Source organism: Akebia trifoliata, chromosome 14 (assembly GCF_017979445.1).
Source record: "Akebia trifoliata isolate Shusen 1 chromosome 14, ASM1797944v1, whole genome shotgun sequence".
Classification (NCBI taxonomy): domain Eukaryota; kingdom Viridiplantae; phylum Streptophyta; class Magnoliopsida; order Ranunculales; family Lardizabalaceae; genus Akebia; species Akebia trifoliata.
Window position 1 is genome coordinate 4,113,109 of NC_141388.1, and position 70,768 is coordinate 4,183,876.

Genomic DNA, 70,768 nt, shown 5'->3' on the forward strand with positions numbered 1-70,768 from the left:
CGATCACATTTTTGGATGCCACAATATGAGCTCATGATCCTTAGGAAGATTTAAAATCTTATTAGGTGAAAAGATTATCCTCACCTTACTTTCTCCAAATTTAAAGAATCCAATGTATAAATTTTTTTTAACATATTTCTTCTATTCAACCAAAATCAAATATGAAGAATTAAGATATAAATCAATTTTTAAGTATAATAATTATTTTTAAAATTATAAAAAATATTTATTATGATAATATAATATAAAATTGAAAAATTATGTCAATGAGATATTTATTATTTTTAAGTAATATTTAAGATTTTGTATTACAATTGCATTTTGTAATACATATTGAAAAGAGTCGTGATAAAATAACACGGTAAAAAGTACAAGGTCTATACACGAGTGATGTGGCAAGGGCACAAATCTATAGATCTTTTTCTTCAAGATACACCAGGAAAAAGATCTACATGTCCTTGTCACGTCAGTCATGTAAAGACGTCATATGTTTTAGTCCATCATTTTTTAATCATTAGTCTATTGGAAAACTTGTAGACTACCCCTATTTTTGGATAAATATCAAACAAATAATGTGGAAGTTAATCGGACTCAGAATTTTCGCCACAAGATCAAGAAAAATCCAATTCAAGATATGTAAAACAATTTTTATTGTGACAAGCAGACCCAATACAAAATGTGAGCACGTGCACATTTATGCTTGTGAGTTAGTTTGTTTGTGTGTGTGTGAGAAGAGAGAGAGAGGACTTCTCTGCACTAACCAAAAAGAAATTTCAAGAGTTATATATAGGTAAGAGTAGCACAACATTCTCAATATAAGAAGGAAAAAAATATAAAATAAAGTAATCTCATAACCCAGCTCCACTTATAAATTACTAACGACTACCAACTTGCTTATAAAACACATAAAAAAACAAAGTAGACATTAAGGGAACTACCTTCAGCCAATGTTCAACTTGCATAACAATCCCAAGAAATTTCAAGACTTCGTCTGCATTGATGATTACTCCTCTTTCAGCATTCCTCCTCTTATCTCACATCATGGCTAGCCTTTTATCCTTTGTGTGAACCATCAAAAAGAACAGCCATGCCCTCATGTGGAGTAAGAACCAAAAGATTCAAGAAAAAAAAATAATAGAATAGAACCAGTAAAGGGAGTACAAAGCTTGTCTATTAAGTACTATGTTGAAAACAAATGGGAAAGCACCAGCACAATAAATGCCCGAGCTCCCAAAAGCAGATACTAAAGAGTTACTCTCCTCCCACCACTTCTCAATCTGAGTAGAGAACATGTCAGATAGAAATACACAAATACTTGGAGATGCATCATCAAACATGCAAATCCACAAGTTATACAAAGCCTATAGAAAGAGAAGCCCAATAAATGAAAAGCAAGGGATGACTTCTCAGTTTATTTGCATTGCTTCTGAGTGGTACTTCTCCAACTCAGCATCAAGATCATCTGCAGATACCTGTTCACCGCGGCCTCTTCCTCGCCCACGTCCTCCCCTTCCAAAACCACGGCCACCACCGCCACTACCGCCACCACCACCTCGAAGCCGTGACACAGCTCCGCCTCTTCTTTGTCCACTGTTAATTTATCAATCAAATATACAATAATCAGACCCAACAAGATAACAGAATTCCGTTAAAGCATAAATAAAATAGAAATACACAATAGAGCCAGCAAGTTTTCTACCAGTTGGTATACAACACTTAAAAATGCATTTTGTTGAAGATCATGCAAGCGGTAACTGAAAGAACCCTTTTATTTTTTCACTTTCTTGTAGTAAGAAAACAGAACTAACTCATAATAAGATTACATACTCAGTCCAATCTCACTAGAAGTAGTCCTCGTGATAACTCCCTTGAACTCTTCAAAAATTTACCCCCTCCCCCTTTTTTTTTTTAAATGGTGGCCAAGATTAACATAATTAAGTCATGGATGAAGAGTTCTTCCTTCTCTTCAAAAATAAGACAATTTCCTTCCAATAACCTCAACAGATAGCAAATGGCATAGGCTCCAAAAGATATGCTTTGATGCTTAGCCTTCCAGATTATTACCAGTATAATAATAATGGCACCAGGTAAAAATCCTCAAGGAATTATGAACATTTTAACCACTATATTACCTATTAAAAAATTATAGCCAGTGTATCTACATTTAAATGGTCTAATCCAACCTTTGAGTTCAGTATGAAATAACATCAAGAAAAGCCACGTATGAGAAAAGCCGTGCTGATGACTGTATTAATAGGGGTTAGTTATTCTCCGGCATTGTTTCACTCAAATCAAAGACAGTATTTACATTAAGTGTTGATAACACGACCAGGGTTCAAAACTCATTTACACCTACAAATTACTAACCACTAACCCATTTGCTTAATTAAAAACAATAAAATAAAGGGATGGGATCCCTCTATCAACCAAACTAGTGAAGTAAATCTCTCAATGATGACCTTTTCATGAAAATTTCACATCAAATTCCTATTATTTTCAAAACTATTTGTCGAGGCCAAAGGAACATGGAGAACAATAGTAAAAGTAGATATGCACACACTCTCAATAGCAAGAGAACTGGCCCTAGATAGAATTGAGTGGAGAAACAAGATTCATTTAGCTGACCCTTAATATTTGGGCCAAGACATCATTTTTTTTAATAGTAATAGTCCAAAGGATCATGGATGGAGAAAGTGAAAACAGATATGAATTCACTTTCAATAACAATAGACTTGGCCCTGGAAAGAGTGGAATAGAAGAACAGGATTATTTAGCCAACCCATCTTCAGACGTCGTTGCCATCTTTGTAGTAGTAGTAGCAGCAGGAGGAGGGAAGTTAGCAGTTTTATACGTGAAAATAAACATTGCCTAACATAAATTTATAATTTTCAGATTCAGATTTCGGAATAATGAGGTTACTTTCGAACACTTCTGGGATTTCATATTTGCAGTCTTTGATGGGCAAGTGAGAAATTCAAGAAACCCTCAAAAAATCATGGATAATAATTTATCCCCCCAAAAAAAATCATAGATAACTTAAAGCATCAAAGAATATCCAATGCGCCAGTAACAGGTTCCCAAGTGTTGCAGACAAGAAAAAATGAGAGAGAGTCCAAAACTTATATTCCACTGGAATCAACAACCAAGCTCCAAAGTTTTACTTTGGAATGACTAGACATACGTACCTTCTTGGAGCACCATTGGGATTTCCAAGTATGCCGTTAGCAGCAGAAGGCATAGCACCAGGAGTTGCAATGTTTGTTCCCACAATCTCTATTTTCATTGGCTTCCCATCAAGTTGAACGTTGTTGTATCTCTTGACAGCTGCTGCAGCATCAGTCCGCCTCGAAAAGACCACTTCTGCCGTTCCCTAAAGAGAAGGAATCTTGCATAACTACTGCAGGAAACTGATAATCCTTTGAAGGAACACATAAGACCAAACTTCATGAGATACCTTTGATCTGCCGCTCCGATCATAATGAATTGAATATCGTTTCAGGTCACCGACCTCTGAAAAGAGTTCCTGTACAGTTAAAAGTATTTTAAAAACCAGTTGATGGATTTGTAGTTCCAAATTCTTCTTATCAGATATCAATGTTACAAGTAATAGGAGTAAAAAAAAGGGGGTCTTCCTTAGCAATAGGAAACCAATATACTGTAATTTGTGAAGAAAATGAAGATAATGAACAAATTTTCACGGATAACTCGACTGTTATATTACACAAACAATGGAACTTCAGGAATTCATCCAGTTAAAGAAAATTAACAGATGAATACACATACTGAAATATTTACACAAACCATGGACTTCAGGCAATCTTCACATCCTATGAACCAGATTACAAGCACATACCAAGCTTTTATAAAGTTTCACATGTAAAATCAAGGCCAAAGAACCACAAATCTACCTAAAACATAGTAAGAAACGAGAACAGAGACTAGGCTTTAGTTAACTAGCACAGATCCGTAATGAGAAACTGTCGACAATGAGGCCTAAGCACTAAAATACATATTAAGACCATGTAAAACAATCCTATTACCAAGTATCTACTTTTCAATTTTGGTGTAAAATATGACCAGTGAAAATTTGGAATAATTTATAAGTTTAGGAAAGTCTAAAATTATTGCAAAAACTTTAAAATAAAATAAAAGAATGGAGATGACTACTGGATTCTTGCAAAAGCCTAAGAATCATGCATCAATAGTGACTCTTCTAATTTGCTAGCAACTAACTCATCGTATCGAACAAAAAAAATTTAAAGCGTCAAACACAAATCCATGGCCCTCATCACACAATAACACAGGTATCTGAAAAACTACGGTCAATATTTTACAGTTAACCATCCAAAATCATATCATCTAAGTATATAAAAATAGCTAAAATACTTTATCTATGACCTGGTAAATTGACCAAATGAGATGCATTGCCCATTTCACATCATGTATCCTTATACTTGCTTATTTTTCATTTCCTCTTAGCATGGCTCTACTTTTCAACTTTGTGTAAACTTCGGCCAGTGAGAAATCAGAATTAATTTATAATTTCAAGAAAGTCTAAAATTATTGCAAATGCATAATAAATAAAGGAAGTTTCACAAGATTGTTGAAGAGCCAGTGAATCATGCATTGGTACTTTTTTTTTTTTTTTTGGATAAGTCAAATGCATTGATTCTTCAGAATATGATTGCTTAAAAAATAATAAAATAAAACATGCACATAGGTCATCATATCACAACAAATAATCATTTAAAGTGCCAAATGCAAGATCCAGTGTTTCAACGAACATTAACACAAGTATCCAAAATAATAAGGCTTTGAAAGCCACTATTTCACATTTAATTTTACTCAAATCATGTCATTTAAATACATGAAAACCTCAAGAATAGATTTCCTATTGAACCTCACATTAAGTATATTGAGCATCACATTATGTTTCCTAATGGTTGTTTATTTTTGTGGTTTTAAGTTTTCTTATAAGTACTTTATTATTTTTTCAAATAAATTAAAAACCACATTCTTAGTGTAGAGAATAGGAAAAAAAGAAATTATGGCTCTATCGATATAAGTCAGAGGCCTAACAAGCAACTTTCAATTCCATCAGACTTCCACAACTCTCAATTTAATACTTGATCAAAAATAAATAAATCCTTAACCATACTATAGAACTTTTCATTGGATATTTTTTCTAGACATGGACTGATAAAGCAGCCAGAAATACTTCATTTGGTAGACCCATATGGATAAGCGCATATCCACGTGATGACTATACCTTTATCATATAGTTTACTAAACTATTTAGTGGTCATATTGTATCACGCTTCACCTCAATGAATAGCAGGCATTAAATCTTAACAAACGTTCAATTAGAAGAAGGACAAAAGCATGTGCTCAGCTCCACGTCTAAAGAGAAGCTAAATTCCTAAGAAAGACTCTCTATGTGCCCACTACATCACCCGAATTCTACTCCAGCAAGTTTCAATAGACCTGGATCATTTGTTTGCCATTGTTCCAATCAATAAAAAACAATCCAAAGTATATTCCTTTGTAGTTTAAAGTTCCTCAACAGATACCTTGACCCTAAAAAAAGACAATTGTTCCTTCTGAAAAAATCTTCACAGCTTCGTGTACAAACTTAAAATCTTGACCAGCATAATTCGGACCCCATCTTCCAATCTCATTCAAAATACACAAATTGTGTGTAATACGCATTAAAATTTGATCAGAATTTGAAATTGCCGGAAAGCTAAAAGAACACTCGAATTTCGCCAAACTTTTAAAACCCTTCCAGTAAAATACCATGGGTGTTCATGTATACCAAATTCCACTGTTTCTCTAAACAAATACACGAGGGATAATCCAAGGTCGACTCTAACTGAAAATCCATAAATCACGTTTAACTTTTCCAACATCGAATAGTACCCCAGATTGAAAGAACAATCGAATGTTTCCTTTAACAAGACATCTCTTTTCCTTTGTTTTCTAATTAGTTCATACTTTTAAACAGACAGTTAAATTCATAAATTTAATAAATTTCATAACTTCATATAAACAGTTACCACGATGAGTCCAGAAATACAACTGATGTAAAAATAATAATAAAAAAACCAAACACTTGGCATCAAATTCAGGGGAAGAAAAAAAAATCTTACCTTGATGTCCTCGTTCGAAACGCCGTACTCTAAGTTGGAGATGTAAAGCTTGGTACCCGTCTCGATCGCAGAAGCTCGCCCTCCTTGAGTCGCAAAAGCCGCCGCTTGATCCGTAAACATATCATGCTGCCACGTTGAATCTGGAGCCTGTACTGGCTGTTCCGTGTGATCGATGAAACAAACCAAAATTACAACACTCCATGAGATCCGAAGTTCGAACAAAAGTGAAAAGGTACAGAGATGAAACGAAGTCCAAGAAACAGATAGATCGAAGGATCGGAAAACCCTAGCTCAAGCTCAGACCTTTCCCATTGAATAAGGCGTAGTTCGATTCGCGCCGCGATTTGGGATTCGACGAGAGGGTCCAGAACCTGAACCTCGGCCGCCTCTACCTCTGCTTCCTCCAGATTTCTTGTTGTTCTTGATCAGATCTTCGAGAGACATGTCCAACGAACTCGACATCTTCGAGAAACCCTAGAGTGTGTTTATGGTAGAAAAAATAGAGAACGAGGGAGAGAAAGATATGGGATTGGGTTCTGATAGAAGATTTGAGGAGAGGAGGCGAAGAGACCTAGGGTTTTGCAGAGCTTGATGGAAAGAGGAAGGGTTCGACTCTAGGGCAAGGGAACAAATAAAACCAAGAATTCTCGCTCATACAGTTATTATAAATATTAGGTAGATCCTAACAAAAACTGGTGTCGTGGTGTAGTTGGTTATCACGTCAGTCTAACACACTGAAGGTCTCCGGTTCGAGTCCGGGCGACGCCATTCCTTGTCTAATATTTATTTTAATAAGCAAAAATTTGTTAAACCGAAATTAATAAATAAATCTCCACGTCCTTAACTTTTTAGAAATTTGAATTTTATTAAAATGTTAACTGCTCTTGTTGCACTTCTTGACGTGAAAATGGATAGGAACCACATATGTCTATGATTCTCATACACTTTCACGTTAAGAAGTGCCATATGAGGTTCCAATCTGAGTTCACTTCAACATTATTAAAAAAAAAATCTAGGGATCTTATGAAATGTTATGAAACAAAATGATTTGTGTGTGAGGAAAATCATCTATATAGATACTCGTCTAATTTCAAAATGATTTGTGTGTGAGGAAAAATTGGTATGCCAATAGAATTTCTTTAAGTTTATTATTGGATTCTTCAATTTAATTTTGATTAAATTTATGATTTCTATGTATTAAAGTGTTTATTGAATCAATGTTTAATTTTAATGTATGCTTACTTTTTCTTAGGTATTAATTGATTTAATTTTGTCTAAATTATAATTGTGAGCTTCTATTATCACGTCAATTTTTCACTTACAACACCCCCAGATGTGTGATAATTCTTTGGTGATTTACACATTAATTGGGGTCTTGTAAGCCAAAGTTGGTGTAGCAATAAAATCTCTTTTATTATTTTCTATCAACTAATACAAATGTATGCGTTTCAATCTATGTTCTATTTTAACTTTTTTTCTACTTATTTACGTCTTTATTCTTTATTTTTTATATTAATTAATATATATTTTTAAGATATGAAAATATACAAAATTAAAAAATAAATTTTTAGTTAATATCATCAACCCCAGAGCACTATATGTCTAAGTGTTTACTTTCTTCACAAATGATATTATGGTTTTATTAACGTACATGTGCTCCTCGGTCTCTCATTAATTCCAATATTTTTTTTTAAGTTACTTATAACATAGCACATTTATCATTCAATTTTATGATGTGCATATCTTGATATTTACTTTGAGATTTCTTAAGATATTTATTTAATAATTTTCATAATCAATTCTACTAGATTTTCTTAATATTGCATATTTTTCTAGATACTATATATTTTTCTTTAATGTATACAATATGACTAATTTTTGTTTTCTTTTAAATAAATCATATGAATGTATGGACAGTAAGTATTTATGTACTATTTGTAGAACATATCCATGTACTATTTGTTATATAGGAAAACAATTTGCAAATCACGAGGTGCAGACTACATGTCAATTTAGAAGTTTCGTGTTTTTTATTTATATCGTAATCTTATTAGTTGCACCTCATACGAGAGTAATCTTCATGACATCTTTCAATTATTTTCATCATTTCTTATGGACATTATCTTAAGTTATAGTTTGAGGCAACTTTTCTTTGTATTGTAGTTATACATATCAATCAATAAAAAACAATAAGAATTCTTACATCACCTACAACTTTTTTATTATTTTATAATTGTATTCTCTATGCATTATATCAAATTGTAGGAGAGGAACTTTTTCTTGTAGTTATATATATTAATTATAGAAAAACAACATGATAAGAGTCTGTGATCTCTTGTCTTTCATTTTGTCATCATTTCTATCATCTCTATGTTGCATAAAATTATATTTGAGGGCTACTTCCCTTGTAGTTATGCATATCAGGTAATATAAATGATTGTGAGAAGATTTCATGTGATATATTATAACTCATTTATCTTATATTTATTGATTTTATAGTCTAGGAGTTCCAAATTTGTGTTGATTAGTTATTTAACATAGCACGTTTATCATTCAATTTTATGATGTGCATATCTTGATATTTACTTTGAGATTTCTTAAGATATTTATTTAATAATTTTCATAATCAATTATACTAGATTTTCTTAATATTGCATATTTTTATAGATACTCTATATTTTTCTTTAATGTATACAACATAACTATTTTTTTTTTCTTTTAAATAAGGGGGCAGCTCAAGGTTCATATGTAAAAACATATGAAAAAACAATGATTTTTCAAAATATAGGTTAGAGGTTTTCGATTGAGCTGATTTTTTTGCGAGGATGGTTACTATGATGGGAAGATCATCCTCACAAAAAATCAGCTAAATCAGAAACTTCTAAATCTATCAAAAGTGATTTACAAATTATTGACAACAATTGGCAAAAAATCGACGGTCCACATTTTAAATAACTTTTAATGGGGTTAGAAGTTTCAAATTGGACTGATTTTTTTTTTTTTTTTTTTTTGATCTTCCCATCATAGAGATCATTCTCACAAAAAATCAGCTCAATCAGAAACTTCTAACCCATATTTTAAAATTTTATTAATGTTACATTGTTTTTACATATATTTTCTCAAATGTCCTTTGAACCTGACCCTTTAAATAAATCATATGAATGTATAAACAATAAGTATTTATGCACTATTTGTATAATATATTCATGTTCTATTTGTTATATGGGAAGGCAATTTGCAAATCACGGGGTGCAGACTACATGTCAATTTAGAAGTTTCATATTTTTTATTTATATCGTAATCTTGTTAGTTGCACCTCGTATGAGAGGAATCTTCGTGACATCTTTCAACCATTTTCATTATTTCTTATGGACATTAACTTAAGTTATAATTTGAGGCAACTTTTCTTTGTATTGTAGTTATACATATCAATCAATAAAAAATAATAAGAATTCTTGCATCACTTACAACTTTTTTATTATTTTCTAATTACATTCTCTAGGGCATTGTATCAAATTGCAAGATAGAAACTTTTTCTTGTAGTTGTATATATTAATTATAGAAAAACAACATGACAAGAGTCAGTGATCTCTTGTCTCTCATTTTGTCATCATTTCTATCATCTCTATGTTGCATCAAATTACAGTTGAGGGCTACTTCCCTTGTAATTATGCATACTACTTAAATACAAAATGATTGTGAGAAGATTTCACGTGATATATTACAACTCATTTGTCTTATGTTTCTTGATTTTATAGTCCAGGAGTTCCAGATTTGTGTTGATTAGTTATTTAATATTTGCAAAAAACATATCAATATTTATTTGATTGTAAAAGTTGTTTGATCTATAATTATAATTTATAACAAATGTAATGGATTAAAGGCAAAGCATGATGTGTACAATTGTAATCGGTATTCACATGTATTTCATCTCAACTTATTGCTAGTAATAATGATATCACGAATGTCATTTATTATTTCAATATATTATATGAATTCCGTTCGCTATTGATACCACTAAAGTGACTTATATACTCCTTTGTATATTTTTTCACGTTGGTGAAGACCATGTTGGCATTCTTTATATTTTATAACATCTTATTAATCAATTTTTATGACTAGAAATACTAGTTGAAGCTGCATATCCCTACCATAAGACCAAAATGGTTATGTGATGAGGTTATTTATATTTTTCTCAACAAGTAACATTTAACTATTTTATTTGTTTGCAATGTGACTTACACATACGAGACTTGATAATTACTATAATTATGTTTTCTTCCTCATGTATATGTACAATGATATTTTTTTTTCCTACCCATGAAACATTTTCCCGTGTTTTAAGATACCATTAAATAACATTAATGCTTGAATAATTCAATATTTTCAAATTTCTAAAATAATAATTCTACCATCAACTTTGTATGTTATATGTCTAATTATTTACTTTTTTTCACTAATGATACTATAATTCTATTAAAGTAAATTTGTTCATTGATCTCTCATGTGTTTTTCGTTGCTTTCGAGTTTCCTTTGAGGTTACTTTTTCTATAACATTTCTACCATTCAACATAGTGACGTGCATGTCTTGATATTTACTTTGTTTACGTAAACATTATTATAATTATATAAAAATACGTGTGTTTATTGATATGCTGTGTGTGTTTTCCCCACTTTTAAGATTCTTGAGATATTCATTTACATTTTCTATAATTAGTCCAACTAAATTTCCTTGATATTGCATGTGTTTTACAAGTATTGACTTATTTTTTCCTTAAATGCATGTAACATGATTGATTTCTTTTTTCAAAGAAACTATACTAATTTATAGGCACAATTCTTGCATTCTTTATTTTGAACATATTATATAAATCACCATATGCTTTATCTATAGCTTAACTCATCATTCTATTTGGATTTATTGTTGATATTATAACTTGAAAAAAGACAATTCTGTTTTAAATTGTTTTTATTTTTATTTTTTTCAATGACATTATAAATATCATTAACCAATAGCTAAGTTTTTTACAATTATTATTATTTTTTCTAATATATTATCAAATAAATATAGTTAGCCCATCTTTTATAGCAGTTACAATAAATATATGAAGTATTTCCATGTTCATACTCCTTATTCATACCCTATTCATAGAGCATGCATGTAAGTCTGGTTAAACGTTTGTTTTTTAAACACTACGAGCATTACCACAAAAAAAAATTATATTAACATAACTAATTAATGTAAATAGTTAGGAAAATGAATACTAGTAAAAAAATTAAATCAATTTTCTCAAGATAAAAAAGATTGTAAGGATGATATCAAAGCAACGACTAATTCAATATACCACTAAATCATGATAATCATATGTAGTAAATATTTATGCACTATTTATAAAATATATCCCCTTACTATTTGTTATATACACGGACGAGCTACTTGTAGTTCTCAAGTTGCAGATTGTACGTCGAGTTTAAAAATCTATTTTTTAATCCTATCAATTGCATCTCACAAAGGGAAGTCAATCTCACTTCATCATTTTATGTTCTCATCCTTCAAAGTTGTCTTCAATTGCAATTTGAGGCAATTTTTATTTATTTATTTTTGTAAATATAGGATAGAAAATAATAGGGGAGAATTCATGCAATCACCTCCAATTCATTTCATCATTGTATGTTTATATCATCCGTACGTTATCTTAAATTTATAGTCGGATGCAACTTCTCTTGTAGTTTTGCATATTAGTTAATAAAAAGTAAAAGAAATTAAAACGAAAAAGTTTGCGATATGTCATATCTCATTTCATTGTTGTTTCTATTATCTATACGTTGTTTCAAATTACAGTCTAGGGCAACTTATCTCGTAGTTATACATATCGTTAATTAACACAGGGAATGCGAAAAGAGTCTGCGATCTGTTGCATCTCACTCAATTCATCATTATTTTTATTATTTATACGTCATCTCAAATTATAGTCTAGTACAACTTCTATCGTAGTTATATATATATCATTAATTAATACAAGAAGAATCTATACGATCTCCTCCAACTCATTTCACCATTACTACTATTATAGTTCAAGAAAAATTTCTTTTTACATTTTCCAATCAAAGTCGTACTGGAGTAACATTAAAATTGACATCAATTCTCACGTTGCTGATGTGGAGGTTCATACATAACCATAGATGCCTTTCACTCGTATCTCGATGAAAATCATCTATGATTGAGTACATGCATCTCCACCAACAATTAATGTTACGTCAGCATCTTCCTACCAACTAACAAGAAAAGAATTAGAAGGTGATGAAAGAGCAGAAATATAATCTTCTCTGCAAAATGAGAATGATGTCAATGGCAGTTATGAGTGTAGCTGAGGTACATTACTCAGAGTGAGCAATCCGTAATATAACAAAAAAGAAAAGGGCTTATCAGTAATTTATTGAAAAAATTCGTGGTGTACATTTAAAAGGCAGCCGCTCCGCATTCACATTCTTGATTTCTTTCGCTAGACAGACTTCAACCGCCATTTTACAGGTCAGAAGAGAGAGAAAAGAGAAGATAGAGAGAACGAGGTCATGGAGGAGATCGAAGAGCTGAGAGCGAAAGTTGTTGCATCCATGTCTGCAACTGGAAACCCTAATTCCAAGCTTCAAAAGAACCGCCCAAAACCTAAAGAAGAAGGCGAGCTATCGACTTCTGACGAAGACGTAATTTTTCCCAAAACCCTAATTGATGTATTTTTTTTCTTCTTCTAATCACTTCATCTCCATTACCGATTGAATTGTGTTTCTTGGATCTTGGATTTTCTCCTTGTTCTTACAATTCCCGTTGTTTTCTCCCAATTTTTTTGGCTGAAATATCTCTTGCATCTTGTCGATTGCCTTTTTAATCTTAGTTCCATATTCTTCAATTTTTTGTGGTTTTAAGGATTTGTTATTCGCCTTATTCTGTCATTATTAGTCTATTTATTTTGTTAGCTTATTTGCGGAGAAGCAGTATTCGTCTAGCCGACCCCAACTCTTTGGGAGAAGGCCCCGATGACGATTATGAAGATGCTAATGTTCTATCTTTCGGATCTGTCTCGTTTGGTTTCGATTTTTTTTTTTAATTTTTTTATCTTCCTAATTGTGACATTTTTGGGCAATTTTCTATACCTTATTTTACTCTCACAGTTTTGTTTGGTCAAGTGAATTTGTTGTTCTTCTTGTACAGGAAGTCCATACTAGTTCTGCTGCACAGTCAACTGGTACCACAACACCACCAGTCGAACCTAGTGTTGCTTCGGGGAACGAAAAAACTCAAAGTTCCAATATGGGTAAGTCTTATTAGCCTTACCCAACCATGGAAGCGCGAAATCGAACAGTCAGGATTTATACATATCCCATTAGTACTTATCTCGAAGATAAGTCCCAGTTGTTGATTACAAGCTTAGATGATCGGGATCATGTGTTTTCTTGAATCATTTTTCGTGAATCAACAGATACCAATCCTATTTTTAATGCTGAAAACACATTATACGTAAGCTTTCATCTTCTGGGTTGGAAGTTGTAGCTACTTTTCTTCTTCCTTTTACAATCTCACTATCTCATGCTTTGGAATCCTCTTTGTTTCAATTCTTCGTGCTTGTTATTATGAATGCCATAACTGCATGTACCCTCATTTGAGTATCAATTGAACTAAAATCTCATAAGCAAGCTTTATAGAAGAGCTGGTCTCCAATTTGACAATAATAACGAGGCTATTGGCCATGCCGTTTGCAGCATCAATGCTCACAGCTAAGAGAAAATGTGCTTAATGTATAGTATTAAATATGACATATTTCAATGAAATTCACCGAAATATTTCCATTTTCCCAATCATTAAAAGGTCGTTTGAGGCCAAAATCCCAATTAAGCTTTGAGCCTGATCTGGCAATGAAGCTAGAAATGGGGGATTCTTTTTTAATTTTTGACAGGAAGAAATGGGGGAATCTGTCTTTGTGGATATTGCAAATAACTCTGGAAATTGATCCTTGAGAGGCCTGGCCCCACAACAACGGTCTTCCTAGAATCTCACATTGGTTCCCATACCAACTCTGAACAAAATCTTCTCTCGAAACACTGGGAGATTTCCCTTTTCAAACACCACATCCATATGAGAGGTGAGATAAACCACTTTACCAACCAAAGGACTTACTCCGAACTTTGATGCAGTGACCCTTCTCCTCAAATTACCATGATTGAGGTCAAATCTCCAAGGCCACTTACCCAAAAAGGTGATAGAACAAACACTTGTTGTTTAAGAATAAGTAGCACATGCATATCATAGCCCATCAAAGTGCGAGTTTTGAGTATATTCTTTATCGGGTTAGTACTAGATAACTCATGTGTCAAGAATTCAAATCTTTTTTTGGTTGCTCATGTTACATTATGGTTAACGATACTTGTGATTTATTAGGCTGCCTATATGTTTGAGCCCCTGTAATGAGGAGTTTCTTGCATTGGTTATGTGAAAAGGAACATTTAGATGGGAAAAGTTTCTGCCGTAATGTAATATCTCTCGCTTATACGTACATGTTTAACTTAGGTTTTCTAAATCTTTTATGGTCACTTTCTTGTAGCTTTACTACTTATTATTTATTTGAGCAACAGATAGGCCTCTGCTTTATATATTAGTGAAACCGTATATGTTAGTAGCTTCCTGAGTATCCCCCCCAATTCACAGGGAAACGTGTTGCTGCATATGGCCCTGCAAGCTCTGGTGATATGCAGCTCAAGACATCTGTAAAACAGAACTACAGTAAGCACTTTGAGAAGAATCTAGTGCAATCTAAACCTGGTAATCACTACAATCCTGGTTGGTATGCGCCTTCAGTACCAAACAATAACCTTGTGATAAGTTTCTCAGATGATGACAGTGGAAGTGACCCTGAAGAGTACAAAACAGAAAGAACTTTGGAAAGGAAAGAAAACACACTTGGAGTTGATGGGTTTAAAAGACCATCTGCTTCATCCCATCTAGAATCAGAAAACTCTCGACAAAATGCAAATAATCAGATGAAAAGGATGCCAAAGAAAGTCCCTTTAAATAGCAGATATTTTTCGTCCATTACCAAAATGCATGGAACCAATTCTAGGGGTTCAGAACCTGTATCAGCTGAGAAAGCATCCCCCATTTGCAATTCTGATCTCGTTAATAAGACGTATGCAGGCCAAGATCATGTATTTAACCAAGCTGTGAGTATGAACAATAGCAAGCTGGAGAGCTTACGCCAGCAGATTGCAATACGAGAAAATCAATTGAAGATTCATCAGAGCAAAAAAATAATTTCAGGTTCATTAAACGATTATAATGGCTTCAATTTAAACAATGGTGCAGCTAAGAAGAGCAGGCCAGCCTCTGATAAAACTTTACAATTAGTTTCCAGTCAGCCAGAAAAGAAACGATTAAAACTCGATGAACCTTACCAGAGCAAGCTAAATTATGGCCAACGACAAATGCTTGTACCTGCCACAAAGTCTATACCCAAGTTAAAAGGGCCACTTCCAGAAAATATCGTGCATAAGGACAAAATTCTGATGTCTCACAGTCAATCCACTAAAGAAATTCCTCTAGACGCAACAGATCTGAGCACTGATTTTCAAATAGGAAAAACAGACAGAAAGATGGGTGTTTCACCTGGACATATACTTGCTGGAGTGAAAGATGGTGAATCTTCTGTATCTCGTCTTGAAACGAATTCAAGATTGCCTAATAAGCAGGGGAATTGTAGCATATCAGGCGCTGACAAGGGTACTAAGCTGGCAGATCCTTCTACAGTGTTGAATCAAACCTTACAGTTGGCGCAGATGACACCCAGAGCAGATGATGGAGCTGCATGTCAGCTCAAGATTCCTTCACCAAAGAATTCGGTGAGTTGTGTTGGTATGGGCTTTTATTTTTAACTACAGGGTTGTAACTGTATTCAATATTTTTAGGATAGGATTCTTTCAATCTGCTATTGGGACATACTAAAGACTATATTCATTCTAGATAGTTGGAAACTTCATTCTAATTCTATGTTCCTTTTCTTTTATTATCAACTTTGTATGGTATTATTTTGTTTGTAAAATAAAAATAAAAGATCTTTTTTCATCGCATTAGTGGCATAATGCCAGTCGACCCCACTTGCGATCAGGCTTTGAAGGTGATGATATGGTGGCATGATGACTGTGCCACATGCAGGATATCGGGACCATCGAACTGTTTCCTGTATTCAAAACTTTCTTCATTGGATATATATAACTCTTTTTGAATTTTTAGAAAAAATTCCTTTTAGAAAGGTAACAGAAGAAGATTGACCTCAACTGATCTGATATAACTTAGTATCTGAGGCAGTCTATGTTGCATTCTTAGAAAGTTAACAGAAGAAGATTGATGGAAGTTCTGTTATTCAGGTTCGTGTATACAATTCTTCCCTTGAAGAAATTGGTCTTTTAGGACAAGATTCCCTTTTTCTTTTAAGACAATTTTCATGTTTCCACAACTAAGTGTCAGTCTATTAACAATTATGCCATATCAGCGCTCGAAGTAGACAATTCCTTTTTTTTTTTTTTTTGTATCAATAAATCCACTGATAATTGAAAATTGATTTGCTTGCTGACTACTCTATACAATGTGGTTTTGTGCTGCATGTCTGTTCAGACCACAGCTTGATATTTACGAATTCATTAGGTGCCTTAAATCTGTGCCACTGTTGTGACAATGCCAGAGAGAACTTTCTTGTGAAGCCTTGTCCTCTGGTGGCTGTTATTGCGCCCTATCGCTTTTTACCCATGTAAATTGTGTTTGTTCGACACTGCTTCACTGATTGAGGCGATACTAGAGGGCAGTTGCACAAACTTTACTGGAGTGCTTACTAATTGCCCATAACCACATCTATATTCTTGCAATGCAGTTAATGCTAAAATTTTACTTATATATAAAAAAAAAAAAAAAAATAATAATAATAGATGCAGTGGGTGCCAAAATCTTGTAGTAGCTTATTTTTTTTTTTATTATAAAAACTTTCTTAGGTTTGAAGTGACTTTTACTCAAGATTCATTATTGCCATGATTAGCATTGATAGTATTGTCAAACTAGTTAGTTTTTAGTTGAATTTGTTCAAATGATGTTGTCCAATAGTATCCAGTATGTCATGCTAATCATTTTATGCTTTTGAATTTTTCAGAACACTGATGGTTCAAAGCTTCGTAGCACTTTTGGAGGTCCTCATTCTTCTTCTTCTTCTTCTCTGAATAAAGCAACACAACACCATAATGTAGAGAAAAGAAGCGAGTGCAATGAAGTTATACCTAGTGATAGAATACTTGGGCCTTCATCCGACAACATATTTGAGAAGTGCTCAGTCCAAGTTCCAGAGAACAAGTTCGAGACTTCAAATGTAAGTCCAAGTGCTCTGTTTTTGTTATCTTTGTTTTTGTGATTTTTATTTGCATTTTGCTGACTAAATGGCTTCTTTATGCTAAGAGCAATGCATCTCCAATCAATACAAGCCTCTTGAATCGTTCGGGTCCGCTGAACCTTGCCGGACATCAAAGTGTTGATTTACAGACTTTAATGAAATTGGAGGAAATGTATGACAAAGATTTGGAAGAAGCACAAGAGGAAAGGCGCAGGTGTGAGATGGAAGAACAGAATGCACTGAAAGCTTATCGTACAGCCCAGAGAGCTTTGTTCGAGGCTAATGCTAGATGCACTCAGCTATATCGAAGAAGAGAATTGCTTTCAGCCCAAGTTCAACATTTTATAACGGAGGATTCCAGTTCTTTGTGGTCATCTGGTTGGCATAAAGATACAGAAACTGGATTGGATTCCTTAAACATTGTTCTTGAAGCCGATGCCAATCTATTACCCTCCTTAAGCCATCAAATGCATGCTGAACCTGATGTTTTTAATCAGCTGGGTCCTGATTCAAACACTCAACATACAAATGATGCTGTAGCCAATACTTCTTATCGAACAATGAATGGGCGCAATTTAGCTTCCGAACAGTGCAGTGAACCAAATGCTAGTGCATCTGAATTATTGCTTCATAATGAAAATAATGCTTTGCACAGAGTCAGTACTCCTTCGAATCACACCAATATGTCTGCAGATGAAGATGAACAATTTGACCATAGAACTGTTCAATCTAGGCTATTATGTGAAAGAGAGGAAAATTTTGAAGAAGGAGAAATGAACGTCAATGATAATCCCGAAAGGAAGTCTTTGACTGATAATGCCCGGGATTATGCACTTCTTGAAGCATCCTTAAGATCTAAACTGGTTGCACGACTTGGAAAGAAAACTGACTCAAGGGACTGTCATCTACGTTACAGTGGGGCACATACTGTTGATAAATGTGTTGAAAGTCTTGCTGGAAACAAGGAGTTTCATATGGATATGGGAAATCAGCCATCCATCCAGGCGGAGCAAAAACAAGTTTCTGATGTTGAAGGTATTTCATCTTTTCACCAGTCTTTTCTGGCTGTAATATAATATTTTTTTTATTTTTTAATTGATATCTGTGTTGAATATTTTGGAGATGAGGTCACAGATCATTTTAAATTATTACTTCGTGAGTCAGTTAATCACATCCTAATCCATAGGGATGTTGCATGTGTGGTCTCATTTCATGTTGCCGTATCAATTTTCTCTATGTTTCCCTTTACTGATTATTTCGTTGTTTGGAGAGTCGGCAAGTTCGAGCCTTTCAAGAAAGAGTGAAGATTCTATGGCATCAATTACCTTTTGTTGTGTGTTGGGGCCTTTGGAAGGAGAGACTCCAGACTGTTCAAAGGGAATGAGCAATTGGTTGAGTAAATTATTGTTAGCATATGCGTTTGGTGTAATAAGTTGTTTGAGGAGTTCAAGGTGGTCTTCTTTGAAGACTTATTTTTCAGATTGGTTGCAATTTGTAAGATGGGGATAAAACTAATGTTCATTTTCCTTGATATAAATTACACTCATATCTTCAAATAAAAACGAGCATGCTTTTTTTTTTTTGGTGGAACATTCTATATATTTTCACAAGTAACTTTTTCTCCCTTTTTAATCAGGTACTGATGGACTGGGAAAAAGTATTTGCCAGCTTTCTATCCAGGTCTACAATCCAGCTGTTGGTGATAAGTGTTTGTCTGATTATGGGTCTCATGGGACTGCTGATCCTGAGGAAAGTGGTTCTTCGCTAACTGAAGCTTGTAGACCAACTGCGCCTGTTTCCTCCTTACCTTCCTCAGTTCTTGGGATTGTTTTTAGTCATACAAGGCTTGCATGCTCAATAAACTTTAAAAGACTCCAGCCTAGAACTCAGGAAAAATGCACATGCGATACTTCGCATGATGACTGCAATATCAGCTCTTACACATTCCTCCATGGGTTTCTCAGGTCACATCTAACTGAAGACTCCCTAAGAGGTTTAGATATGGGAGAAATGGACTTTAATGCTTGTGATCTTTCAATTGATCCATATTGGCCAGTTTGCATGTTTGAGCTCCGTGGAAAATGCAATGACGCAGAATGTTTGTGGCAACATGTTAAAGACTATTCTAGAAGAAATATAAAGCGGCATGATCCTTCTACAACTGCTGGTATGGATTCAATCACGGGAATTCTGGGAAATCTGGTTTTCATATTTTGCTTCTGCTGATTGTGAGGTTGGACCATCATCACATATTGAAAATTTTGCTGGTGCAGGCAAGTTTTCTCAGTATCTCCAGCGCTATACCATGTCAGCTCCACCAACATATCTTGTTGGCTTAGATCTTCTCAAAGCTGATTTGCACACTTCTGGATCTATCCTTTCTGAGAGTATTGGTCGATACTGGCAAGAGGGTTTCAGCACTTCCTTTGCAGTTCCTTTCTCTATTCAGAGAAATCTACTTTCAGATGTGCCTTCCTTTTGCGGTAGTGATTGTCATATTAAGGGCCAAGGGGGTTGGAACAGACAATCTTTGCATTTTCAGATTCAAGATGGCTCAATGGTTTGTCAAAATATCATTCCAAATTCGCTTTTTATAGCCCATCCATGCTCCTCCATATTAAGCACATGCACATCATACAATTTTTGGTATCATTCTAGCCCATTGTTAGTACATTTTGTTTAGGATACCATGAATACGAATCCTGGGATTCAGTTAACAGTCTTTTTTCCACCGATTAAAAATACTTGTTAAACGTATATTTAGAGGATGTACTTCTAATGATAGATGGTACAGACGGATTACTTGGAAAATAGATTCCATATGGCTACAAATCTCTTATTTAATTATTAACTGTCAGGTCTTTTCACCTAGTCTCTTTATTTCAGATGTATTTTTCTCATTTTGTCTTGGTACCTAAAACTATCTTTTGACAGAACTATTCTTTCATTCATTTTTTGCATTTGTTTTTGTTTCACTTCATGGCTAAATAACAACTGGCTTGCATTTAGATAATTTAGTGTGTAAACTTCATGTTCATGTCTCCTTCCCCACATATGACTAAGATCTAGAGCTTCATTGAACTTTGATGCGCTTCTTACTTCAAGTTCAAAGTAATATAGTTTCACAGGCTCTTTCCGGCCAAATATTCACATTCTTCTTTCTGGTCTTGTTTGTTTTTCTCCCAGTCAAGTCCATAAAGGAAATTTTATGCTAGAGAACTTGTTAACGGCGTATGCTGAACCATGTTCCAGTGTGGAATAATTTTTTTTTTTACTGTTGGGGCCTTAGGTTCTAACTTCCTCCTTGCATGGTTTTCCCAGAAACAACTCCAGAATGGTTTGACTGATCTGGAACAATCCTTGGACCTGGCTCTTCGTTCTATTGAAGATTTCAATAAACTAGAGGGGAGGCCAAAGGTGATTTTTGGTAACTTTATCATATAGAGTAGTAACTGCAACGCAATGTGTATGTTTTGGCATTACTTTGTGTAAGACTGTTAAGTGATTATTTATTTGATCTCCAGCCTTTTCTGTTTATGTGTCTTATCATGTCTTTTGGGATTGTATTGCAGGCTCTGTCCATACTGTCCCGAGCTCTTGAGGAAAATCCAACATCTGTAGCCCTCTGGATTGTTTATCTGCATATTTACTACAGGAATGAGAAGACCATTGGGAAGGATGACATGTTTTCCCATGCGGTACGCTTCTATTTGCCCTTCTCTTATATTGAAGGTGAATCAGGATTGACATTTTAAAAAGTATATTATCTAGATTCTAATATACTTTTTAATGATTCCCTTGCTCACTTTTTAGTTATGTTGTTGTCAACTTCTTGTTATTAGCCTTTTGAATTCATTCATATGTTTGATAATTTCCTTGGGAGTAATTTGGCATTACAGCTTCTACGTGATTGAAATCCCAATCCTCTTATGAAAACTAAATCATAAGTACATCCATCCATTGATACATGCATACAAACTGACATAATATGTATATACGACTATACTTTGTTTGTGGTTAGGGAATGCACGGGCAATATCATAACAAATCTAAATATTGATTCACGTATGTTTTAGATGTAGCTTGTAAGAAGAAATCCTCTGTCGGCCAGATTCCAATGTTGATATTTGTAGAGTGTTCTCCCAAGGATTGTGAGATCGAGTCTCCCCACCCATGATGTAACCCGATACTCCTGTTTTTGGGGGCTGGGTGTTTCCCGCAGGGAATAGACCCACTTCCAAAGGGGGTGGCAGCACCCTGTTGCATTCACACACACACCCAAGAAAAAATAAAAATAAAAATAAATAAAAATTGTCAGGTGGAGATTTGAGCTACATGGTACTTTGGTCCTAGACGAGAGATTAGATTCTGCATTTATATTAGATAAGGTCTATTTGGGTTCAAATCAGTTGAAGATGGCTGTGGTTGGAACTGTAGTGGATGGACTCTGTTGGTTGTCCCTCCATCGTTGTTGATGCTGTAAAAACTTCTGATATGTAGGTTTCAATTTTACTGAAAAATAAAAATACGATTAATTCATGCCTACAGTAAACAATCACAAATCATAAGCTTAGTATGGTAGACTGTAGGGAACAGTATTTCTGGATAATCACTCGTGGAAATTCGAGCATGATAGCAAAAAAGTGCGGATGTGTTTTGTCAGTTGGGTGTGCATCTCAGTTGGAGGGTGCTCTAGGATGTGACTGTGAGTTCATGGGTACAAACAAAGAAAAAAGAGGATGAAGAAATTTGGTTTCTTTGTTTTTTATTTTTCTAAATTATAAATAGAATACTGGATGGGCCACTGCCAGGGAATATATAATTGCAGTACCATGTTGGTTGTGCATAGGAAACTTTCGCTCCCCTTGTCTTGAATTTTGCTGCTTTTATTTGGACGGGTTCTGTTTCATGGAAGAACTTGCATCTGATTTATTCTCTTAGCTTATCTTTTTATTGGAGAACTGAAATGTGAACTGTGTATTGCAACACCATATCTTTTTCTCAGATCAACAATAATGAAGGTTCGTATGAGCTCTGGCTTATGTTCATCAACAGTCGGGTGCAGCTTGATGGTCGGTTGGTAGCATACGATACTGCACTGTCGGCACTTTGCCGGCATTCATCTGCCCCTGACAGGGATAAGGTGCATGCTAGTGCATGCATCTTGGACCTGTTATTGCAGATGATGGATTGTTTGTATATGTCGGGGGGTATAGGTAAGGCTATCCAAAAAATATATGGACTCTTAAACCTGACTGCAACAGATGTTGCTGACCACAGTTCCGTGTTACTCTCGGATATCCTCACATGCTTAACAGTATCCGACAAATGTATCTTCTGGGTTTGTTGTGTGTACTTTGTGATGTACAGGAAACTGCCTGATGCAGTGGTAAAACAGTTTCAGTTTGAGAAAGAATTCCCGTCTGCAATAGAATGGCTTCCAGTTCAACTAACAGATGATGAAAAGCTTAGGGTTGTAGAACTGATAGAAATGGGTGTAGATTCAGTTTCTTTAGGCATTAATGGTGGCTCATATGAAGGGCAAACTACTCCTAGAATGGCACACCTCCTGGCCGTGAGCCATTTTCGTTGTGTAGCAGTGCTTGAGAGTGTAGAATGCAGTAAGATTTTGTTGGAAAAATACATTAAACTTTACCCAACATGCTTGGAACTTGTTCTAACATCAGCTCGGTTGCATAGAAATTGTTCTGGGCATTTGGGTTTTGAAGGGTTCGAAGATGCCCTGCGTAACTGGCCTAGGGAAATCCCTGGAATTCAGTGCATCTGGAACCAATATGCCCAATGTGCCCTGGAGAACGGGGAAATCGATTTTACAAAACAACTAATGCTTCGCTGGTTTCAATCTGTTTGGAAAGTTGATTGTCCTCAGAGTGACACGTTAGATATCAGTGAGGATAATGGCTTATGTGGTTCATCAGAAGCTCCTTCATCTCCAAATCCAGGTGCTTGCGATGCTTCTAATCCAAAGGACAAGGTATTTGGGTTGCTCAATCTCTCTCTCCATAAACACTTGCAGAATGATCAGGTTGGAGCTCGCCTGGCGATTGATAATGCACTGAAGGTAGCCACTCCTGAGGATTTTAACCATTGTGTGAGAGAACATGCCGTGTTTGTTCTCTCCGATTTGTCAGAACCAACCGAGGACGATGCACCAATAATGAACCTTCTTAATAGTTATTTAGTTGATACTCGGTTTTCACCTCTCTCTGAGCCATTGTCTAGAAAATTTTACCAAGGACTAAGAAAGCCAAGAGTCCGACAGTTGCTTAACAATATATTTGGTTCGGTTTCTTCTGATTACTCTCTCATCAATTCAGTCCTCGAAGCATGGTTTGGTCCATCTCTTTTGCCCGAAAGGTTCGGCGAACTCAAGGATCTGGTTGATTTTGTTGAGGCTCTTATGGAGATGTTTCCAGCCAACTATCGGTTTGCTTTGTCCGTTTGTCAGTTGATAACCCGAGAATTTAACTCCAATAGTGTTGCCTCTGCTAGTGCTGTGTATTGGGCAAGTTCACTCCTCTTTAATTCCATCTATCGGGCTTTCCCAGTAGCATCGGAGCAAACATGGGTAGAAGTGGCCAGTATGGTGAGTGATAAAATAGAATGCCTGGTTATTTCTGAGAGCTTCTATCACGAAGCTACAATAGCATATCCGTTTTCAATTAAACTATGGAAATCCTATTACAACCATTCTAAGATGACGGGAAAAACGAGTGTGGTTATTGAAGCAGCAAGGAAAAGGGGTATCAAGCTTGACTGACTGTTCCTTTGAACAGCATCCTCTATTGAAAAATTGGGGCCTTATTAGGGAAGGATACTCAAGAAACAAGGTGGCCAGCTTCTAACTTGAGGTTGAGATATATAAAGCTCAACTGATTCTTTTCTGAAGAGAATCATTTGGGAACAGTTTTGTAACCTGACAGTTTTGAGATACATCAATTAGGGAATGGTGCATATACAAAGTAGGCTTAGTTAAAGCTCATTTTGTTTACATTCATACTTGTGCAGAGACCGGAGCCACATGTAGAGAACTCAGAGGTATAGTGGACCTGCACTTAGATTTCTTTTAAACAGTTTTTTCAGCTTTCAACTTTCATACTGTAATACATGCGATGATCATTGATGTAATATACTTAGTGAGGATATTGTAATTTTGTGCTGTAAATGAAAAATGAGTTCATATGGTCTCGTGTTTTACGGTTTTTCTGGATGTATTTTCTTTACTATTATCAAATGTTAAAACTCCCCCTCCAATCGCCACACACACAATTTTTTTTTTCAAGATTTAAGAATGAAAATGTCTCATTTCTTAATTAATTATGAAAATAACCTGTATTGTTTGTGGGGATATCTCAGCCATATTGTCTCCCTCTGTCACACATCCAAAACCGATTATTTAGTTGTTAATATCATGAAATGCCTCAATAGTTTCTGGAAGCTTTTTCTAGATCTCAGGAAGCATTTCTAAAACAGTTATCGGAGGATCGACAGCCCATTGGAAATTCTTAAACATTGATTCAAAGAGAGAGGAAACCATGAAAGCATAGCTGCGCCAAGCTAAGCTTTTTTCTGTCGTGATTTTAGGTAGGTGGTATCATGGGTTATCCACGTTTTCTTTTGCCCTTGTTTGGCAGCTAACATCCAATAATGGTGCAAACGAACTCAAACTTAAAAATATAAAAAATTATTGGTTTCCTTTTCACAGACATAAGATTTCTGCATCCAAATAAGGCCCAGTAATTCTCAACAATTGTCTTTACCTATTATTGACTTGCAATATTATTTGCTTGAATTATTGAGCCCTAGACGATATGCAAACAAATGAACCGTCATTTATAATCTTAATGCGCGTCATTGGATGTTCTTCTACCCTTTAACTATCAATCTTGCTTTTAAAATATTTATTTATTAATATTTGTTGTCGTTAGACCTTCTAACGATCAGGAAATTACGGATCTTAGAGCATATTTCCCATAAAGTAAGTGAAGCTAATCCTGTGCATGAATTAAAGAAATCTTATTAGGCAAATATTCAGCTTGGCTTACTTATAAGAGACAGAAAGGGATGAAGGGTTGAGGAGGTTTGTGTGTGTGGAGCTGAACAGGACTAATACTACAGCCAAATGCCTTCTCATACTCGTCTAAACAATAATCCATTAATTGGGATCAATTTTATCTCATTTTCTTCTCTGTTTTCTTGTTTTTATTAGAGGAATAAGACCCCTTTTCCTCTTTTATTACATGGTGTTTCATCTTTCGCCAGCTCATCAACAAAAAAAGAAACGCTATTGGATGCTTTTCGATTGGAATTTTTATTATTGTTTTGAAGATTGTGAAGCTCAATTATTATACCTAAAAACAACCCATTGGGATAAGACATATCATTATCGTGATATCGTCGCAGTCATATATTTATATAAAGATTTGGCGTTGGCAAAACAAATCAAATCTTCTGCTATTTTTATTATTTTAATCCATGTTATTTCGAGTCTTTCTGTCACACTGTTAGAACATTCAACTTGTTTATTCCTTCTATTAGGATCTCTAACCGATTTTCGATTAATGTACTTAAACCATCTCAATCGGATTTCTCTTAGTTTATTTATTGGATCTGCACCTCAAATTTCTCCAATGCATCTATTTCTCATTTTATCTTATCTGTAGCTAAGCTCATAAAATGTAGACGTAGTGTAGGTTTCATCCATTGATGAAGTTGACCCACTAGGGTCCCAACACATGTTAACATATTTACAAACAATGGTGCTCTTATTTCCAATCCAAGGGTCAAGAATTAGTGATCATGATCATGTGTTTTTATCCTTGAACCTCGCCGTGAAAAGATACTCAAATCCAATGGCTAGAAACCATCAATCAAGCTAACTTTTGATTAGTAGATCAAAAAAGTCTTGGGCTAGTGGGCCCAATAATTCTCAAAAAAAAAAAACAATCTTAGTAGACAGTAGAGACCCCATTTGGTGTTTATTCATTATTATAGCAAAGCCCATCTCTGTTTTTAAAAAAAGTCATGATTTTGCACGAGAAAGGATGATTAAAGGGATGATCATGAAGTTGTTTGAAAAGAAACACGTGAGTCTCATGTGATAATTTTCTCTTCTCATCCTCTTTGGTTTGACTCACGGGAGGCTTGAGCAGTTGGGCTCGAGTCTGTGACTTAGTAACAAAGTCTTTGTTATTGGGGCTTCTTATCTCCTCTCTCAGATTCTAACTAGAAGGCAATAAAATTTTGTTGACTTTTCAAGTAGACATGACCGCACGTCTGCCTACACATGGATCATTGCTTAGCTCAGGATCTTTACAAATGAAATTACATAAAATAAAAAATAATAAATCATAATTCGACTAATCGTGATGTTGTGTTACACAGGGCAATTATGACGAATAATATGGAAAGAGAAAAAAAATAAGAAAGAAATAAAAACACACAAAATTAATGTGATTCGACAGTGTGCCTACATCCACAAGAACGATGAGCTGAATTTTCACTATATCAAATTAGGGTTACATCATATGAATTTATATAAGCACCAACCGTACAATAGGTATTAAAAATTTTCAATAATACTATTATACCGTATCGGGGGCGTTGCCCCTGCACCCCTAATCTATTAATTGTCCCCAACAATTCCAAAAACAGATGCCGTCGTTTCGTTCCGTTTCATTCGGAATACAACACTCCCCTCTCTCCATTCCGGCATCTGCCTATTTTCTCTATATACATGTTCCATTCAATATTAACCACATACTACAACACGTGATTTTATCGACAAATATTAAAATCATGATTTACTCACGATTTTTTCAAAAAATTGTAAATTTTTGTCACAATGGTTCGGAATTGCAAAAGATTATCATGTTAATAAATCGAGTGCAAAGATAAAATTAGAAATAAATGTATTCGGACTAAGAAAATATAAGAATAGCTCTTGTGGGATAAAATTCTTGATCCTGCCTTTAACAAAACAAAATTTGTTAGCTGGTGCAAATCTTTGTGACGACGATGAATGAATAATATCTTATAAAAATAGTAATTACTCTAAATTTAAAATTATTAATATGTTCTGAAGGTATTTTTTTTTCCTCACAAAGCATCTCTAGATTTTTTTTTTTCTTTCTTCATTTGTAAAATAATGTGATTCCATTTCTAAAAGAAAGGAAAGGGTGGTTTGAATTAAGGTTCAAGCTTATCCTCATTTTTAGAATAATTAAGAAACTTAATAGTGGAGTTTAAAGTTTGAGATTATTTATTTAATCAAACATATGGGCTGCTTTAGCTTAGTGTGTGATTTAGAGATACCCTTATATGTTTTGGTGAATATTTGAGATACGCTTTCTTTATACCGCCGGGCGATGACACCACCTATATCGTGGTCTCTCTTGAGAGACTAAGAGAAAATGGCGGAAACACCCTTATCTTCAACCTAAGTGCCTATCTTGCCACCAAAAGACAAGGTTGAAGAGGATTTAGGAAGAAAAAAAATCCAATGATGAGGGTATTTTGATCGGATGGTTGTCATCAGTTTGAAAATGCAGGGGTATCTCAAATATTCACCAAAATAAGAGGGGGCGTCCAGTAAGAAACAATAGGACATTTGTGAGTCGTGACCTGTTGGACAGCTATTTTTCTCCTCCTAAGGCTTTTAATGTTGGAAAATGTGTTTTTGATGTATAAGGATGAGGTCCAAAACACATGATGGATAGGGAACTTGTAGATGATTTTTAATATTCTATGCCTTGAGATTAGTATCATAACCATAAGGAATCATATACTATTTCCTTTGTTTCCCATCTTTTTATAATGGACTTCATTTCAACTACCACAAATCGTGTTTAGAGACTATGCTTTGATCAAGGGTGGAGCCAGGATTTTCCTGTAGTGGGGGCAAACTATGGTTAGTTGTATAGTGAAGATGAATGATTTTAGGGAGAAATTAAGAGATTTTTAGTTAGAAGTTGAAGAAAATGATATTTAAGTCATTTCCAATTAATAGATGAGAAGTCTCAGTCAAGAGGGGAGGGAGTGGGGACAAATGTCATCAACAAAGTCAAACCGAATTAAAATCAATTTGGTTTGGTTAAATTCAATTCTATGAATTGCCAATATTTTACAAACTTGCTTCGAAGCAATATATTTTATTTAATAAATAAATAAATAATGAACATAGAATTTTATATAGGGCCAGGATCCCTTGAATAATCATATGCATATGATTATAATAAATTATCTAAACTAGAGTTTCTCTATATATGTCTTCAAGAGGATGAAATTCTTTCAACGTTCTAGGGTTTGGAGTTTTTGTGAAGAAACTAAAATTAAAACTAGCAAAAGTGGATTATTCTAAATTGAAAAGAAATTCTCAATGACAAGGCGGAGCGAGAAATGGGTGCAAGAATTCATGGTCTACATAGTCTTTATTCGACTTAGTTCTTATCATAAATTTACCACAAATACTTATAACCTACTTTACTGTTCTTTCTTTAGTCAATGTAGGACTAAATTTCTTATAATGAAGTACAAAAAATGAAAATCAGAAGCATCAAAACAATTTTCTTTGGATTTTCATATTTCATTTAAGAATGAGTCGTAATTTTCATTTAAGCGGATTTTAGTCAGAAGTTAAAGAAAATGATATTTAGATTATTTCTAATTAATATTTGAGAAGTCCCGATCAAGAGGCAATGTCATCGATACAAAATTGAAGAGGTGATGGAATGGGGTCAAATGAGGCATGTAATTAATTAGTTGAAAATATAGGGGTGTTTCAAAGTTCTATGTGGGCAAAAATTGGAGGGAGTGGGGACAAATGGGGTATGTAATTAGTTGAAAATATAGGGGTGTTTCAAAGTTCTATGGGGGCAAAAATTACAGGGAGGTGAGGGTGTGGAAGCAAATGGGGAGAGAGGTGAGGGAATGGGAACAAATGGGACATTTAATTACTTGAAAATATAAGGGTGTATCAAAGTTTTGTGGGGGCAAAAATTAGAGGGAGGTGAGGGTGTGGGGGCAAATGGGGAGAGAAGTGAGGGAGTGGAGATAAATGGGACATGTAATTAGTTGAAAATATAGGGGTGTCTCAAAGTTTTGTGGGGGCAATTGCCCCCATCAGCTCCTTACTAACTCCGCCCCTGGCTTTGATTGTTAGGCTATGTTTGGTAACGCTTCTAAAGTCTGGAAATTAGAAATCAGACTTCACAAGTTTCATCCAGCGTTTTTCTATCGTTGATTCGAAACTTCTAAACTTCGATTCTGAAATTTAAAATTTGAAACGAAATAAAGTTTCTAACACTGAATTTTAAAGGTGGATCACTTCCATTTAAACTTCAAAAGTGTTACCAAATACACACTTAGTATTTCAATTGATTCAATCCTGGATAACCATTATCATAATGTTAAGGATTTAATACAAAAAATTTCTACCATGATTTGAATTATTATACTACTATCAAAGATTCATTCTGTCTAAGACAATCATATATTTAGCATTCTGGATGCTTCTTGATTGGGAAGATAGTTCTCGATCGAATCTCTTTTTAGACTACGGAGTTGATTTATAATCAGTCGACTGTATCCTTGGCCTAGGAAGTGAAAATTAGGAATTTTGATGTGAATTCATCCTCAATAATACTAAACCCTCCATTTGATCTAAGCCATTTTGTTTTAGTTCTCCTAGTTTTAAGCTCTTACATGAGATTTGTTAATTATCAATTTAGACTAAAAGTAATCGGTTCTTTGTTCTAATTTTATGGAGATCGATATAATATTTGGGCCACGAACTCCCTTGATTCCCAAATTACTTAGCTGATTCTTGGGTCAAAATCAATTTAGTCTTGGCCTTAGAGGATCCATGATTTTGAATATAAATGGCCAATCTACATGCTAATTCAATTGTGATTAAATTAGTAGATCCAAATTTATAATTTGAAGACCAAAATACACTTAAAAAGTTGAGTACGGGAAATAAGTCCTATTGGTGATAATTTTAGTAGTGTAAGTTTAACTTCGTAAAATTGTTGGGATCAGATGACCATGAATAATGACTCGTAAAAACATACTATCTTGACCACTTAAACATGAAATCTGTTGTTTGGATTTCATCGTAAGATTATATGTTATCAATACAGGTACAAAATCAACTATAGCTCTTCGATCTCAATAAAGGAGATTATTCCTGGATAGAATTTTGATTTGCACTTCGATGATCAAGTTAGAATAAATTTTGATAGACTTTCAATTTAGATTATTGTAAATTCATATCTTAACCTTTGTTGGTTACATATTTATAGTCTTAGGCCATTGATTGCAATGCATATTAATTATAGATATGCTAACATGTGTCGGTATGAAATTTTCGTTTACAAATAAATCTTCATGCTTGTCACGTGTCGGAAAGATGTCATATTTTGTATTTGCGTCTGACACCCCATGTGAGATTCACATGGTCTTTTGCGATGGCTCACCTATTATTGTCTTCATCTTAAGACCCCAAACCCTACACCCTTCAATAGGTTAAATCCATCTGTAACATTTCTAATTGGAAAAGATGTTGAGGTCCTCTGTAGTACTTTGACTACTTTCGTGTTGATGTATCCTCCCAACTACCACCGTGCTCGGATTTGATATGATTTTCTCTTACTCTTACAAATCCCAACCATTTAATCATTAGATCATGTGTTTTCACATGAATCATTTTTCATGTCACTACATCTCAATCCCTTTTAAAATGGGAGAAAGACAAGAAAGTAGAAGAAACAAATAAAGAAATACGAACTCCACTTGATTATATTTTCAGATTGAGTCGTGATAATATATCTGACGCCTCCCTTCGACATACACCACCCTATGCTCCCATCACACAATCATAGATCATTTATCTCGAGATACATAAAAAAGATTTATAATTCTAAATATCTTAAGACAAATGATCTACGGTTCTATGATGGGGACGTATGCTAGAAAAGGGCAACAAAAAATCATTAGCCTTTTAGATTTTCAACTGGACATGAGAAGCTAACCGTATTATTAGTTTTCTTGTGATGTAATGTCGGTATTGAAGACAAAGATGTATAATTTCATGACTTTCAGAAGCCAAAAAGTTTTTATTGATTTGATCGTTATAATGTGATCATAGAGTCAATGAAAATAAAGTCGAATAACTCAAATACATCGTATGAGTTGAGAGAAAGTAGATTGATGGTAGAAGAAATCTTCACTCATTTGATTTTGAATTTTTTTCCTCAAATAACACGACAAAACTTTATTATGAACTTCGAAAATATTACAGAACAAGTAAAATAATGGGATTGAGTGAGGCACTAATGACCACTTAATATAAATGAAAAAAATATCACATTTCGTGTAAAACGAGAACCACTTAATGGAGTGGACTCCACAGACTTGGGTGGACTGAATACCCAACTTCATCTCTGATTTGTGCGCCATGTGACATATTTTTCGATCCAATATTAAACGCCATGTCCACTTAATATAAATGAAAAAAAATATCACATTTCGTGTAAAACGAGAACCACTTAATGGCGTGGACTCCACAGACTTGGGTGGACTGAATACCCAACTTCATCTCTGATTTGTGCGCCATGTGACATATTTTTGGATCCAATAATAAACCCCATGTCGACAAAAGGATGTATGCGCCAAAAGAAGCCTGGCGTAGGATAACTACGTAACTCCCCAAAGTAAGGGATCAAAAATCTTGCTGTAATTATTTGTCGTGGCATGATCGTAAATTTATGAGAACGAAAGCCCTAACTCTATTAACTTTAAAAAGCCACAAATTACGTTCAATAATTAGCAAAAAGTCACAAAAGTCCTCAACAAGTACAAAGTACAAACATTAGGGAGTAAAAAAAGGACTCTAAAGGCATCAAAATTTTGGAGGTGGCGCCTCGACGTGCTCAGGAATATTTGAGACACTCCCTTACTTTAAAATTGGGTGAGCGGACCCTTCGTGACCCGTATTACTCCTGTAATTCTCTCTTGTTATTGTTGTACAATTTGTAGATATCACATTTAAGAAAAATGACAATTCAATCTTCTGTTATGGGCAGATTAACAATAGGGATACTTGTCCTCACAAGAATTTTCAAAATCTATAGATTAGTGAGTTATTACGACATATTTTAGTACAGATTAAAAAATCTATCATTATTATTTTCATAAAAAAAATTTCACTTTTAATTGCTCCCACAACTTCTTTTTAACTCTTGATTGCCGTGACATAGGTAAAATCTTGACTTTGCACCTGCTTGTACTTATAATTTAGATTAGATTTAAAAAAAAAAAAAAAAAAAAAACTTTATATTTGCTTAATTAGGAGTGTTAATGGGTACATATTTAATTGAAATCGAATCGATAGGAATCGAAACCATGAGGTTCTATCTGATAGGTACACGGAATCAATTTGTTTTGTCATTTCTTTCCATATTATAGATGATTTAAGATATTTCTTTATTTCACAATAGATGTATGTTATATAAAATTCTTCAATTTTTAATATAAATTATCGATTGGAGTTTAAAATGAATTACTTTTCTAAAAATTTATTACTTTTAATTAAGATAAATTTTTTATTTTTGAAATAAATTATTAATTTGTATCTTTAGTATAACAACTTATAACTAAGTTAATAATATGTTAATTTTTTGAAAAGAAAAAATTTATATTGATTTGTGTAGACACCCTAATTTGAACGGGACACTACTCGAAAATGCCCAAAAATACAGATTTTCCAAATAAATTGGCCTACGGGCCTTAAGGGCCAAAGTCATTGAAAAGTGACATTTTGACCAAATCGAGACCCCTAAGACCTCTCAATGGTTTAGGAGGCCACCAAAAGGACTCGGCCTACCTTACGCTTTCCCAATATTCACCGCTCCGCTTCCAAAATAAAAAACGTCAAATTTTCAATAAAGTTCACCAACGGGCCTAAAAAGCCCAATTTGCCAACACGTGGCATCTCGATCAAACCAATGATTTCAAAAATTTCAAAAAAATAAATAAAATTAAAAAACGAGACTTGGGATGCCTACCACCTCTTATACCTTCCACCGCTCCATCTCCGAATCCAAAAAAATCTAAACCCGCTTAAGGCCCATAAATCCTTAATTCTTAAAAATCCATTTTTCTCACCCCCCTAATCTAAACTCAATCCCACATTACCTAAAAATCTAATATCAATCTACATCCTCAAAATCCATTCCAAAATAACCCCCAACCAATTCCTAAAATCCAAAACCATTTTATAACCCAAGCCCAAAACACTCCAAAGCCCCTAAGCCCAAATCCATATCCAACCCACAACCTTAACCCATCAACCACTACCCACATCAACCAATCACCATCTTGATAATTAAAGATGACACATGTCATCACCCCATCTCACCTCCCTCACCCAACTACCTACCCCATTAATTTACTTTAAATCTCATCTACCCACACATCAACCCATCACCTTTTCTCTCAAATCAAACACATCTACCCACACCCCTAACCTATACCTCCCCTAATCTACCCTCATCATTCCCTACAAAACCCACATCTACAACCTAAACTTACACCATCCTCTCAAGTCAAACACTCAACCTCTCTCATCAACCTATCCCAACCCTTCATTTCCACCCACTTTAACACATGGCATCATCTCTCTCACTCTCCCAAAATATCATCAACCACCTCTTTAAATCTTCCATTCTCTTAAGTCAAATACCATTTAAGCACAACCACCATCTTAAACTCACCTCACAAAACACTCTACCCAAATGGGTTGGGTAGGATCCAAACCATTTGGGTCAAAACTCACCCATTTAACCCCACTTCCCTAAATACCCTTCAATCTCCTCTAAATTACACCCACTTCTCTCTCAAACTCATAACCATTCTATCATTTTTCTTCACTTCACCCCATTTTATCCCTAAAATAACTCCTCAACATCTATAAATACCCTCATTCTCTTCCCAAAAATGGCCCCCAACTTTCACTACAAAATTTCTCCCCAACTCTCTCTCTACTAACAACTATCACCCCTCTCACTAAGAAAAATCTCATCAATTCCCTCACACTAATCCTCCCCAAGTCTCATAAAAAAAATCACATACTACACTCATCTCTCTCATCATCTCTTCTCTACTCCTTCAACCAAAAAAGAGTTGTATTTGCTTAAAATACTAAGGACTCAAGAAGACTTAAAGAAGAAGAAGAAAGAAGATACAAGGTGGGTTCAAGGCAACCCCCCCTCTCTCTTCTACACCCTCTCCTCCTCCCTCTTCTATCACCCTTCTCCCCTTCATTTTATTTTTTAGGATGAATGGACCCCAAGGCTAAAGGTCTATAAGGGTCATTTCCATCAATGGAATGACCCTATGATTAAGCCGAAAATGAACCCCTATCTAGGGTACAAATGCACCCACGTGGCACGTTGTCTTTCACACCTTTTTAAATAAAAAATGATCGAGTTGAGTTGAGGTTACCACTCTTTAGTGGGGAGAAAAGGGTGCCTAATACCTTCCCTTTTCTCCAATCGAGCCACTTACCCCGAATCTCATTGTTTGATTAGTTCCTATCCATCGAGAGTCACTAAAACGTCAAAAATGTCATTTTTTTCAAAAAATGCACATCGGGTGACCATTCACACCCACTTATAATATGAATGGTGGCGACTCCAAACCATTGTAGATGTGGTTATCGTAATGACGAAATCACGTGTCTACAATTTGAAATATTTTTTTTCTCATTCAATTCTTGAGAATCGGAACCGATGGGTACCCGTGATTTTTGGTAGTTCCATTTATTGTGGAACCATATCTGGAATCGACAAGAATCGTAACCAAACTAAATATGATGGTTATGGTTCTAAGTTCCTTAGGAACCAAACTAGAATCGACATATTGACACCCCTAACTCTAATCAAGCATTTGAAAATGGACGATTATTGAACTCCTAAATTTAAATGGTTGGATGTAATCATCTTGATGATTTGGCACACCCTCAATCATTGATAATAGATATATAGAGAGTTACAGGAAAAACAAGATACAAAGGATGCGCTCGCTTAAATTGGTGGCATGCCCTTAACCTCCATCTTCTTTTATAAAATAATAAAACTTGGCATAAAAATTATAGATCCCCCCTCCCTCCCTAAAAAAAAATTAGACTTCTTCATCATCATGAAAATTGTAGGAGCATGAATCGGGATCTTAGGATAATTGTTTGATCCATAATGAATGAAACGATCCCCAAAATGATCTTCAAGATTTATCAAAAGAAAAGATCTTGAAGATCATCATCAAGAAGTCAAAAAGAATCTCGAGTGACAGAAGGCAAATAATGAAGTGTTGCATCCTTATTCATAGGAAGCCCAAACGAAAATAAGTTTAAATTATAAAAATCACAATGAAAATCAAGAGATTCAATTGTGCTCTATCACAATTAAGAAATAAATCATAATTCAATCCAAAGAGGAAACTAAACAAAGAAATGTAGAGGAAAAATAAATCATAGGCACAATGAATTTCAAGATAGATGTATGAATTTTTACACGACAATGATGATGAAAATGAGATGGTGGTAATGATGATCTTGACAGTGATGATGATGATGAGGGCATTGAGGTTATTTCTCATTAATCAATAAAAAAGACAAATATGAAGAGGTAACGTGAATCAATTTTCAAAATTTTAAAAGTCAACAACGTAGGATCTATAAAGTCATGCCAACATAAAAGATCATAATCTTCATTGGAGATAATACACAAAATTTTATTTTTTCCTCCTAACACCTATAGGATCTAGGACGGACCAATCACATTATCCTGTGCAGGGACTTATCCCCACAAAAATTTCAAAATCTATTAGAGGTTATAATCTATTGTGATAGATAACGACGGATAAAAAGATTCATTGCTATTATTCCCGTAAAATTATTTTTCATACGTAAAATTCTAACTCCGCCCGAGCCCCTGTGCATTGAGGGCATCCTTAAATTTATGAAACCAACCTTGTTAGGCTGCAGTGTTATGTAGTGGAGAATCTGCGCGCTACAAAGAAAAAGAAAATGTTTGATAATACAACATTTGATGATAGTTAAAGACTCAACATACCTTACGTGGCAATAATTTGCCTTGTATCAAGGCATGATCCACCATTACCATAAAATATTAAAACAATAAAGTATAGCTCTTGCTGTCATTTAAACGTGTCTTCCTCCTTCTCTATTGTCAGAGTTATTCGTCCTCTTTTCTCTTTTAAGTTGCCTTACGTGTTTCGCATAAATAGTCGAAATCATCCTAATCCATGGGGTCATTTTAGTCAATTCACATAAATATTTTATTTATTTATTTGTTAACTTTCGTAGTAAATGCTTATTAAATAGATAAATCTTAGAACTGACGGCCTCGGTTGGTTCTCCTTCCTTACGTAGTGGCATAAAAAGTAATTTTTCAATTTAAAATTACCCTTCAACGAAATAAAAAAAGCCTTCGTAGCGTCAAAAGATAGAAAACACGTGCACACGTAGTCTACGTTAGCACTTCAGCGGTTCAGCCCTCGCCTCCTGGCTGCTTGTTTCCTCCTATATATGTAACACACTTCTTTCCACCGTTTCACACGGAGGCGCAATTTAGCAGCAGTCATGCCTTTCAACATTACCTCCATTAAAACCTCTTCAAGCGGAGTATGGCAAGGAGATAACCCGCTAAACTACGCCTTCCCTCTCTTGATCATTCAGACAACAATAGTACTCCTCCTCAGCCGCTCTCTTGCCGTCCTCCTTAAACCTCTTCGACAACCCAAAGTCATCGCGGAGATAATTGTATGCTTCCATCTCACACCGTATCATTTCCCATCTATTTAAGTAAAAATCGTTTAACTAAAGACCATCCAAACATGTCCTAATATAATCTGTTTCTTATCTTATCTTAATTTTGTTTGTTTGTCTGTTTGTGGTGCAGGGAGGAATCCTGCTTGGTCCATCAGCACTTGGTCGCAACAAAGCTTATTTACATCGAATTTTTCCTTCATGGAGCTCTCCAATACTCGAATCTGTAGCGAGTATCGGTCTTCTCTTCTTCTTGTTCTTAGTAGGTCTCGAACTTGATTTAAGTTCGATTCGTCGAAGCGGACGAAGAGCGTTCAGCATCGCTGCAGCAGGAATTTCTCTCCCATTCATTTCTGGCATTGGTGTCGCAGTCATTCTCCGCAAAACAGTCCAAGGAGCAGAGCAAGTGGGTTTCAGCCAATTTGTAGTCTTCATGGGTGTCGCTCTCTCCATTACAGCCTTCCCCGTACTCGCGCGTATTTTAGCAGAACTTAAATTACTAACAACCCAAGTTGGTGAAACAGCCATGGCCGCCGCTGCTTTTAACGATGTAGTCGCTTGGATTTTATTAGCTCTAGCTGTCGCTCTCGCTGGAGACGGAAACAATAATGGGGTCCACAAGAGCCCATTAGTTTCGTTATGGGTACTTTTATCTGGTGTTGCTTTTGTTGTATTCATGTTGGTTGCTGTTCGACCGGGGATGGTTTGGGTTTCTAAACGATGTTCACCGGTTCACGAACCCGTAGACGAAGCTTACATTTGTTTAACTTTATTAGGTGTAATGGTTTCTGGATTTATGACTGATTTAATTGGGATACATTCGATTTTTGGTGCGTTTGTTTTCGGATTAACAATACCCAAAGGAGAATTTGCAGGAAGATTGATAGAGAGGATAGAAGACTTCGTGTCTGGTTTGTTACTTCCGCTTTACTTTGCTTCAAGTGGGTTGAAGACTGATGTTGCTAAAATACATGGGGCTGAGGCGTGGGGGCTTTTAGTTCTCGTAATTACGACTGCTTGTGCAGGAAAGATTTTGGGTACGTTCGTTGTAGCGATGTTGAACAAGATACCTGCAAGGGAGGCTCTAACGCTTGGGTTGTTGATGAACACTAAAGGGTTAGTCGAGTTAATCGTTCTCAACATCGGGAAGGAGAAGAAGGTTAGTATCCGGCGTATTTTAGTTTTTTACTAACTTGCGCTATTTTATTGTGTGGTTTGGTTAACTTGCACTCAATGAGTTTTGGCCTTTTGGCCCACTTAGAATGGGTGGAGTTTAACCATTGGTGCAAGTTAGAATTTTGTCGCCATTGAATTTTTTTTCTTCTTCATAAAGACGTGTGGGACTCGACACCTGCATTCTGTTGACTTTCTTCGTCAAACTTATTTATTTCTCAATTTTGACTTTTTCCGAGCACATCAGTCATCAAAATCTGCGACGCTGTCTTTGATTTATATTTATAAAATCAGTGACGGTCCCGATGGTTTATTGTTTTCAAAGATGACGATTTCTAAAAACCGATAATAATTGGTGTCTGTGGTTGTATTAAAACATGCCACGTGGTAGATATGGAGTATTGGCCCACTATTATTGATTTTTAATCATAGGAGGTTAAATTTTTTTCTGATAGATTAAAAGGCATCGAATTTAGCGTGACACGTGGAACTTTTTAGTACGACCTCACCCAATAAAAAATTATTTAAAAAAAAAACTGAAAAATCTGCTGTCTAATCGTTAGTTGTACCATCAATTGACAACATCTACTCTACCATAACATTAGCTGTCACAAAGATTTTTGATCCTGTGTATCTCATGGTGTTGGGAAAAACTATCTTTGATGATAAAAGGCAACTATTTGGACGGTCTAGATCCACAGAAAGCTAATAAATTTTAATTTTAATTTATTATCAGGTCCTGAACGATGAGATATTTGCTATCTTAGTCTTGATGGCACTCTTCACTACCTTCATGACGACCCCAACCGTGATGGCTATTTACAAGCCTGCACGTGGCGGCTCTTCCTACATACACAGAAAGCTACAACGCGAAGGTGAGGGTAGCAAAAAGGAACTTCGAATACTAGCTTGCGTGCACGGACCTGGAAATGTTCCCTCACTCATCAAGCTCATTGAGTCAACTCGGGGTTCCAAGAAATGCCCACTCAAACTCTACATAATGCACCTCGTCGAACTCACCGAACGATCCTCCTCAATCGTGATGGTCCAACGCGCCCGCAGGAACGGTCTCCCATTCAGAAAACGTCTTCGTCGAGGCGAATCACTCGACCGAGTCTCGGTTGCGTTCGAGGCATACGGTCAACTCGGACGAGTCAAAGTCCGATCGATGACTGCCATATCTTCTTTGTCCACCATGGATGAGGATGTGTGCCACGTGGCAGAAGACAAGAGGGTGACTATGGTGATCTTACCTTTCCACAAACGAGGGAGAGGTGACGTGGCAAAGGAGAACATGGGGCCCAGTTGGAGAGGAGTTAATCAGAGATTTCTAAAGAGTTCTCCATGTTCAGTGGCAGTGTTTGTAGACCGTGGATTAGGTGGTGATGGGGAGAAAACATTAGTGACCACAGCAAGTGCAGCACGTGGTGTGTGCGTAGTTTTCTTTGGTGGGCCCGATGATCGTGAGGCTTTAGAGTTAGGTGGCAGAATGGCGGAACATCCGGGTGGTAAGGTAACGGTCGTACGCTTCATTGAGAAAAATGGGATGGAGGCTAACGGAGTTAAGTTACGGCCGTCTCCGGAAAAAAGCACAGACAATAATTATAGTTTCTCAACTGCCGTTATGGACCGAGAGAGAGAAAAGGTATTTTTTTTTTTCTTTTTTCCTTTTAAATAATAGAGTTGCTATTGCCACACCAATTTTTACTAACGCCATACCAACTAAATATAAGAATTGGTGTGGTATTAGTAAAAGTTGGTGTGGCAATAATAGCTCTCTTAAAAAATGTTTTTTGGATTTAAATAAAAAAGTCTCTATTGCCACACCAACTGTTATTAAGAGCACCCCATTTATGAAATATGAAAATATTTTTCAAAATGGGCTTCAATTATGAAAAAATTCCGACTCTAGTACAATGTTCACTCTAATTCCCAAAACATGTTTTTCTAATGAATCCATCACTTTTATAATCAACGAATTCACTTATAAATTGTCAGTGAGATCGTTGAATTTGTTAATTATAAAAGTGGTGAATTCATTGAAAAAACATGTTTTAGGAATTAAAAAGAACGGTTTACCAAACTTGGAATTTCGTTATATTCAATGCACAAAATGGAGATTCACCCAAAAATTAGAACAGTCTTGGAGTTGCTCTTAGTAAAAGTTGATGCGGCCATATAAGCTCTCTTAAAATATTCCACTTAAAACTCGGTAGATGAGTATAAAAAATAATGTATTTGAATCACCCAAAAATGTGACACAGCTGATCAATTTTCATGGATGGTGTTAAAACAGGAGCTGGACGACGTGGCAGTGGCAGCGTTTAGGAAGCGATGGAACGGGATGGCAAATTACACGGAGAAGGTGGCGGGCAACATTGTGGAGGAGGTGCTGGCAATGGGGCGGAGCGGTGAGTATGAGCTTATTGTAGTAGGCAAGGGTCGGTTCCCGTCCACTATGGTGGCGGAGTTGGCGGATCTAAATGCTGAGCATGCTGAGTTAGGACCAATTGGGGATATCTTGGCCTCATCAGGCCACGGTGTAGTGTCGTCAATACTAGTGATCCAACAACACGATGTTGTCCACGCCAATGAGGCTCCTGTGTCTAAGATTGTCAATCGATATGATGGTACTAACAATACATCCGCCACCTCTTCGGTGTGATAGAAATCATAAGGTGTTTCTCTGGTGGGATATACATGTACAGGGTCTTCAATCTTTAGGTATAGTTTTGTTTTATGGTTAGTTCAGTCAAGTCGCCTTAGATGCAATTTTGCTGAGGGATTCTCTTTAAGTATCAGATTTCTTTCTTGTAAGAAATTTTGACCACCACAAATATAGTGGAGAAAAAAAAATAAAAATAAATTACTGTAATCTATTAACACAAGATAACTTATAAATTCCATGATGAAAGCATTGGTATCATCTTCAAAGCTTGATCCAAAAAAATTGGAGTGGATTAGATGGATCTTGTTCAACTTTCAATTTTTATATAAAGTTAATCTTCTTTCAACTCAAGTATCTTCACACCGACTTTCACTATTTTAATCCATGTTTTTTCTGTTTCCTCTTTTATAATTTTATTTCTTTCAACAAGGGTTATTATCGATCTTAGTTTCATATTTTGATGTAGGACATCTACAACTCTAAGTAGTTTTCTAATTTTATTAGGTTTTATTTTTTATTTCTAATTCTATTAGGATTTATATTTCATAGTTATGTTAAGAGTGCAATTCTTTATTAGTTTTTAATTTGTTTTAAATTTATTTTTATTATTTTAATTATAATTAAAAGTACTTAGAAGTCTCCAATTTAAGTTCTAATAGGATTAAAAAATTTGTATTATGTTATAAATAGGTTAATAATGTTAATTTTTAGTATTTTAATAGAATTCTAAGTTGTTATGATAGAGTTATTTATATAAAAAGTTCTAAATCCGAAAATTCAATAATCAATCAATTCAATTATCTTTCCTCTTTTAATTATTTTTTAGTTTTATGTTTTATTTTCTTTCAAATTATTGTTTGTTTATCAATTGAATCTATTGATTCAAATTGATTTTGAGTGTTCTATTGAACATAATGTATCAAATTTATTGATTCACACGCTTCCGCTACGTCATATTGACTAAATATAATGTGTTAGTGTCACTTTCTAAAATTTTCATTTTGATTTAATTGAGATGTGTCGATCACATCACTTTTGAAGCACCCTTCTACATTATTAATTCTATGAGGCACTTCCTCTTCAACCTCTTTATCATTATGGATGATAAAATCAAGATAGTAAAAATAAACGTTTCGGATTTTTTATTATTATTGGTCTTTCCCATCTGTGTGCTCATTGCTAAAATTGTACTCAATATACCATATCTTCGTCCAACTCATTTTAAAGCCTTTATACCCCAAAACAACCTTTCAAAGTTTTGAATTTTGAATTTTGAATTTATGAGCTCTTATCTTGTAAACGATGTCCCCTGTAAATTAACTAAGAGCAAACAGATTTTGTTGATACTAGTCAACTCTCTCATATAAATCATTAATTATGTTGGTACATTTACTGATTTACTTGAGGTTCAATTGTTATATTTTATGCCCACTAAATTAATTCTCTAGGTAGTTTTCCATATATTTTTCTTAAATCTATAAAAATCATATAGAGATTATTTCCAAATTTTATTCATCATCATATTCATTATTATTCTTATTGTTATATAAAATAATTACTTTAGACTCAATTATTTGATGTATGATGTCAAGTCCATGAATCTGACCATCAACACAAGACACTGATGAAAAAATAATTATTATTACACTAAGACACAATCAAGACTCAGTTTTGTTTCCAAACACGGATATTTCCCAATACAGTTTTAAGTTTACCAATGGTAGGATCCTGTTTTTAGTAGGCAATGAGCCTCTCTAAATAGTGATCTTTGAAAATCTTTTTAACATACAAACCTTCCCACTCCATGTAGTGTGAGTAAAATAAACGAAATCTGCAAAACAACTGACCTTATAGAAAGCCACCATCGGTCCATAGGGCATCTGATTTACCATTCTGACCAGCCGCCACACTCCTATTGGACGGATTGTGATAGAAATTGTCATAGTCGTCATCTTTGACATCATCCCAACCTGCCCAGCTATCCGAATTCTGGGTTACAGAGCTTTTCCCGGATTCTTCCTTATGGTTGTCTTTCCCATTCCAGTCATCCCAAGAGCTCGAAGACTTAACGGAATCGGACTGTTTACCTAATGAAGAGTGCCCTCCACCAGAAGATGAGTTCCACCCTTTGCTCTCCTGCCCAAACTCTTGATATGACCCGTTGTTCCTCTCACGATCATTCCTTTCCCAGCTGACGCCTTCCTTTGTATATTCCTCAACCTTCTGCGAAGCCATTGCCATGACCTCCTTCATTATCCCCCATGTCTTTTGCCCGATCTCAGTAGTTTTCGTGGTGACTACGTTCACTGTCTCGTTGACCTTGTAGTCATAGCCACCCTCTCTCACCTGTACAAAGGGTTTGATATTTCAAAGGCAATAACTTTGACCAGGGGCATTTAATATCAATGGAACCTAAGATGCTAACAAAACTTCAATGGACTAAATATGAAGAAATGATTTTTCCCCTCCTTTTTGCTGTTTTTTTTTTTTTCACATTAAAATGGTCCAACACAACATTAAGCACGTTACTTGTGAAATTTACAAAGAAACAGCCAAGTTATGAGCCTTTACAGACGTTTTGTCACTAGGGTTGTGACACGTTTCGAGAAACTTAAATTGCTATTTTGTTTATACGTAACATGTGACTGATTTAGGAAGTACAAACTACGACTATTAGATTCTTATTCTTAAATATTACTATTTATTCTGATGCAAGACTTCATTCCCAAGTATAATTTCATTGCAATAAAACATATCCATTTTCAAATACATATCGCTTATGTGGTGATAATCATATTATTTATTATATATGGAGTATTTTTACAAGCAATTCAGTCACCAAATGCTCGCTTGGGTCTGCCAAGGCATTTCAACAACCCCAGAATCAAGAAAGCCACATATATGTTATCCGTGTAGTACAGTTTTCACTAGTTATTTTTTTCTTGCATTACATATTGGTCGTCGGTATTGCAACCCAGAAGGAGACAAAAGGGTCATTTAAGCTCAAGAGTTAATTAACCAGTTTTGTCATTTATTATGTTACTAATTAGAGATAAAGGTTACAATAATCAAGAGTGAAATGAGTATCTAAGCACTACTAAAAGAAGAATGATGGCATAAAATGCAAAGTCAGATACCTTGTCAGTGAGGTCTTTCGTGCCAGCTTGGACTACCAGAGAGAGCCTACCCAATCTCTAAAAAACCAATGTAAGATGATTAATTTACAATGAAATAGTAAACAAAGCAAACACATCCTACTGGCCTGTACACCAATGAAAACACACCAGGGTCCTCATTGAAGCAGAATTAAAATAAAAAACTAAAAGGGGGCCATCTTAAACAAACTTGACAGTCTTCCTGAGAAATACCAAAACCCAGGCCTCAAATTCAAACATACAAAAGGAAATTCAAAAACAAAAAATCCAGTATGGAGTCAAGTCAATAAGAAAATCCCTTTCTTTTTTTAGAAGTGGTCATTAGGGCTTCTCTTAATTTAGATGGTTTAATTGAAAAGTTACTAAATAAGGAAGCATGAAATATAGTAAAGCATCGATACCAATGGTTGAGTCTATTGAGGCATCCAAATGGAACCCAACTCGATAATACACATCCTACGTGGACTTTTCTTATTGGGAATTTGAGTCCTAAAGGTATTAAGAGTTGGTGTTGCACTTGAACTATGTAACAACTAACTCCGACCCTTATATATAGAGGTTGAGAAGGTATGAGATAGATGTAATTGTCCAAATTTTCATTTTCTGTCATTTCTCCTATCTTTCATCTATTTTTAAGACTATTAAGTATTCTCAAGGGTATCTATCTTGTACCCTAGGGATTTAAGGCGTGGATTATAAGTAATTTCTTTAGTAGTGTTGACATAATGGATTTTGGATCATTGGCAACCCACGGCAATGTGATACGACTTCAGCTCAAGTCTTCCGCTATGCATAATAGGTATGCCTAGAACCCAACATAAGTATCAAAGTTATATAGTGTGATGTGCTTATCAATTAATTGCACCTATGACTAGACTACATGTTTTATATTTTTATACCCCATCCCTGTAGTATGTCCTTGGAGAAGAAGAAAACATAACCAAAAAATCTGATTTTCAAGATTGAATGCCCTGATGACTCAATTCAGCGAGTCCACTTAGTGAGACGATGAGTTAACTTGGCAATCCAAGAAAACAACACCGCCCCCCCCCCCCCCCCCCCTCTCTCAAAAAAAGGGGGGTGTCTCCTCCCCTTTTCCTAAATCATTTCTCTCTTCTAATCCTCATAAAAAATCGTTGATTTCCAGCCAAAACCCATGGATTTTTTCCCCTTAGTATACACCACACATATATAATGATTCCCCACCATGTTTAATGAATATTAGAGATACCCCCCCCCCCCCCCCCCATGTCAAATCGATGACACACCCTTTCTCTCAGTCTTTTCTAACAGATAAATCAAAATGGACTAAAGGTCCTCATCTTCAACCTTTAACCAAAAACCTCTAATCTTTCTCCCTAAAATCCGTCATATGTGTAAAATTTACCCTCATCTTTAACCTTGAGATTCCATCTCTTTCAAGTTTCAAAACTTAAGAGCAAGACATGATTTTAATAGAAAAATGACAAATTTATAGACTCTTAATGACACCTAAAAAATGGGATATACTTGACAAAATTATATAAGCTAAAACAAGACTTTTACAATATTTATCACCTAAAGATGATTTTTATGAATGTTTCAAAAAAAATTCCTAGGTCGAAAAATTCCTCCAAAACAAAATTTTAAACCTAACTCATCTTATTTAACAAGGAAGCCTATTACAAATTCTATTGTGCATAAAAAGTGTTCAATGAGTACACCGTCCAAGAATTTAGAACATCGCTTCCCTGCTCTATGTGGGTGTGGATGGGGCTTTGGATTTATGGGACAAAGAGTAAGGTGTAATTTACTGTTGACAAGATTATCTCCTTCTTGAATTGTATTTATCTTTGGGTTTTTTTTCCCGATTGATACTTTTTATTGGTAATATCATTATAAAAGGTTTCAAGCGTAGGCAATATATATAATTGATTAATATGCTAAGAGAAATGAATGTCACCTTTGTGGGCTGGTAAAAGATTGTGTGTAGTGATACCAAAGACCTGGGATCAAGATCCCGTCTTCACATTAAACATGCCAAAAAATTAATGTATGTATTAAGAAAAATGTATTAGGGAGCATGATCATTTAGGGCTCTAGGTAACATGGAATGGCAACTTTAGCCATGTGAAAATCCTCATTAATTGCAAAAGGACTCTAGTTGTAACTTTGAAAACCATTGCTCTTCAACGAGAAAGATCAAACTGAGAACTCTCATAGTAACCTAAATTTTCTTGCAGATGGGCACCATATGCTAAGAATGAATATTACTTCAATCTCCGTTCTTACTCAAACCTTTACTCTGACTACTATATCCAGTAGCAAAGCAGATTTTCTAAACAGTTATGTCTTTAACCATGGGTCACACACAATATATACTCTGTTTGGATAACTTGATCCTTCCTATCTAAGAAAATTATTTATTGGTATTGCGGATCAAGATGAATCTGGTTATTCAAGAATTCATTTTCATACGTCAAAAGGGTGTAGAATTGATCCCTCCCAATGCACTTAAACCAGGCAGTCCACAGTCCAGAACTATAACGCTGGCATGGGCAATTGACTAAAAAAACGAAGTTATCAATTCTATTGAGTTAAAATTCCTTTTCTGATCGTTAGCCGGTTAAAATTCTTGGTTATTAATTTCTAAAGACTAACAATTCCTGTAGAATCTATCAACAATTCAAACTTGCAAGGTCAACAAATCAGAAAATTTCAGGCTGAATATAAGTTATAACACACAAATGCAGATAGAAAAATGTCTCACCTGAGAAACAAGAGACACTGTGTCGCCCAGAACATCTCCCTGCGAATTGTTTCGCTGCACAGACGGAGGAGGAGTTGATCCAAACCCTACATACTTTCCCCCTTGTGAAGGTGGGATCCCTTCTGGTCGAGATCCATTCTCTTCTATCTTCTTAGCGAAGAAATTATCCTTATTTGCAGCTGATGACTCCAACTGTGATCTTGTATATATACCCTCTGTTGATTTTGATCTAACAGGCACAGATCTCCCACCACCGTCCCTAACATTCCCCGCTGATTGATTCCTTCTCATATCTGCAGATCGAAAACCATCGTCATCGTCCCAACTATCCCAACCTCCATTACTCCCCACCAAATTACTATCCTTACCACCGCTACCAACTGATCTCTGCCCTGATGGCGGTTTTTTCGTCCCAATTCCAACAGTTTCGTTAACAATTGGAGGATCTCGCCATGGACGACCTTCAGAGAGAGCTTGAATTCTCTCCCGATAAACGCGGGCAGCATTTGTGTTGTACTTGGCGATGATGTCCATCTCTTTTGGGATTTTGTACTGTGAGAGGAATGCGATGAGCTGTTCGTTGCCTCCAGACTCCATCTTCTTGAGCTGGATCTCGGACCAGGAATCCATGGTGACAGAACGGACAAAGCTGATGTGAACACCTAGGCCACGGTGCTTGCCCGAGCATTCGAGACACATGAAGATACCGTACGAGACTGAAGCCCATTGAGGGTTTTTTTGTGAGCAATCGACACAGATCTTGTTGCCCGCTCGCGATTGCAGGTCTCGGAGACGTCGAGAGGCCGCCATTGATTCCGATCCGATCGATCTCGATCGGATTCAAATAACAGATAAATAAATCGATCGAGCGACAATCAAAAGGTCAAGAGTTCGAGATCAAGATCGATAGAGAGATGAAGGAAACCTCCTACGTAAAAGATCTAATTAGATATAAAACTATCTTTGATCCAACAAAGTAAGAGGAGTTCGAACAGCATTTTAAGGAAAATCTGAGGAATTCGAAGCTTTTCTCCTCCTCCTTCTCCCTCGAAGTGAGAGAGAGAGAGAGAGAGAGAGAGAGGGAGAGACCACCCTTCTTTCCTCTCGTAATGGCGGATGGCCAAAAGGCCCAACACCGAAGCTTTGAGGCGATGTAGCCTTGCCAGCTAGGACCGTTGGTTCGTTTGAAGATACACGTCAAACGACATTTCAGATTATTATTTTAGTCAAACGTCGTAATTTCAAAGTTAGGAGAATAAACACTTACACTTTTCTTACTAACTTAGTAAGATTTTAAGCCTCACTAATGATCGTTCGGCTCAAATGGCTTATAACATTGAAAATCCACCATCACATTATTACTAACTTAGTATATTAAAAAATATATTTTGAACTTGATTCAAGATTTGCAAAATGGATGACTAAACCATCTGATCCTTGTCCCGGATGTCACAAGTTTGAGCCCAAGGAGGCTTAGAAGGATGAAATCCTTACCAACTAAGTAAGGCTAGTCGAACTCTACCAAGTTGTAAACAGTTTGACGCGTTGGGCAACCACGCTTGAAAGATATAACATCGCTCCACCTGTCAACTATATAATGACAGATTAACCACGTGGGCGGTCCGTCGGTCATTCAGAAAGCGAATTGGGTGCGAGTACTCGTGTATCAAAAGTTATACGAACCACTCAGAGTACGGCACGTCATCTAAGAGGGAATTTGCTGTTCGTTTAAATACATCCTGTCTTTAAAATGCCTCAATTCACACTTACTTGGGCTCCTGAATCAACATATTCAAACAAATCATGGTCATTCATCCATCCAAAACTAAATGTTTTCATATACTTGTACTATATCTATATAAAATAATAATAATAATAAGGATAATGTTGAAGTAACCTTGCGGGTGACATCGTGGAGGACATTTCTAACATAGAATTTGTATCTCGATGAAAAGCATCTATTATTCCAAGATACTTCCACATCAGAAATGTCCCCCCAACAAATTACTCCATAATGGCTACATGTTAAATTTGGTTAACAAAATATTTATCAAATTAATAATTGGAAAACACAAAATTATCAATTCTAATATATATAAAAGAGTTAGTGGCCTCAAAGATTCTTACAAGAGATTATAATGTGTGACATTAAGCCTTTTGGATTAGGAATAGTGACAAATTATGACTCTCTACGCATTTAATTCCTCCAATCTCTTCTTAAACTTGTCTTAATTTCCCTTCTTTTGATAAGTCATAGTTTTCCCATTAGATACCTGTCGAAGTGACATCAAAAAGGAATTAATAATAAGTCTATTTCTTGTGCCGAAATAATTATTGGACCAAGTGTTTGTTAATGCATTTTTATTGGAGAGAGCATTTTTCGACTCGAATGAAAATAGCAAATTATCTTTTTATAATAGTGAATTTTTTTGGTGTTGCCATGTGAGATAAAAATTCTATATATATTATTCTCATTGATTCATACGATGAAATAATATATAAAATTAGATGGTAGAAAAAACATATGGTAACCCTGAGGGGTTGGCTCAATGGCAATTTCAGACTGATAGGTAGTTAATGCCCGTAGGTCATGAGTTTGATACCAAATATGAGTATTAATTCCTCAGGAGCCATCCACGAGGGCACACCCTCACTTATCTAGTGCATGTGATGTGTGAGCGTTGCACGAGCTTTGGGACTAATCCTTGGACAAAACCATGGTCTATGAATTGGGCAAAGTCTAACTACACACCCATTCCGCAATCCATAAGGATACTTGGTTATAGGGAAAATATATATATATATATATATATATATATATAATATATATATATATATATATATATATATATATGGGTCCCTTTCAGCAACAAACATTTTGACAAACATTTTGGCAAAACATTTTTCAAAACATGGGTTAGAGGTTTTGGAATGGGCTGATTTTTGGTGAGGATGATCTCTACGGTGAGGAGATCATCCTCATAAAAAATCAGCCCATTCCAAAACTTCTAGCCCCATGTTAACAGGTTGAAAAATCGTGGACCGTCCATTTTTTGTAAACTATTTTTGATGGGTTAGAAGTTTTGGAATGGGCTGATTTTTGGTGATGATGATCTATTCCCTGTAGAGATCATCCTCACCAAAAATCAGCCCATTCCAAAACCTGTAACCCATATTTTCAAAAATGTTTTGCCAAAATGTTTGTTGCTGAACATTTCCCTATATATATATTTTGTGATCTTGTCACCAGAGTCCAAGATTTGGGAAGGGGAATCAAAAGATTTTTTGGCATTGATGTTAAAGATAAGGATGTTTTGATCATTTGCATTGGTGTCTCAAAGAAGGTTGCGGTCGAAGAGTAATATTATCAATTTGAAAATATAGGATATCTCAAGTATCCACCAATATCAAAGGGGTATCCCAAACATAAACCTGGTAATAGTAAACTTATATTAACACACTATTTGTTCCTTATAACACACTGATTTGAAACTTATATTAACACACCAACAGTTACTTATAAGACAACAATCTGCATGTGGATAGATGTGGGTGAATCTCCATCTCGTGTGTTGAATATGACGAAAGTTCAAAGTACACTACAGTTCATTTTAATTTTGAAAACATATTTTTCAGTGAATTCGTCACTTTTATAACTAAGAAATTTACTGATAAAATATCAACATTTTTTGTGATAATTTATTAGCAAATTTATTGATATAAAAGTGATGAATTCACTAAAGAAAACATGTTTTTGAGAATAAAAATGAACAATGTACCAGAACTGGAATTTTAATATAAATTGTGCATGTTTTGGGAAATGAGTCGTGTTGGAGTAACATTGAAATTGACATTGTTTCACATAGTGGTGTGCACATAACCATAGATACTCCTCACTTGTATTTCGATGAAAAGCATCTATTGTTCTGTACACCCATCCACGTCAGTAATGTGTGAGACGATGTTAATTTAAATGTCAACAGTATTTTCCTTTGGAAATATATCAACAGGGGTTTAATTGCAAAAGGATTGGTGTGCCAATAGAGCCTCTCTCACTCACAACTCACGTGCGATATAGCGCACGTAAAAATCTAGGGCACGAAAAGTACTTCATTGAGTTTTCGCTCCATTTTCGCGCATATTTATTGTGGCGGGTCTGGTTTAAGTTCATACTACTTCTTTCACCAGTAACGAATCTAGGGTTTCTGTGCTCCTCAACAGGAGTAGGTCGGGATGAAGAACCTAAAACTCTATCTTGAACTTACTTCGGAGCTCGAATTGCAGCCCGAAGAAATTCTTTTGTTCTCTGCTTTCGACATTGAGCGAAACCGCTTGTTCTTCGCTTCTTCAGCCAACGTTATATACACCGCTCAGCTTCCCTCGTCTCATGTAAGATTTACTGAGCTCTTATTGCGAAACGATATCTGTTTGTTTGCATCAATCATGAAAAAATAAAAACCTGTTTTTTTATTTGATATTGTTTGATACTAAATATAAGAATTTAAGTGAAAGTCATACAATTAGGAGATAAGATAATTAAATGAAAATTGTAACTAGTTGTAAAGTGTGAAAATTGGGACGATTTGAGCGAAATTTCGAATCTTGGAAATAACCCATTAAGTATGTTGTGTGGAATGGTTAAAAAATAAAGTCTTTAATAGTAACCTAATTGCCATGAAATGATAAATGTTACTTGTTATATAATGCTCTTATGATCAATGCTCGTTTTACCGATTATAATAGCCGTTAATTATTTTCAAATGTTATTTTTTTCGCATAATTATTTACAAACTAATGGTTTAAAATAAAATAGATGTTATTTTAATGATCTTTTGAGAATAATGGTCATCATGATTTTGTTAGAACGATTTACATTAGGTTCGGATAATAATATAACTTTCAAGTTTTAAGCTTGATCATTTATCGGTTGATTCCGTCTCGATATCAAAATTTGAAATTCATTTTTTGATTCAAACATTTACATGAATGATTTTAACGCAAACTGAGAGTCCCGACTCTATAACATAACACATTTAGCACCACAGTTATAATGATATGTTATTAACATAACAGACCCTTTAAACCTCAGGTTGTTGGGCATTGAAGTTTCAATGTGACTATTTCCTTTTTCATTTTTTAGTAATACTTTGATATGTATAGCAGAAAGAAAGGGTATGGAGCAAGACACTCTTACATTCGGAAATTGGTACCATCAATCTGGAACCCGGGGACTCCATTACAGCCATGGATTATCTCATGGAGAAAGAGGCGCTGATAGTGGGAACTCTGAATGGCTACCTATTAATGCATATGGGGGACGGGAATGCAACTGAAGTTGTTGGTAGAGTGGAGGGTGGTGTGAAGTGTCTAGTTCCTAGTCCTGATGGAGCTCTTCTTGCTGTGATAACAGGATTTGGGCAGATATTAGTCATGACCCATGATTGGGAAGTGTTGTACGAGACTACGCTTGAGGATACCCCTGAAGATGTTGACGTACGTAAGGACTTCGCTCCCTGCTACTAGGTTTTACTGTTTATCAGTTTCCTTCAGATTTATAGGCGCGCAATTTTGCCTATATATACACTAATGGATGAGGTGATAGGAAGATGTCATAATGTCGTATCTTTGCTTCTTCAGTATGCACCTTGTTCATAAGGTTTGGGACCTGTTGTTTGATGTATCTCACTAAGGAGATCTGCTGGGTCAAAAACCATCCTAATGGGATTATCCCCGGTGGTCACAATTTATTTGATTCTATTATATGCTCAAGAGTTCTATCAATCGATTTGTTGAAATAGTCAGGATCCAGAACGGTGTCTATGTGGCGTGTTTTGGTAGGAGTTCAAGAAACATTGGGCTTCTAACCAAGCTGTTTTTCTATATGGAATGCAGCGCAATATGTTTGTTTTCCAATAAACATGTGCCACATAGACACCTTATTTTGCTATTGGGTCACCATTCTAGATCACTACTTTTGTTGAATTCATTTTATGTGGAAGATCTCCTTGGATGGACCATTGAGTGGTGAGTCCTGGTATTTCATGAATGTCACTAACAGATGCAAGGAGGGAAGCTTCTTTGTCTCCTTGTGTTGTGTTGGTGAGGATCCTGTTTTGTTTATTTTGTGATTTAATTAATTTTGTGACTGGACTATGATTCCAGGTGATCCGTCTGATTATCTATTTGAAAGTCTGATTTCCTGGCGAGGTGACGGGAAATATTTTGCTACTCTAAGTGAAGTGGGCGATTCTTCTTCATCGGAACAAAAAATAAAGATTTGGGAACGGGATTCTGGGGTATTGCATGCTTCTTCAGAATCAAAGACTTTCATGGGCGCAGCCTTGGACTGGATGCCCAATGGAGCAAAAATTGCTGCTGCCTATGACAGGAAAGCTGAGAAGAAGTGCCCTTTGATCGTTTTCTTTGAGAGAAATGGATTAGAAAGAAGTAATTTTAGCATTGATCATCCAGTAGATGGAAGAGTGGAAATTTTGAAGTGGAATTGTAGCTCGGATCTTCTCGCTGCCGTTGTTAGATGTGAAGGGTATGATGCTGTTAAAATCTGGTCCTTCAGCAATAATCACTGGTACTTAAAACAGGAAATGAGATTCTCAAAGAAGGATGGAGTGAAATTCATGTGGGATCCAACAAAGCCGTTATGTTTGATTTGTTGGACTATTGGTGGCAGCATCACAACCTACAAATTTGTTTGGGTGACTGCGATCACAGAGAACTCAATAGCATTGGTCATTGATAACTCCCACATATTAATAACCCCCCTTTCTCTTTTCCTCATGCCACCACCCATGTGTTTATTCTCCCTAAAATTCTCGAGTGCTGTCCAAGACATGGCTTTATTTTCCAATAAGTCAAAAAACCATTTGGCTGCGTGCTTGTCAGATGGTAGTTTGTGTGTTGCAGAGCTTCCTTCTACTGATACTTGGGAAGAGTTGGAAGGCAAAGAGATTAGCATCGAAGCTTCCTGTTCTGAAATGACTTTTGGTTCCTTTAGGCATCTCATTTGGTTGGATTCACATGTTCTTCTTGGTGTTTCTTACTATGGACCTGGTCGTAAAAGTGATCTTTATCCGAAGAGTGATCTATCTCAGGGGTGCATTTTCCAGGAGATTGAGCTTGTATGTTCTGAGGCTCGTGTTCCTGGTTTAGTGACGTCATCAGGTTGGAGTGCAAAAGTTTCCAATCAGCTCTTTCTTGAAGAAGCAGTAATTAGCCTTGCTCCTAATCCCACTAAAGGATTTTCAGCCTTTGTTCAGTTCGATGGGGGTAGAGTTGCTGACTATAGTTCTAAGTTGGGCATCACAAGAGAACCTGCAGAACAGTACCTTCAGAAGCTTGATATCGTTGGGTTCTCATCTTCGTGCCCGTGGATGAATGTGGTTTCCGTTTATGACGAGGGAGTGTTGAAGCCTTTGCTTTTGGGGCTTGATCACGATGGAAGGTTGCAAGTTAGTGGGAAGATATTATGTACTAATTGTAGCAGTTTTTTATTTTACTCAAACTCGGCCAACCAATTGATGTCACATTTGATACTCACAACTAAGCAGGATTTGCTCTTTATCCTCAACATAGATGACATTTTGCATGGAAACCCTGATGTGAAATATGAAAATTTTGTCCGCGTTACAAAGAAAAGCAAAGAAGAAAATAAACAGTCCATAAACATTTGGGAAAGAGGTGCCAAATTGGTTGGCGTTCTTCATGGTGATGAAGCAGCTGTTATATTACAAACAATACGGGGAAACCTTGAATGCATCTCACCAAGAAAATTGGTCCTGGAATCAATTGTTAATGCTTTGGTTCAAGGGCGTTTCAAAGATGCACTTCTCATGGTAAGGAGACATCGGATAGATTTCAATGTAATCGTTGACCACCGTGGTTGGAAAGCATTTCTCCAGTCAGCTACAGAATTTGTAAGGCAGGTAAACAATTTAAGCTACATCACTGAGTTTGTTTGTTCCATAAAGAATGAAAATGTTATGGAGACATTGTACAATAATGTTATAACCGTACCTGGCTTGAACGACACGAACGCCATACCAGCTGGAGATCTCAGGGACTTTGACACAAAGGGCAAGGTGTCTTCTGTTCTGTTGGCAATACAGAAGGCTCTTGAGGAACATGCACCAGAGAGTCCTGCAAGGGAGCTGTGCATATTGACCACTTTAGCTCGTAGTGAACCTCCTGCCCTTGAGGAAGCCCTTAAGAGGATAAAAGTTATCCGTGAAATGGAACTTTTGGGGTCTCATGACCCAAGGAGAAAAAATTATCCTTCTGCAGAAGAATCTCTGAAGCATCTTTTGTGGTTGGTGGATTCTGAATCCGTGTATGAAGCAGCGTTAGGCCTTTATGATCTGAACCTTGCAGCCATTGTGGCATTGAACTCTCAAAAGGACCCAAAGGAGTTTCTTCCTTTTCTCCAGGGACTGGAGCGTATGCCATCTGTCATTATGCAGTATACTATTGATCTTAGACTAAAGAGGTATGATAGTGCTCTTAAACACATAGCTTCAGCAGGAGATGCTTATTATGAAGATTGCATGAACCTTATGAAGAATAACCCGCAACTTTTTCCTCTTGGACTTAAACTCTTTACTGACCATGCGAAGAGGAGTCAAGTCCTTGAGGCTTGGGGAGATCATCTTAATGGTGAAAAATACTTCGAAGATGCTGCTACCACTTATTTGTGCTGTTCCTCTCTTGAAAAAGCTTTGAAGGCGTATCGTGCGTGTGGTGATTGGAAAGGTGTGCTCACAATGGCTGGTCTCCTCAAACTGGCAAAGGAAGAGGTTTTACTATTGGCAAATGAGCTCTGTGACGAACTCCAAGCACTTGGGAAGCCAGCAGAGGCGGCCAAAATTGCTTTGGAGTACTGTGGAGATGTTGTCGGTGGGATTATGTTTCTTGTTTCTGCACGGGAATGGGAAGATGCTCTGAGGGTTGGGTTAATGCATGATGGGACAGATGGTTTGATATCAGACGTGAAGAACGCAGCTTTGGAGTGTGCCAGCACACTGATAGGTGAATATGAGGAAGGATTGGAGAAAGTGGGGAAGTACTTGACACGCTACTTAGCTGTTCGACAAAGGAGACTAGTCCTTGCAGCTAAGCTCCAATCAGAGGACAGGTTGATAAATGATTTTGATGATGACACTGCTTCAGAAACTAGCACTAGTTTCAGTGAAATGAGTGCCTACACCACAGGGTACGCCTCTTTATTCTGTGACATTAGTTTTCTATTGTATGATTATTTTTGTCTGCGATTGTTGGTTCTAGCACCCATTTTTACAGCCTTCGATGTTTTTTGTTGATAAATGAAACTTTTATTCAAGGAGGACAAGATGTCCTCGAAAACAAAGCAAAGCAACAACAGTTAACTTCTCTTATCACCACCCACAAGGTTCCACCTAAACAGAAAATCCTTGAAAGAGAACCCTCTAAACTCCCTATTTTGCTTACACTTGTAAAATATTAAAAAAAATGGGCTTGTATCTGTCTCTCAATTGGTTAGTACATTGATGGAGGACGCCTAACTAATAAATCTGGCCTGTGGGCCCGATGTCCTCATAATGTATTGTACCACAATCATAAGCTTGCAAATTCTTCCCAGCTTACTCACCAAAAATTGTTTGTATCCCTTTTTCTTGTCTTTATTATGGATTCTAACTTTCTATTAGTTTGTTTTGAGACTGGGTTTTCTCATGGTTCTGGTTTAGTTATTCTGTAGATTGAACTGCCTGCTATATTTGACTGTAACTCTGCATTTATTTTTATTTTTTGTTGAAAGATAATAAATAATTTCTTATTAAAATAATACAATGGTCAAGGGGATTATCACGGAGAGAAGAAAATAATATGATTTCTTCTCTATAGCATAATTCTCTATGACACACCATAGTATTTTGGTCCACAAATATTCTTGAGATTTATAACTAATACATGTTTAAGTATGGAAAGAAAATACTCAATGTCTCCTTATAGCCCATACTTGAATATGGTTTGTGTACATAATACTTCAGAAGTGCTTATCCACCCAACGTTAATTATAGGGTTCTCATCCATAATCTCTCCATCTTTTGGGTATTTCTTTCCTGCACGTGTGTGTGTGTATAGTAACTCCCTTAGTTATTGTTTACTGTATTTGTTCATAGTTCTAGTTTTGAATTTACGCTAGTTTCATGTATCAACACTACATAATCTTCCAAACATATATCAAGGACTTCTCCTTGAGTAGTCAATGTACTCTCTAAATACTTTTTTCCTCTAATACCCGCAAAGTTAAGTTCCTTTCTGTGTCCCATTATTGTTGTTGCTACCATGTGCACAGTCTGTGATCTGTTACCAAGTTGTCTTATTGGAAACCAATGTTTTGGTGTATCTGAATTCTCAAGGTTTCATATCTGAAGCGAATTTTCAAAGAACTGCTTGAGTTTTAGCAAAATTCACTGAACATATCTCCACCATATCAAATTTTAGTTTTCACTGTCCTGCCTGCCCCCTGATCTTGCTTCCGTAATCTGACCATGCTGCAGGCATTTGTTTCATTTTTCTATACCCATATGAAACTCATAAACTTATGTTACTTGGATGAGTCATACACAATACTGTTTCTGGTTGCCAAATTTCCAGTATATTTGTCTCCTTATATCACAAATATTCTGGTGTAAAGAATCTGCCACATATCATGAATCCTCTTTTTTTTTTTCTTTTTTTTTCTTATAAGTCCCTATTATTCTAACATGAATCACGACGATGTAAGCTCATTTAAATGTTAATGTGTCTTTTCGTGCTTTCCGAACAGATCAAGGAAGGCTTCTGCTACTTCCATCAGTTCAACTGCAACAAGCAAGGGAAGGCGTCAGAAGCACCGGGGAGGAAAAATCCGTGCTGGAAGGTAATTTAGTTGTTCGTCTACAGGCTTCCTTTTTAGAGAGATTATATTGCCATGCCACCCAAATTCATATGTGAATCACCCCCTCCCCCACAAAAAAAAAAAAAAAAAAAAAGCACTCATCTTGGGGTGCCGTTAGTAAAAGTTGGTGTGGCAATAGGAGCTCTCCTTTTTTTTAAAAAAAATTCTCCTTTTGATTGGATTATAACAACTTACTCCTGTATAATTATCTGAAAATTGCAGCCCCGGGGAGGAGATGGCTCTTGTGGAGCATCTGAAGAGTATGTCTCTAACAACTGGTGCGCAGCGTGAACTTAAATCCCTTTTGGTTGCCCTTCTGATGCTTGACAAGGAGGAAATAGCTAGGAAGCTGCAACGTGCAGGGGATAGTTTTCAACTGTCTCAGATGGCAGCTGTCAAACTAGCTGAAGATACAATCTCCAATGAAAACATAGATGAGAGAGCCCACACATTGGAGCATTACTTACACAAAGTACGAGGTGAACTGCCTCGGTCTGAGTCATTCTCCTGGCAATCTAAAGTTTTGCTTCCTCATTAATTGGTAAGTTTGTGGTTTAACTATTACGACCCATTAAATTAGCGAAGTTCATTTCAAATATGAGGAAACATGCATAAATAGACGATTTCTTGTTTGTTCGAATGAGATTTCAGATTTGCTTGTAGAACTTTATCAGAACATAAATTTCTGATAGTTTAACTGAGTATGTCGAAGAGTGACTTGCCTTTTCTTACTTTTAGTTATAGTACAAGACTACCTTGCCTTCTATGATTTGAGAAATCATCTATAATGGAGTAGGTGTCCTATATATGTATATAATTCCTATTCCTACTCCTTGCTTGCATTTCGCTTGTGTGGTCATGTGGGTGATGTTTTGAACGTAGTATACAAGTAGTCAATGTTAAACAATTAAATTATGTTTCTAGGAACTCCATATGGAGGAGGAAATAGTTATGGAAGTATTTTATTTGTGAAGTTTAACATGGGTCCCTCAGATATTTTGCCACCTCATGTTTTTCTTCTAGAATATTGTTTGCTTGGTTGCATATTTGCGCAAGTTGATGATGGTGGTCGGTGGATGCAGAGCCTCTGGAAGCATTGGCGTCTCTAGATGAGAAAATGGTGAAAGCGGCTATGTATTCAATCAAACAGTTATGGAATATTCCAAACACAAAGTTTTTTTTTTTTGAGAAGTATAATATATTGATCAAAGAGGGGAAAAAAACAAGGAGGCCGAGAAGGCCTCACAAAGAGCACCAAAGGAAAGAAAACTACAGCGTTTAGCAAAATTGATGCTTTTGAGGTCTTTTGTTTAGCAAAATTGATGCATTCTTTTCATCCTTAGCTTCCAATCATCCCTTACCATGTGTCAGCCATTTTTCAAGGGAAAATTCACAATGATAGTACTTATTCTTGGGATTAGGGCTTGAGAAGAAATCTTAACGACTGGGAAATAAATGAGTTGACATCTCTTCTTGATCTCCTAAATTCACACAATTTCAGGGAGATAAGAGATTTTTCGTTTGTTCTTTTTATAAATCCTTACTCCGTTCTTTCGATCTGTCATTCTCAGTCTTTACTATTTCGTTTGTGGCTTGCCTCTCTTAGGAGGATCTTAACATTAGATTATTTGATCATTCGTGGGTGGATTTGGATGCGCTTTTTAAATTTTTTCCACATAGATTGGGTCTTTCCTTGTTACTTCGTTTCTCTCTTGGAAGGGCAGACTTCTAATATTTTTTCTAATAGAAAAAGATACCTATTGGGCATTCTTCTTCCAGCTATTGGGTGGGGCCTCTGGAAAGAGAGAAATAAACGGGTGTTTGAAGAAAAGTAGCACCCAAGCAGTGTTTTTGAAAATTTTGGGCCTGTTATACTTTTGGTCCAAGCTGAACTGTGAGTTTGTTGGGAGGATTTTGTTTTCATATGGGACAGCTTTGTGTTTGTGAAGCGTAGTTGCTTTGGTGTTTGCTTTTTTTTTTTCTTTGTTTCTTTTGTTGTTTTGGAGTTATCTCAGCCTCTCTCTCTCTTTAATAAAATTTACACTTGATCAAAAAAAAAAAAAAAAAAAAAAGAATTCTATTTCAATGGCACTGAAAATGCTAGGATTTATTTCAGAGATTGATCAAATGGCATTATTTATCTTACAGTCTGTCCATTAGTTTATCTAAATAACATGATTTTTTCCCTACTGCATTAGAGGCTTGAGGCATGCCACGAATATACTGTAATCAAACACCTGAAAATTGCACTTTCTGTGGGTAATCATTTTCCACCAATTTTCTATGCACAATCAAATAGACCATAATGATTATTATTGAGAAATAAAATATGTAAAAAAAAAAAAAATCGGAGGTTCAAAGAGCTCGAAGATGACGGGAAAACTAAAGGTGTTTTATTTAAAAGACCCAAAACCTTAATAGTTTTAACACAGCAGTTAAAATGGAACTGCTAGGAAAACTGGTTTCACCAGAAACCAATACTCAGTTGAAGAGTAATTAAAACCAGCAGGAAATTGAAGAATCCAAAATGTTCTTCCAATGGAGTTCAGTCTACAAAATCTCCCCAATATACACACACACACACACACACACAAAAAGAAAAAGTTCTTGTAATCAGGATCTACCCAACAGCTGGAAAAGAATCTGCAATTTGCCGTCAAATATGGCTTTTTTTTTAATTGAAAGAAGTCATAAGTTCTCTTGAAAAAACCAACCAGCAGGAGCAAGGCAAATGGCCTATCTTAAAGCTCCGAATTTTTCAAAAATATCATAAAATTCTCCATTCGACAAATTGACAAATTAATCGACGATTCCTTAATCCATTATGGAATATGATAACATTTTTACCCATCACCTCCAAAAATTTTAGTTTTTCCAACATTCAAACATCAAGAAAAAGACAAGATTTAGAGAGAGATGAAGATGTTAAGTTTTGGTAAGAAATCCAATAAAATATTTTGTAATCTTCAAAACTTTATCAATTTATTTTTTATACAAAACTTTTAATTAAAACCCCACCAAAAAATTATTGATTGTTACTATGCTTAAGTGCTTAAAGTACCATATCTCACTTCAAATCCTCTGGGTACGTACAATTCCCTACAAACCACATATAAATCCTTTTAGGTGGCTAACAATGAGGTTTGAACTTAAGACCTTCCATTTTTGGAGAGACGATCTGGCTACTATGCCCAACACTTGTTATTAATTTTCTTTAAAAATTGGCATTAGTGCCATTTAATCATATGTAATATAACTCAATATTCAAGTTATCAAAAATCTGTAAGCAAGGTTAAGGTGAAGAAAACAGTTGTTAAAGTGGTTGCAATGCCATTACATATAAACCTCTGTAATGCACTATGGTGCCCCACAATTAAACAATATTTATGGATAATTTAACTCTTCCTAATCAAATAATCAGGATGAGAAGAAAAAAAAATGGCATTTTTTTGCACCTAATTTTCCTTGAAACCTACTTCAGATTATAAACACAAGAAACCCTAACCTTGCAATAAGGTCGATTTGATATTAGATTCTCTTCCACCACACAAATCCAAAAAACAACATCAAACACAAAAACGTGATTGAAACCACAAATCTCGTTCTTTAACAATCGCCAATCAAACTAACCAAATCACACCACAGAGATCATATTTTAATAGAAAGATCAAAGGTATAATGTAAAAGAAGCTATCCATTTCCGAATTGGAGACCAATTTATCACAGAAACAACCCATTAAAAGGGGAAAACAAAACAATACGGAACCAAAGAAAAAAAAAAACCTAATTTTGCAAATCCCAGAATCTTTCTAACCCATCAAAGCTCGATCTCTCAAGAACTAGTGAACTTGGTGACGGCTTTGGTACCCTCAGAAACAGCATGTTTCGCCAATTCACCAGGAAGAACAAGACGAACAGCGGTCTGAATTTCTCGAGATGTAATTGTTGGCTTCTTGTTGTATCGCGCAAGCTTCGATGCCTCCTGTGCGAGTTTCTCGAAGATATCGTTGATGAAACTGTTCATGATCCCCATAGCCTTGCTTGAGATCCCAATATCTGGATGAACCTGTTTCAAAACCTTGAAGATGTAGATCTTGTACGTTTCCGTACTCTTCTTGACTCTCTTCTTCTTCTTGTCTCCTGCAACGGCTCCTTCTTTGGGTAATCTCTTCCCTGCTTTGGGCTTCTTCTCTGCCGCTGGAGATTTCTCTGCTACAGAGGATTTCTTCTCCTCTGTTGCTGGTTTCTTCTCTGCGGGTTTCTTCTCAGCTTTCGGCGCCATTTAAACAGAAATCTCTCGAGAACGAAGGACGACTGAAAATTAGGGAAATTTTAGTTTAATAGATGGTGAGAAAGGTTTTCAGTTTGGTTTTGGTATTTATAGGGAAAGCAAATTATGTTTAATTGGTTCGTAGAAGGTAACACGGATCGATGACGTGGCTATGATCTTATTGTCAATCCACGGTTGAGAAACCAGAGAATAAAAATGTTACACTGACTTTTCTACTATACACTGACGCTGGACGTTAAGATTTCTGAACAGTTGAAATCTTTAGAAAATAAAATCACATATCAGTCGTTCAATAGAAATACGGCGGCGCCAACCGTAAATGGTACACGTTTTGATAACTAGTTGAGTGCCAATGCTTCCCACCGTTTGATGGTATTATACTCTGATACAACCAATCATCTTTTAAGATTAAATCAAATATTTAGCGATTGAATTTAAATCCCAACATAAATCCAATCTGATTCTTTCCCATAGAGCTTTTTTGGATCTTAGAATTTGATTATAACTCATTAATCGAATTATAATATATCATTTGGTTCAGATTATCGATTTGATTTTTTTATAATTAGGAACTAAAATCATACAGAATCAGAAATAGTTTTTAGGTTGTTTCTCTTGATTCTCACACACTATCCACTTATTATTATTATTATTATTATAATATCAATATAATTAATAATACTAATAGTAACAATGATAACAAAAGCAATAATAATAATATATAATTATAGTTAACAACAACAACAATAATAGTAATAATAATAATAATTTTTGAAATATAAATACAAAATCATTATAATTTTTTGGGTAATCTTACTATGCTTCTTAACGAATAATTAATTTGAAAAATAATAGAAAATGACTTAAATGTTAATTTTTTCAATTCTATCAAAAAAATCTTTATTTTTCTCTCTAAAATCAATTATCTTCAATATTTGGGACATGTATTTTTACTCTTACTTTCAATCCCAAGAAGTGTAATTGGGTAATTTTTTTTCACAATTTCAATTTTCAAAAACAGTGTTAGCCAAACAAGATTTTAAATACTAAAAATCAATTTCTATAATTTAATTTTGAAAATCCATAATCAGAATCAAGAATTAGGTTCTACAATCTGATCCAAACGCCCCTTGATACTTTAATAAAGTTCAAGATCCTAGTAAATTTCATACCAATATGTTTATTTTGTTTACATGCTTTGACATCTTGTTCAATCTCTACAACTTTTTTTTTTCTTCATTTCACTATAAATGAAAAGATCTCAATATGGTTGTCCGGTCCACTGTTCGTGCAGTTGACCCTTTGAGCACATGAATCTGATTTGAAAGCTCACGCCTCTTATCTTGTAATTAATCGAATTTATGTCAATTGGTTGAGTTTTGTTGGTGTGAAGTTGCAAGTTTTTTATTTTTTTCTTGAAACCTTGTTTGATCTTTCCAATTTGAAGAGTTATCTCATTGTATCATTTGGAGGAGATTTGGTTCGAAAGTTCCATCGAAAAATACTCTTAAGTCAAAGAATTTGATATGGCAATTACTTTGCGCATCATCCACTATTCAAAATTGCTTCCTAACTAAACACGAAAAGCCTTCTTGTTGAGAAGTTGTTTTTGATTTGATGATGCATGACAAAGGCAACAAAGAAGTGACATTTTGTTTGCTTTAACAATCTCCATTTGTTACACATTACGATAATCTTCAAAATCCCTATTAGCCTAAAACATCAAGTTCAGATCTATTATCCTTGCCATGGCCTTAAGATGTAGGCTTATATGGAAGCCTACTTGCAATGGCTCACATATACCAATTTTCCAAGCATTTTTTGTTTATGTACTCCCCACCTTTGATTCTCCAACGATCTCATATTATGCATCAGATCATAATCTCCATTACAAGATATTCAAGTCACACGATCTAATTGATTGCTTTTGGGAGAGATCATGATGATTTGATGTAGTTACCACCGATTTTGATAGACTTTATGATGGGGGAATGCAACAATGATGAATTCTCAAACAAACAATAGCCACCAGTAGCGCAATAGATTCTCTTTGGAAACATCAAGTGTTCAATAAATGAGATCAGAGACTTTGCGATTAAATGTAACCAATCACATGTTTTTTATGATAAAGAACATACAAAAGGGATACCCATAGGTGTGGAGTTTGATACCCAATATGATCATTAATTCCTCAGGGGCCAACTGCAAGGATGCGCCATCATTTACTTGGTGCATGTGATGTGTGGGCGTTGCACGTGCCCCAAGACTAGTTTTTGGACAAAAACCATGGGTCTATGAATTGGGCAAAGCTCATATACAGACCTAATCCGTTGTCCACAATGATACCCAATTGTTAAAAAAAACAAACAAACATGTAGGAGGGTATGTAATAAGGTTTACTATAATACACCCAATCATTTTTCAAGATAAGGTCAAATATTTGGAGATTGAGTTTAGATCCAAATGTGGCTATTCCGTCAGTTAAGATCCCCTACATTTTCTATATACACCAATTGTAATCCATCAAGAATCCAAGAAAATCTAATCAGATTCATTCACAAGAATAGACAAAGTTCTCCGAATGAGGCACTAACAAATTAAATCAAAAAATCAATCAACTAATAAATGATTTATCAATTAATCAAGGAATATGGCAACATTTTTTCCCATTATGCTCAAAAAATTTATTTTCTTCAAGTCTTAATAACAAAATAGGATTTTTAGGGGGTTTAAAGACGTTAGATTTTGGTAAGGATACTTTAAAAAAAAAAAATTGTACATTCTCTAAGATTCTCCATTTTTTTTGAGAAAATTTTATAAAATTTATCCCCACACCCATAACATAAAATTTGAGTTTTGACCCAAGAGTCTAGAAGAAACATGGGAGTTCATAAGATGCAATCATACAGGGGTACAATGTTGTCAAATTGTGCTATAACACGCACACATTGCAGCACACTTGTCCTGCATGGTCCACACATTTGATCCATGCATGACATATAATGAGGGTATAGAAAGTGTACGTAACGAATCCTTAAGTGAGAATAACCAATCACACAAAACCTAACTAGGGTAGTTCTATAATTTGGGAATGTTGTCAATACATGTGGGCTCGTGTAATTGATTGATCCATGATTATGTGAAATCCCAGATTGACTTTGTGTGTACAAAATATTTGGCTACACTTGTCATTTTCATTAGGGTACTCCTTTTTACCATGGCACACAAACTTGTTCTTAGTAAATTTTGACACCCACCCTATCATTCACTTCTTGTTCTCCAGCCATCCCTACATTGTCATTGTCGTCGTCCTCTACCATCTCCCACCTTCTTGAAAAAAAAAAAAAAATAGATGAAGAAGAAGAAAAATAAGAGAGAGACAATGGTTGGGGTGCTCTAATATGAGAGTAACTTAACTACAAAATTAGATTTTGAAAATTCTGTGGGTGCCCTTATCAATATGTGGGGTGCCTAAAACATTTTCCTACGGCAGGGTGTATTAAGTCATTTCCCTTTTCTGGTTTGTAATCCCTACGGCACTGCACCTCGACCAGTAACAATGTAACATGGAGCGAGAGTGCGAGACCCTCACCTCTGAACAACAATGAAGCTCCTTCGTTCTTCTCTTACTCGCCAAAACCCTAATTTTCATAGAAAAATAAAAAATTTCTGCAACTCATCTCACAAGATCTCTGCAGAAGACGAGGAGAGAGACGAAGGTTTCGTAACCATTCTCAGAGAAATCGTGAGAGGAAAGCAGAGCTGGAATGTCTCATTCAACAACAACTTCATCTCCCAAAGATTAAATACTCGCCATGTCGAAAAGGTTTTGATTCAAACCCTGGATGATCCAAGGTTAGCTTTAAGATTCTTCAATTTTCTAGGTTCACACAGGAATTTCGATCACTCGAATCTTTCTTTCTGTATTTTAGTTCATGGTTTGGCTCAATCTAATCTATATTGGCCTGCATCTTCGATTCTTCAATCCCTCCTCTTTCGTGGATTAAACCCTAGGGAGGTTTTCGAATCCTTGATGAATGCTTACCAACTATGTCGATTTTCATCTAGTCTCGGATTTGATTTCTTGATTCAGAATTATATGCAGAACAGGAGGGTTTTAGATGCTGTTATGATCATTAATTTAATGGGGCAGCAGAAATTGGTGCCCCAAGTTAGGACTTTTAATGCAGTCTTGAATGGGTTGGTGAGAATTAGGCGATTTAATATGGTTTTAGATATCTTTGATGAGATCATAAGGTCTAGGGTTCACCCGGATGTTTATGTTTACACAGCGGTGATTCGTAGCTTATGTGAATTAAAGGATTTGGATAGGGCGAAAGATATGGTTAATCAGATGGAAGCGAACGGGTGTAATTTGAGCATAGTAACTTACAATGCCTTGATTCATGGTCTCTGTAAGAACCTGAGAGTTTGGGAGGCTGTGGAGGTTAAGAATTCTTTATGGCACAAAGGACTGAAAGCTGATATGATCACTTATTGTACTTTAGTGCTTGGCCTTTGTAAGGCAGAAGAATTAGAATTGGCTTCAAAAATGATGAATGAGATGCTTGAATTAGGGTTTGTTCCTAGTGAAGCTGCTTGTTCGTCCCTCGTTGAGGTGTTACGGAGAAAGGGGAAGATTGAAGAGGCTTTTGCTTTGGTCGATAAATTGGGAAAGGTGGGAATTATACCAAATTTGTTTGCTTACAATGCCTTGATCAATTCTCTCTGCAAAGATGGGAAATTGGACGAAGCATTGTCACTTTTTACAAGAATGAGGGTGAAAGGTTTGTTTCCCAATGACATTACTTACTCAGTTTTGATTGATTGTTTTAGCAAAAATAGCAAACTTGACGATGCACTTCTTCTACTTGGTAAAATGGCAGAAGAAGGGATAAGAGCAACTGTGTATCCCTATAACTCTCTGATAAGCAGCTTTTGCAAAATTGGGAAAATTAACAAGGCGGAATGTCTGTTTGAGGAGATGGTTAATAAGGGATTGGCGCCGACTGTGATAACCTATACTTCCTTAATAAGTGGATATTGTAGGGACGGAGATTTGCAAAAAGCATTTAATCTTTATCATGGCATGTCCGAGAGAGGCATATCACCTAACACTCACACCTTTACTGCACTTATTAGTGGTCTTTGCCGTGTGAATAGGATGGTTGAAGCAGGTAAATTATTTGATGAAATGGTGGAACAGAACGTGATGCCTAACGAAGTAACTTATAATGTTCTGATTGATGGGCATTGCAGGGTAGGGAACACGGTAAGAGCGTTTGAGCTGCTCGGTGAAATGGTAGAGAAGGGTCTTCTTCCTGATACATATACCTATAGACCACTAATAAGTGGCCTTTGTTTGATGGGTAGGGTATCTGAAGCCAAAGAATTCTTGGATGACCTTAACAAAGAGAATCGTACACTGAATGAGATATGTTTTACTACTCTTCTACATGGGTATTGCAAGGAAGGACGATTAAGGGAGGCTTTTGGCGCTTTCAAAGAGATGGTGGAAAGGGGTATCAATGTTGATCTTGTTTGCTATGGCGTGCTTATTTATGGTGTTCTAAAGCAGGATGATATGATAAGCTTACCTGGGCTGTTGAACGAGATGTACGGACGAGGATTCAAGCCTGATGAGGTAATATACACAAACATGATTGATTCACATTGCAAACTGGGAAACCTTAAGGATGCCTTTGGGGTTTTGGATAAGATGGTTGGCGAAGAGTGCGTCCCAAATGTTGTAACATACACCGTACTAATACGTGGATTGTGTATGGCTGGGTTTCTTGATAAGGCTGAGCTGCTTTGTAAGGAAATGCTGGTTAGAAATTCCATTCCCAATCAGGTCACTTTTGGTTGTTTTCTTGACCACCTCACAAAAGAAGGGAATATGGAGAAGGCTGTTCTATTGCATAAGAAAATGCTTGGAGGGCTCTTAGCAAACACCGTCACATATAATATACTTATCCGAGGTTTGTGCAAACTGGGTAGAACTCATGAAGCTTCCCGGCTTCTTCTTGAAATGGTAGGTTATGGTATTTCCCCCGATTGTATCAGTTATTCAACGCTCATATACGAGTATTGCAGAAGTGGTAACTTGCAGGAAGCTTTTATGCTGTGGAATTCAATGTTAAATAAGGGGTTGAAGCCTGATATGTTGGCGTACAATTTTTTGATATATGGGTGTTGTGTCAATGGGGAAATGACTAAAGCTTTTGAATTGCGCAATGAAATGATGAGAAGGGGTGTGGAACCAAATCGGGTTACATATAATTCTCTCATTCATGGAACTTGTTTGATGAGTTCTTTATCATTTTCAGGAGGTTAGTTTGCTTGTATGGATCATACTTGACGTGTAGTAGAACCCAGAGAAAGCTGAAGATGTTCTGTAAATCTTACATGAGTTGGGGTGATCTAAAGGGTCATTTAACTTACGGGTAAGCAATGCCTTTGAACAGGATCCACCAATGTCACAATGTTTACATCTGCCACAAAGGTCCAGCTCTGCTCATGGTCCTTCAAGCGAGACCCTAATTGGCTATTTTTTGTTGTACAATGATAGAACTTTGTAACGTAGAAAGTAGGGAAACCACTACATCACTGAATGGTGGTCAATATCAATCCGAGGAAGACCAATGATTGTTTCATATCCATTCTTCAACCATTTTAGAACTTTTTTCATTGTAAAATAAATTTTATTTTTCGTATTTAAGAAATAGTATTTGATGTGAAATCAGGCTTTCATATTATTCACAAACTACTTTTGTACTCTCTTTTTTTAATCCTCCCCCGCCATGGAGTATCACTGTCCATTAGACTCCAATAAGAACTTGTATACAAAAGCTGATTGTTTTGGCATTTACTCTTTGTTATGTATTTTTGATGGGGTATTGACATGACACGTTGAAGAATCATCCAGCGTAAATGACAAATTACTTAACAAATACGAGGTGGAATCTCGTGGAGAGTTGTTGGTTAAAAATTACATGTAACATGTGCAAAAAAGATAATGTACGACCTGTTTAGAGAGCACGGGATTCAGAGAAGTCAAAATGGACGAGAACAAAGGTGGAAGGCATGGGAGAGCAGATGCCGCTATTGGGTACCAATGCTTCTTTTTCTCTGCCAGTCCCTCGGGATGTGACAAGAAATCGATCTATTACAATGTGTGATATTTGGTCCGTCTAGAGGAGTGACTCTGGTGTGGGTGTCTTGCTTAGATTTGGGGAAGCTCGTGACCTTTGCCTTAATCGCCAGTTATTTGCCATCTTTACCCATTTGGGTTTACACTGAGGCCTTGGTAGAGAGGGCTGTGGGGCTTCTATTTGTTGTTTAATGAATGGTGCATAAAAATCCTAAATGACCACACTACATATTTTAACAACAAAAATCCTGGGTTGAAGAATTTTTTTTATATGTTACCAACTAAATCAAAGTATTTAACCTAAAACTTTATTACAATCTTACAATGCATTTTTTTTTTTTTAATAACGTTCTTCGATCAAACTCAAAAGAATTTTTTTAAAATTCCTTTTTTATGATTCTGAGTTTTTGATGAAATTTAGAACGTTATGATAATCCCTTTGAGCAAAACAACCAACCCTTGGTAAGACTGAAAATCCTAAAAAAAATATTTAAAGATCCCTGATGGAGTTTTTCTAAATGGTCCCTAACTTTTAAGACTTCTCTTTAGGGCAAAAATTTTCTTTCTAATCAGTCCTTGAACCTCACTCCTCGCATTTCTCATGATTGAAATGTTGAATGTGTCCTATCCATTTGAACTCAATATTTTCATTTAAAAAATTGGATTTTAAGCATCATAATCAAGCTTAGGAGTCTTCATTTTGACATTAAGGATTTGAGAAGGAAGAAATCATTTTCAAGTATTTTGAAGATGTATATAGAAAATTAAGAGGGGGGTCAATTTTTACTTGGTTTTGGATGAAAATCGATTAAAGATGGTTCTTTTCGTTTGAAATCATTTAGACAAGTCGTTATGTCAAGTTTTAGTTGATATTTTTCATATATTTTAGTCGAAAATTTTCGAAAAAAGATGAAAATAGGTGGGTTTTACAGTGTTGAGTTTGACAATTTTAAAAATTATCGACGTCAACAATAAAAATTATCAAACTCAAAAATAAAAAACTGTGACCTCAACAATAAATAAAAAGTGATGAGCTCGACAATTTGATAATTTTTATTGTTGACTTGGAAAATAAATGAAAAGTGATGATCTCGACAATAAAAGTGGTGAGCTTGACAATAACTACTAACAAAGTACGATTAAGAGAAAAAAACTATCAAGCTATCGCCCAGAATTCAAGACTATTAAGAAAGAAAACCCGCCAAAGACCTTT

At 35.6% G+C, this 70,768-nt stretch overlaps 7 protein-coding genes and 1 non-coding gene across 13 annotated transcripts; 5 read left to right on the top strand and 3 right to left on the bottom strand.

Moving 5' to 3' along the window:
- Positions 1 to 1,117: 1,117 nt before the first annotated feature.
- LOC147385634 (THO complex subunit 4B-like) lies at positions 1,118 to 6,761 on the bottom strand. The gene is made up of 5 exons (XM_086423052.1): positions 6,453 to 6,761; positions 6,150 to 6,305; positions 3,455 to 3,523; positions 3,186 to 3,370; positions 1,118 to 1,590 (listed from the first exon to the last, which is right to left on the bottom strand). Exons 1-5 carry the CDS (start codon positions 6,609 to 6,611, stop codon positions 1,407 to 1,409), a joined length of 753 nt encoding a protein of 250 aa, XP_086279178.1. The 5' UTR covers positions 6,612 to 6,761; the 3' UTR covers positions 1,118 to 1,406.
- Positions 6,762 to 6,843: 82 nt separating this feature from the next.
- Positions 6,844 to 6,917, top strand: TRNAV-AAC (transfer RNA valine (anticodon AAC)). The gene has a single exon. It is a non-coding gene; the product is annotated as a tRNA-Val (tRNA).
- A 5,708-nt stretch (positions 6,918 to 12,625) lies between these two features.
- LOC147385636 (zinc finger C3H1 domain protein) lies at positions 12,626 to 24,772 on the top strand. Of its 3 annotated transcripts, none has more exons than XM_086422080.1 (10): positions 12,626 to 12,854; positions 13,360 to 13,462; positions 14,851 to 16,037; positions 17,336 to 17,548; positions 17,635 to 18,604; positions 19,206 to 19,736; positions 19,843 to 20,129; positions 20,891 to 20,986; positions 21,142 to 21,267; positions 22,575 to 24,772. In XM_086422080.1, the coding sequence occupies exons 1-10, from the start codon at positions 12,723 to 12,725 to the stop codon at positions 24,348 to 24,350; spliced, it is 5,421 nt and encodes a 1,806-aa protein (XP_086278206.1). In that variant the 5' UTR covers positions 12,626 to 12,722; the 3' UTR covers positions 24,351 to 24,772. The 3 variants fall into 3 exon arrangements, with proteins under 3 accessions (XP_086278206.1, XP_086278207.1, XP_086278208.1); XM_086422082.1 differs by having other exon boundaries at positions 12,807 to 12,854; positions 13,360 to 13,665; XM_086422081.1 differs by lacking the exon at positions 20,891 to 20,986.
- A 12,409-nt stretch (positions 24,773 to 37,181) lies between these two features.
- CHX20 (cation/H+ exchanger 20) lies at positions 37,182 to 41,623 on the top strand. Its single transcript, XM_086422549.1, has 4 exons — positions 37,182 to 37,430; positions 37,570 to 38,595; positions 39,346 to 40,254; positions 40,906 to 41,623. The coding sequence occupies exons 1-4, from the start codon at positions 37,251 to 37,253 to the stop codon at positions 41,272 to 41,274; spliced, it is 2,484 nt and encodes an 827-aa protein (XP_086278675.1). The 5' UTR covers positions 37,182 to 37,250; the 3' UTR covers positions 41,275 to 41,623.
- A 1,276-nt stretch (positions 41,624 to 42,899) lies between these two features.
- LOC147385638 (putative ADP-ribosylation factor GTPase-activating protein AGD6) lies at positions 42,900 to 48,308 on the bottom strand. Its single transcript, XM_086422495.1, has 3 exons — positions 47,182 to 48,308; positions 44,415 to 44,471; positions 42,900 to 43,623 (listed from the first exon to the last, which is right to left on the bottom strand). The coding sequence occupies exons 1-3, from the start codon at positions 47,989 to 47,991 to the stop codon at positions 43,126 to 43,128; spliced, it is 1,365 nt and encodes a 454-aa protein (XP_086278621.1). The 5' UTR covers positions 47,992 to 48,308; the 3' UTR covers positions 42,900 to 43,125.
- Positions 48,309 to 51,303: 2,995 nt separating this feature from the next.
- Positions 51,304 to 59,447, top strand: ABO1 (IKI3 family protein). Of its 3 annotated transcripts, XM_086422242.1 has the most exons (6): positions 51,304 to 51,570; positions 52,342 to 52,678; positions 53,344 to 56,404; positions 58,001 to 58,093; positions 58,334 to 58,652; positions 59,194 to 59,447. In XM_086422242.1, exons 1-5 carry the CDS (start codon positions 51,415 to 51,417, stop codon positions 58,647 to 58,649), a joined length of 3,963 nt encoding a protein of 1,320 aa, XP_086278368.1. In that variant the 5' UTR covers positions 51,304 to 51,414; the 3' UTR covers positions 58,650 to 58,652; positions 59,194 to 59,447. The 3 variants fall into 3 exon arrangements, with proteins under 3 accessions (XP_086278368.1, XP_086278367.1, XP_086278369.1); XM_086422241.1 differs by lacking the exon at positions 59,194 to 59,447 and having other exon boundaries at positions 51,305 to 51,570; positions 58,334 to 58,842; XM_086422243.1 differs by lacking the exon at positions 59,194 to 59,447 and having other exon boundaries at positions 51,305 to 51,570; positions 52,345 to 52,678; positions 58,334 to 58,842.
- Positions 59,448 to 61,787: 2,340 nt separating this feature from the next.
- Positions 61,788 to 62,478, bottom strand: LOC147385640 (histone H2B-like). Its single transcript, XM_086422244.1, has one exon. It carries the CDS (start codon positions 62,391 to 62,393, stop codon positions 61,944 to 61,946), a length of 450 nt encoding a protein of 149 aa, XP_086278370.1. The 5' UTR covers positions 62,394 to 62,478; the 3' UTR covers positions 61,788 to 61,943.
- A 3,448-nt stretch (positions 62,479 to 65,926) lies between these two features.
- LOC147385641 (Pentatricopeptide repeat (PPR) superfamily protein) lies at positions 65,927 to 69,190 on the top strand. 2 transcript variants are annotated; one of them, XM_086423795.1, is made up of 2 exons: positions 65,927 to 67,189; positions 67,289 to 69,190. In XM_086423795.1, the coding sequence occupies exons 1-2, from the start codon at positions 66,007 to 66,009 to the stop codon at positions 68,737 to 68,739; spliced, it is 2,634 nt and encodes an 877-aa protein (XP_086279921.1). In that variant the 5' UTR covers positions 65,927 to 66,006; the 3' UTR covers positions 68,740 to 69,190. The 2 variants fall into 2 exon arrangements, with proteins under 2 accessions (XP_086279921.1, XP_086279922.1); XM_086423796.1 differs by having other exon boundaries at positions 66,118 to 66,257; positions 66,496 to 69,187.
- The last annotated feature ends 1,578 nt before the right edge of the window (positions 69,191 to 70,768 follow it).

Coding starts and splice junctions, on each gene's coding strand:
- LOC147385641 (XM_086423795.1), top strand. CDS start 66,007: ATGAAGCTCCTTCGTTCTTCTCTTACTCGCCAAAACCCTAATTTTCAT. Junction 67,190..67,288: donor TACAAGAATGAGGGTGAAAG/GTTTGTTTCCCA, acceptor GTAAAATGGCAG/AAGAAGGGATAAGAGCAACT.
- LOC147385640 (XM_086422244.1), bottom strand. CDS start 62,393: ATGGCGCCGAAAGCTGAGAAGAAACCCGCAGAGAAGAAACCAGCAACA.
- CHX20 (XM_086422549.1), top strand. CDS start 37,251: ATGCCTTTCAACATTACCTCCATTAAAACCTCTTCAAGCGGAGTATGG. Junction 37,431..37,569: donor AAGTCATCGCGGAGATAATT/GTATGCTTCCAT, acceptor TTTGTGGTGCAG/GGAGGAATCCTGCTTGGTCC. Junction 38,596..39,345: donor ACATCGGGAAGGAGAAGAAG/GTTAGTATCCGG, acceptor ATTTATTATCAG/GTCCTGAACGATGAGATATT.
- LOC147385638 (XM_086422495.1), bottom strand. CDS start 47,991: ATGGCGGCCTCTCGACGTCTCCGAGACCTGCAATCGCGAGCGGGCAAC. Junction 44,472..47,181: donor CAGTGTCTCTTGTTTCTCAG/GTGAGACATTTT, acceptor TTGGTTTTTTAG/AGATTGGGTAGGCTCTCTCT. Junction 43,624..44,414: donor CGAAAGACCTCACTGACAAG/GTATCTGACTTT, acceptor CCCTTTGTACAG/GTGAGAGAGGGTGGCTATGA.
- LOC147385634 (XM_086423052.1), bottom strand. CDS start 6,611: ATGTCGAGTTCGTTGGACATGTCTCTCGAAGATCTGATCAAGAACAAC. Junction 6,306..6,452: donor CGCCTTATTCAATGGGAAAG/GTCTGAGCTTGA, acceptor CACACGGAACAG/CCAGTACAGGCTCCAGATTC. Junction 1,591..3,185: donor CCCAATGGTGCTCCAAGAAG/GTACGTATGTCT, acceptor ATAAATTAACAG/TGGACAAAGAAGAGGCGGAG.
- ABO1 (XM_086422242.1), top strand. CDS start 51,415: ATGAAGAACCTAAAACTCTATCTTGAACTTACTTCGGAGCTCGAATTG. Junction 51,571..52,341: donor CTCAGCTTCCCTCGTCTCAT/GTAAGATTTACT, acceptor TGATATGTATAG/CAGAAAGAAAGGGTATGGAG. Junction 58,094..58,333: donor GGAAAAATCCGTGCTGGAAG/GTAATTTAGTTG, acceptor TGAAAATTGCAG/CCCCGGGGAGGAGATGGCTC.
- LOC147385636 (XM_086422080.1), top strand. CDS start 12,723: ATGGAGGAGATCGAAGAGCTGAGAGCGAAAGTTGTTGCATCCATGTCT. Junction 13,463..14,850: donor AACTCAAAGTTCCAATATGG/GTAAGTCTTATT, acceptor CCCAATTCACAG/GGAAACGTGTTGCTGCATAT. Junction 19,737..19,842: donor TGATCCTTCTACAACTGCTG/GTATGGATTCAA, acceptor TTGCTGGTGCAG/GCAAGTTTTCTCAGTATCTC.